Raw genomic sequence first — 72,089 nt, 5'->3', positions numbered from 1 at the left:
TGCCCAAGCAGGTGGCAAGTGGGAGCAGAAGACCGTGAGGATCCCACAGGCATCTCCTCTCCCGTCCCTCCACCTCCGGCACGCATCTATAGGTGCCTCTGCAATTTAGAGAGCTATATGTACTAGCTTGGGAAAATCCTAGAACCAGATTCTACCATCCAGGAGAAAGTGAGATTGAGAAAACCACTATGTTCAGAGATAGAAAAATAAAGTCCTATCTCTTATACACCTGTGTTTATAGACATTCTGCCCCAAGCTATTCCCCTAATCTTATTTTTTTCTTTATTTTGAAACAGGGTCTCACTGAGTTGCAAAGGACCTCACTAAGTAGCTGAGATTATCCGTGAACCGCCATCCTCCTGTCTCAACCTCCCAAATGTTGGGGTTACGAGTGTGCACCACCATGCCTGGCTATAGGCTAAGATTTAAATTGACTACATTTAAGAAAATAACATCAGTGTTTCTGTTGTTGTTGTTGTGTCTTGTTGCTGTGCTGGGGAGTGAACCCAGAGCCTCAGCACCCCAGGCAAATGTTCTACAATGAGACTCACCCCAGCCCCAAGCAAGCATTGTTTAAACTGTTTTATGTACATTAACTCATTTAAGAAAGATTTTCTTGTTTATGAGCTTTGATTTGACTTTTACAATGTCCTATAAAAATATTTAGGAATGCAATCATGCATTTCTAAAAACAATTTCTGCTTTATTACCTCTTTTTTTGTAATGAGAACAGAACACTTAAGACCTACTCTCAGCAAATTTTAAGTACACAATACAATGCTATTAACTATAGTCACTATGATGTAGATTACATTACCAGAACTTATTCTTCTTATAATAAATGTTCATGTCCACTGACCAACTTTTCCTCATTTCCCCAGCCCCTGGCAACCATCATTCTCCTCTCTGCTTTGATATCAGACTTTTTATATTCCACATATAAGGGAGATCATACAGCATTTGCTGATATATTTCATTTAGCTTAATGTCCTTCATGTCCATCCATGTTGTTGCAAATGAAAGATTTCCCTCTTTTTATGGCTGAATAATATTCTATCATATATGTATACCATATATCCATATCTTTGCTAAGACTTGTTTTGTCTTTTTGATAATAGCCATCCTACTAGATATGAGGTGATGCCGTATTATGGACATAGTTTCCATTTCTCTAATGATTAGTGATGTTGAACACCTTGACATATATCAGCTGGCCATTAGTATGTCTTCTTTAGAGAAATATTTATTCAGCCAAGCGTGGTGGTACACAACTAGAAACCCAGTACTTGGGAGGCTGAATCAGTGGAATTGCAAGTTTGAGGCTAGCCTCAGCAACTTAGTAAGACCCTGTTTCAGAATAAAATACTGTTGGGGGTGTAGCTCAGAGGTAGAATGTCTTTGGGTTTAATTCCCAGTACAAGAAGAAGAGGAGAAAAGAAAGAAAGAAAGAAAGAAAGAAAGAAAGAAAGAAAGAAAGAAAGAAAGAAAGAAAGAAAGGGAGAGGAGGAAGGGAGGGAGGGAGGAAGGAAGGAAGGAAGGAAGGAAGGAAGGAAGGAAGGAAGGAAGAAAGGAAGGAAGGAAGAAAGAAGAAAGGAGAAAGAAAGGGTCTAACATGCACTTTGCCCCACTTTTTATTTTCTGTGCTAGGACTTGAACGCAGGGGCTCTAACTTTTATACATCTCTATCTTTTATATTTTTTTATTTTGAGATAAGATCTCCCTAAATTGCTGAGGCTTGCCTCAAACTTGCAATCCTGTTTAGTATCTGATCCAGTAATCCCAAGTAACTGGGATTATGGGAATGCACCACCATACCCAGCTCTTTAGCCCTTTTCCCCTCCCGGGGGGCTGGAGATTGAACCCAGGGGCATTCTACCTCTAAGCGACACCCTAGCTTAAAAAATAATTTTTTTTCATTTGTTTTGAAGAAAGGTCTTGTTCAGTTGCTGAAAGCCTCACTACATTGCTGAGGCTAAACTCGAACCTGTGTTCCTCCTGCCTCAGCCTCCCCAATACTAGGATTATAGCCATATTACACGATGCCCAGCTTTCGCCCATTTTTCAATTTGGTCATTTGTGTTTTCACTATTGAGTTGTAGAAATATCTTAGGTATTTTAAATATTAACCCCTTATCAGTCAGATAATGTTTTACAAATATTTTCTCCCATTCTGTCAGTTGTTTTTTGTTGAATTTTTCTTTCTGTGTAGAAGTTTCTCAGTTGATGAAGTCCCACCTGTTTATTTTTATTTTTGTTGCCTGTGTTTTTGGTGTCATATCTCAAAAAAAAAAAAAAACACTGATAAAGACAATGTCAAGAAGCTTCCCTCCTGTTTTCTTTCTTTGATACTGGGGATGGAACCCAGGGTCATAGTACCTCTGAGCTACACCCCAACCCTAATTTATTTATTTATTTATTTATTTATTTATTTATTTATTATTTATTTATTTATTTATTTATTCCTTTCTTTCTTCCTTTCTTTCTTTTGTTCTTTCTTTCTCTCTCTTTCTTTATTGTGGTACTAGGGATGGAACTCAGGGGCATCCTACTTCCAAGCTACACTCCCAGCCCTAATTTTTAGTCTGTTTATTTATTTATTTATTTATTTATTTATTTATTTATTTATTTATTTATTGTGGTACTGGGGATGGAACTCGGGCATTCTACCTCTGAGCTACACCCCCACCCTATTTTTTTATTCTTTCTTTCTCTCTTTCTTCTTTCTTTCCTTCCTTCCTTCCTTCTTTATTTTGGTGGTACTGGGGTTCCTGGAAACCCTTCTACCTCCGGGCTACACTCCCAGACCTATTTCATATTTTTATTTGGAAACAGGGTCTCTTAAGCCAGCAAGGCCGGCTTTGAACCTGCGCGATCCTCCTGTCTCCATTTCCCAAGCGCGGGGATTACAAGTGTGCGGCACCACGCCCGGCTCCCCCATTTTCCTAATAGGAGTTTAATAGTTTCAGATCTTATATTTTCAAAGTCTTTAATCCATTTCAAGTTCTCTCATGCACTTTTAAACATTTATGTTATTATTTATATAAGTTATAATTATATGATATAATATATAACTGTATACTATTATATATACATTATATTAAATTATATATATATATATATTTTGTGTGTGTGTGTGTGGTACTGGGGTTCTTGGAAGCCCTTCTACCTCTGGGCTATGCTCTCAGACCTATTTTATACTTTATTTTTTTAAACAGGGTCTCTTAAGCCAGCACTGCTGGCTTCGAAACTACGATCCTCCTGTCTCCGCCTCCCAAGTGCAGGGATTACAAGCGTGTGCCACCACGCCCGGCTAAATTATATATTTTTATATCATTGATATAATTATTATGTCTCTTTGATTCCATAAGTTTCCATTTTGTATTAATTTTTCCCTTGTATTTGTTTATTGGAAGGTCCAGATCATCTGTCCTGTAGATTTTCTTATACTTTGGGTATTGTAGATACTTTATATACTTTACCATGTTCCCCTAGCTACTACTGATTCCATCAGTTATTGCTAACATTTACCCTCACTTAAAAAAATTTCCCCATCCTTTTAGCTACATATACACCTATTATATGATAGAGCTCACCTAAAAACAAAAGCAACATATAACCCAAGTTTGGTGGTAGGAGAAAATCATATTTATTTTCAATGACTGAAGTTTCACCTGTGAAGTCTAAACCTCACATGTTCAGTTGGATGAGAATCTCTCCCTTCCACCCCAGTCTGATCTAACCAGACACTTATTTACAGATGACTCATGACTTGTCTCAAAAATCTTTGTTTAAACAAAGAGCAGCATTAGCACACATAGAGCATTAATTTGTCTCGGCTTTTGTGTCCTGCTCCTCTGTTGCTAATTTCTTTTTGTTTACCAGACAATGTCTGGTGTCTTGGGATTTACAGATATGCTGATCTGTTTCCTATTCACTGTGGGATTGAGGTTATCCCTCTGAGAATAGACTTCATCTGATGAGACATATTGAATGGCTGATTTATTTCCATTCAGGCCTCTGTAAAGAAGACAAACCAGTGGACCCTTCCCCTGGGAGAAGGTGGGCCTCACAGTGGACAGCATTTGATATACTCACAGCTGAGAACTCTTGAAAACAAAGAGTGGGGGAGGGGTATCATGTATTCAAAGCAGGTAGCTGCAGCTTAATAATCAGATAAGCCATCACCAAGCTGGCATTATTTTAGCTTGTGTGTGTCAATGCTGAAGGGTATCATTATTATTTTAGATGTGGCCTCTAGGGTGATAACAGCATTGGCTTATATCTACTTTCTTGGCCTCAAAACTCTGTCATCTCTAATGTTATTTTAAAACCTCTCCAAATTGTATTATGCAAGGGATATATATGCTAGTTAGCTAAACACATCCTTCAACTGACTTTGCTATAAATATTTTCTAGTTGCATATAGCTTTAAATCCATTCTGTCTTTCTGAAGAGTACATTTATTTTTATTGCATCTGAGTTCCAGTTTTATAACAAATGAATTTACAAGCAGAAAAAAAAGCTTGGAAAAATGAAAACCTAGGACTTCAATACCGACGAAGGCACACTTTGCATTTGAATGTCAACTCTTGAAGGGAAATATTGATGTACTCAGAAATAGAAACTGATAAACATCACTGGATCTATTCTGTAGACATTGGAAGACTGTCATTTAGGCAAAAACCTCTGCCTAGGGATGAGTTGCTACACAACTGAAAACAAGCATGTCCTCATGCCTTAAAGACACAGAAGGACTAGAAAACAGGCTGCTTTGGATAAGGGGGCTAAAAAATAATTCCATAGCTTTGGCAATATACAAAATTCTCTTTCTTATATCTTCTCATTTTAACTTCATGACAACTTTGTGAAATTTGACATTATCACCATTTTAAGAGAAATAAATGAGAAAAAGAGATATTAAAAGACTCGCTCAAAATTGTATACCCCATAAGTACTGTAATAAGATTTGAAACTAGGTTTTTTTTTTTGTGATGGTACTGGGGTTCCTGGAAGCCCTTCTACCTCTGGGCTACACTCCCAGACCTAGTTTTACATTTTTATTTGGAAACAGGGTCTCCTAAGCCAGCACACGTGGCTGGCTTTGAACCTGCGTGATCCTCCTGTCTCTGCCTCCCAAGCGTGGGGATTACAATCCTGTGCCACCATGCCCGGCCGAAACTAGGTCTTTGGACGCCACCTGCACATCTTCTCCAACCTCCCTGCCTGCCTGACCACAAGTGTGCCTTTGTCTGCACACTTTACAGTTTCGGCCTCCTAGGTCCTTCCTATTGAGCTCTGAGCTGCCTTTTCTAGTAATTTAAGGACAGGGAGTGGCCCTTTCTCCTTACTTTTCTTAGATGCCTAATATCTATCTGATAACTGCAGGGTATCCATGGGCAACTTGCTTCTTCTCACTGGGCTTTGTTTTCTTCATCCTTGTAGTTTCTTCTGTTTCTCAAGTGCTTAGAAATTTTTATTAGAATGTAAACTTTAATTAAGCATAACAAAAATAATAACTACCATTCCTTGAGCACTATTTGAAATCAACTACTAATTTTATGGTAATGTGTGTGTGTGTGTGTGTGTGTGTGTGTGTGTGTGTTACTAAGGATTGAACCTAGAGTCTTTCTACCTCCAAGTTATATCCCCCAGCCCTTTCAATTTTTATTTGGAAACAGGGTCTTGCTAAGTTATGAGAGCCTCACTAAGTTGTTGAAGTTGGCCTTGAATCTGTGATCCTTCTGTCTTAGCTTCCCAAGTACCAGGATTATAGGCAGGCACCGCCATTCCTGGCTTTGTTTTATGGCAAGACTTCTGAGCCACAGAGAAGCTAAGCAGCTTCCTTAAAGTCTAGGCTTCCTGTCCTCTATCTTCCAAGCCAAAGCAATTGCCTTTCCTCATTGCTCTGGCTCCCACTTTGGCATCACTATGCTCTAATCTATGTGACATTTAGAGTAATCTTGTTAAAAATTGTGTCAGATTAGGCTCCTGTGCTGAAGACTTCCCATACCACTTAGTCGACTAAACCCAGACCCCACTACTTTTCACTTTAACACTGTGAGAGACTAATAGCCTGTCCCAAATGTCCATCTTCAAATCCTTAAAACCTTTGAAATTATCTTATGTGCCAAAAGAAACTGTTTGGGGATCTTATTAAGTTAAGGGATTTGAGATGAGAAAATTTATCCTGGATTATCTGGAGGATCCCTCCTAGTCACAGGGGCCCTTAAATGGAAAAGAAGAGACTCAAAGATACTATACTGCTAGCTTCAAAGATCAAACCTAAAGAATTCAAGTAGCTGCCTGAGGATAGAGGAGGCAGGGAAGCTGATTCTTCCTAAAGCTTCTGGAGGGATATGGCCTTGCTGACACCTTGAGTTCAGCCTAGTGAAACAGCCTAGTGAAACTCTGGTCCCAGGAAACATGAAGTAGTAACTGCACTATTTTAAGTCATTATGTTTCTGAAAATTTGTTATAGCAGCAATGGGAAAATAATACTGACCATTTTCCACACCTCAAACACACCAAGTTTGTTCTGACTTCAGGACCTTTGTTCTTACTGTTCCCTTTGCTTGGCGCACTCTGCCCTAGATTTTAACATGATCATTTTCACACACCTGATCTTATGTCCTTCATATATCACCATCTGAACTTGATTGTTTCACCCAATAGGAAGCATATGCTTATATATATACCCAATATATACACATCCAATAAGAAGGAATATATACATATATCCAATAAGAAGTATAAGCTTATATACATACCAGGCAGACAGTAGTGATTCTGGAGGAAGGCATGATCTTTAGGAACAAAACATAGATACAAACTCAGGTCAGACTACTTTTAAACATTTACAAGATGTGCCTCTTGCTAAGCCACCTCCCCTCACTTGTCAACAGCTTCTTCTGGAAACTTGCTAATTTGGCAATGAAGGGAAAGTGAAATACATTCAGAGAAATAATTTTATCATGCCTTTCTCCTTATGTAAGTTGATTGCCATGGGAGACTTCTAGCAGTGGAACAAAATGGATTCATTGCAAAGGTCTTTATTGACTATAACATGTTTTCACTTTTTAAAATATTCTTGGGGTCGGGCATGGTGGCGCAGGCTTGTAATCCCCACACTTGGGAGGCTGAGGCAGGAGGATCGCACAGGTTTGAAGCCAGCCTCAGATGGCTTAAGAGACCCTGTTTCCAAATTTTAAAAATATATAAAATAGGTTTGGGAGTGTAGCCTGGAAGTAGAAGGCCCCTGGCTTCCATCTCCAGTACCACCAAAATGAAAAAAATATTCTTGGTAGTGAGATTGAATTTAGGGGCATTCTACCTCTGAGCTACACCCCTATTTCTTTTCATTTTTTTTATTTTAAGACAAGGTCTCCATAAGTTGCTGAGGCTGGTTTCAAATCTGAGATCCTCCTGTCTTAGCCTCTCAAACACTGTGACTACTGGCGTGTGCCACCATACCCAGCTTGACTACAACATTCTTGATGCCTTTATAACCTGAAGGACTCTTACGGTATATACAGTGAATACAGGTTTTGTCATCTATTTTTTAAGTGGGAAGACTTGAATGTCCACTCAGCTCCTTTCCATGAAGCCTGATACAAATAAAAATTCAAGTGATTTCTTACAAATGAATAACTCTTTTCTCCCTCTTGTGTATTAGCACTAACATTAATGCCACCATTTACTTAAGGGAACATGGGTCTTCTAGAACATGTCTCCTGGGATTTGTCTAGAATCATGTGAGTTGGGCCTTAGAGATTGCAATGAATCATCCTAGAGTATTAAAATAGCTAGAGATATAGATGGGAATCAACTTTGTTTCTTCTGAGTGGCTAGGCAGGAGACTACAAAAGCATCCCCCAATTCCAGCACTGGGCGCTTGGTGTAGGTGAAGTGGCAGGGCGAGAGGAATGACTTCAAACACACCAGGCTTACATCCCTGTCACTGTTAGCTTTCCAGAGGAAGTATGCTGTGTCTTTCTCAGTTCTTTCATCCATAAGCCCACAATTGGATTCTTTGGGTTATATGTCTATTCATTAACCAACCGATGAGGCCAGGAGGATGCATTACCTGATTGGCCAAGACTGGGTCTCATGCCCACCCTCAGATTCAGGGCCAACTATATAGAAGTGCTTAATAGAGAGGTAATAGAGAGGTAGAGAGAGGTGCTTTCTTTTTTTTTTTTTTTTTTTTTGGTGGTACTGGGGTTCCTGGAAGCCCTTATACCAATGGGTTACACTCTCAGACCTATATTTTCTATATTTTTTGAAACAGGGTCTCTGAAGCCTGCATGGCTGGCTTCAAACCTACACGATCCTCCTGTCTCCGCCTCCCAAGCGCGGGGATTACAAGCGTGCACCACCATGCCCGGCCGAGAGATGCTTTCTTAAGGAAAGTCATCAGTATGCTGTTAAATGGTAGGAAGAATCGATGCCAATTAGACCAAAGTAACATATATTATTTGTCTTCCCCAGTTACTCAAGGTGGAGTTTTAGGCATAAAAACTTTCAAATGAGGAAGATATTTTTTAGCGTATTTTGTTTTTGCTTCTCCCACACCCTCCTTAGATAACACCACATTACCACCAGCCTACTTCACTCATTAAAGAGCCTTCTATCCAGGCATGGTGGTGCACGCTTGTAAACCCAGTACTTGGGAGGCTAGAGAGGAGTATCACAGGTTCGGGGCCAGCCTCAGCTACTTAGTGAGGCCCTCTGGAACTTAGTGAGACCCTGTTTCAAAATAAAGAATAAAAAATAGGGCTGGGGATGTAGCTTGGAGGTAGAATGCCCCTGGGTTCGATCCCCAGTTTCACCAAAAAAATAAAAAAATAAAAAAGAAGTAAATAAAGAGCCTTCTAGTTGAGTTGGACTCATCTATGCATGTTGTTTACAGTTCTTCAGTTCTCTTTACTTATAAAGTCAGGTAGCGGCATTTAAATATGCTGAATTGTAAAAATGTTCAGATTATAAATTGTTCATGCTATTTTGGAAATGCAAGCAGCAGTTCTGGAAACAAAGGCCTCCAATAGAGTTTATTCATTTTGCTTGTTTGCTCACTTGTTTCTTCTTATACTTAAAAAAAGGTATTTATTATCAACAATTAATCTTAAACTGAATAAACAATATAGAAAAAGTGACTGTACAGATAAAAAAAGTTCTATTTTTTCCTTAAGGTCATGTTTTTCAAAAATATTTTAATGTGTTATTGTGTTTGATTTACTATAGCAATTTGGGGAGAGTATGGAGATGAAGTTAAAGTTTTATTTCTGATGAAAATGATAAGAATATTAATTATATTTTTTCTAATATGGGTATGTATTTCATGTGTTGCCAGCTTAGAACATAAAGGTTAGACTCTTTTTATCTTTTCCAAAACTTAATTTTATGAGGCCTTTAATGAGAAGTTTATTTAGTCTATGAGTTTTATAGATTCTTGGATAAGGCATTGACAACATTTATTTTACCAACTCCACTTTGGTTATAGAATAAATTGTAATCTAAATGTCTTACAATCATGTCTTATAAGGTTTGTCTGCCACCTGCTTTTCCAGGTTTCTATTCCACTTCAGGAACTTTAGTGGGTGTATCTGTTGTTTTCCTTTATCCTGCTTTTTTTTTTTTTTGGTCACAGCACCAATCCTGCTAATGTTCCTCCTTTCCTGCATGTAGTTCGGTGGGACTGCCACTCATGATGACACTGCTTCTGGCAGTGGGCTTTAGTAGGCAATCTACGCTAGGCCTGGATGTCAACCACATTCCTCAGGACACAGTGATTGTTCAAGGAGTGGGCCCACCACCCATGCTGAGACAGAGTGTCTCCCTAAAATTTTCTGGAATAGATCCAATTCTCATCTCTTTTTGGTGACAAGTAGGTAGAAGTAACCCAGCAACTGCATCCACATGTAATCTGTATCTAATGTTTCCTACTTCCCTACCTCCTGGTGAAATCTTATCTGTAGTAGGACAGAATGAGGGGAACTATACGAAAGGAAGAGAGGTGAGGAAGACAGAAAGCGCAGGAAAATAATACCTGCAGGCCCATTTATAGGAACGATTTGGCTGAAGGATGTGCAAGAAAATTCTTGGTCCGTGAAAGGTTCAGAAGAGTAGGGCAAGGCATGGCGGCTCATGCCTGTGATCCCAGAGACTCAGGAGGCAGACACAGGAGGATCACAAGTTAAAGGCCAGCCTGGGAAATCAGTAAGACCTCATTTCAAAATAAAAAAATAATAATGAAAGAGCTGGGAATGTAGGTCAGTGGCAGAACTCAGTACATCCATGAATAAAATAAATAAATCAACAAATCAACAAACAAATAATTTTAAATAGTGGGTGGAGGTAAGATACCTCTGTATTTGTTTCTTGTTCACTTTGCACAGTCTTTGTAGTGTGTGCACCACCTCTTCTGTTCAGGTCCAGGATTCAGCTGTTTATCTTTATGGTCAAAGGCACTGTTCTTCAGTAATAGCATGTCTCCCATGATGAGAAAAATGTAGTAATGTTCTCATTACCCATACTCTCATGGCTCTTTAGAAACTCATTTGTATCAAAAGAATATAGATCTTCTGGCCCTGCAAGTTCCCCATCAGCACTTACCTAGTACAGGCTGCATCGTTTCTCATTAAGCTACTCGTTTGTGCTGGCAGTCAAGAACCCTGGCTTCTCATGGCCTCTCACAGGTGGTCACTGGGCTTCCTTTGTGAAGCCCACAAAAGCCAGTCTTATCCAGACATGCATGAGAAGATGAATGATAATTTGTTTTCTGCTCAGATTTAACTTCCCACTTGAAATTTCATAGCATAAGCATGTAAGAATACATTTTCTCTTTTTTGAAAAATGTTTATTAGTGCATTGTAGTCATACATATTAATGGAGTACAAGATGGTATAGGCATACATGTACACATCGCCCCCTATTCATCACTTCATTTATAGGATGTGACTTCTTTCTAAGGATCACATACCAGCTTTCTTCTACCTGTACCAACTGGAGGACAGGCAATGAATTAGGGGAGGAGAAGCTGATGTGATCTCATTTTCACAAAGAATGTAGCTTAAAACATAAGCTACATTTAAGAATATGGCTTAAAACATAAAATAACACATTACTATGTCACCTGAGGACCAGAGAGGATGTTGATCAGAAGAATCCAATGTCTCTACAGAGCAATGCTTTGAAAAGCCCTAAGAGGCATGGACATCCTTGGAGGAATGACTGACTTGGAGTGGAGTCTTCAGAGGGATTGGAGTGACTGCCATGGGTGCTTATGAGCAACCCTCGCTCCCTTCTTAAATAGAACCCCAAGTTTTTCAGATATTGGAAGCTCATGTGCTCCAGGGGCCCCTCTCAGCCACAAGGATGAGGATTAGGTGCTCAGTTAAGGAAACAAAAGTCACTACAGTTACATTAAGCAAGAAATAACTTAATCTAGGAAAGCAGGTCCTTCAGAATCATTGAAAGTTTTCGAGCTCCAAGCCATGACTCCAAGAATAACCCCAGAAGACTGCAGAACTGGTAAACAAGGACACCTACTTCTTATCACAATTCAGAAACTGGAAAATCAAAATCTTCCACTGCACCAATAAAAACATTAAATAAAAAAATTAAAAATTAAAAAAAATGTTTAACTGGAACTATTGAGTCACTACAGTTAAGTTCCAATGAGGGAAAGATTTGGCCTGTTTACCTACATTCTCAGCATCTAGAAAAGTATTCAGTACCTTAGTAAGGAAGGCCTCAGTAATAATTTTTGTGTGAATTTTAAAGCTGAAGTCCAAGGCAGGAAACCAGGATTAGGAGAGCAGATGTCAACTAGCTGGACAGTGCGATGTGTATTGTGGTGTCTGTGGCCACCATAACTTCCTCTGACTGTGAAAACCTTGGGCTTTGGAATGCTGAGGAGCAACAGACATACCTGCAACTACCTTGTAAGATACACAGACCAGAGACTCAACACTATGGCCTTCAAATCATGTTGACTTACAGAAAGAAGCACAAAAAATTACCCGTGTTCTATTTTTTTCTTTCAATGCTCACTCACAGTGGTATACCTAATAGATGGGTCTTGACTTTTGTCCAATATGTATTTGCAAGAGAGTTTGGGGCAATGTATTTTCCTTAACTCTCAATCTTTACAGGAAGACTTCCTACTAAAATAAGGTAGGGACAGAAGATAGGAGCCACTTGACAATATCAATCCAATAGAAGAGGGCCTGTAGATTAGCTCCTTAAACTATCTGTATCTACTTTCTATTGCTGCAATAATAAATTACTAAAAAGCTTAGAGACTTAAACCAAAACACATTAATATCTCATACTTTTCCTGGAACAGAAGTCTAGACTAGATTTAGCTAGGTCCCAGGCTGGAAGCTGGGGGTTGGTGGCCCTCATCTCTCTCTCTCTCTCTCTCTCTCTCTCTCTCTCTCTCTCTCTGTCTCTCTGTCTCGGGATGGGTAGTGAAGATTGAACACAGGGACATTCTACCTACAATCTACATTGCCTGACCTATTTTTGTATTTTTTATTTTGAAGTAGGTTCTCACTAAGTTGCCAAGGTTCTTCTTAAGGTGCTGAGGTTGTCCCAGAACCCGTAATCACCCTGTCTCAGCATCCCAAGTGCTGAGATTGCCTGGCTGAGAAAGATCTATTTCTAAGCTTTATTCGCTTGCTGATAGAATTTGTTTCTGTGGAACTGATGGTAGCTTACCTTAATGAGGAAAGAGAGTCTCTGACTTCAGGGAGGCGCCCGGGTCCTCTTCAAATGGCTTTCATCTAATTAAGTCAGGCCACGCAGAGGCTAATCTTCCTTTTAGTCTATTGAAAGTCAAACAATTTGGGGGGTTAACTATATCTGCAAAGTGCCTTTACCACTGCCACATTTTATAGGCTTAAAGCAAGACACAGGTTCCTCCTATACTCAAGATACATTATAGATAAAGTGTGATTCACTGGGGGTCACATTAAAGTGCATGTACCATATTCTCCAAAAATTAGAAGCCAAACTAAGAAACATGAACAAGGGAAACTGAAATGGACAGTGACAAAAGGGGAAAATAGGAACTTGCTGGAGTATGGAAATCCTGGAAAAAATGGTTTCAGCTGTGTCATGTGCTGTCTAGAGGCTGAGGAAGATGCAGAGAGGATGACCAGCAAACCACTGGATGTGGCCATGTAACCCTGACAAAGAGGCTTCCATGGTGGAATTTAAGCCTAATTAGTAAGGAAACAGAGAGACATTTAGCATAGAAATTATTTAAGGGTTTTTTTTCCATAAGGAGAAGCAGAAACATGAGGTGGTAGCTGGAGAAGATAATGGAATCATGGAGGACTTAAAAAATATATGTTTACTGATGAGAATGAGTCAATAGAGAAAAAAAAATTTTTTTTGCAGTATTGGGTATGGAACCCAGGGGCATTCTACCTCCAAGCTACACCCAAGACCTATTTTTTATTCTTTATTTTGAAACAAAGTCTCACTGAGTTGCAAAGGGTGGTATACTCACTAAGTAGCTGAGGCTGTCCACGAACTACAATCCTCCTGTCTCAGCTCCCAAACGCTGAGATTACAAGCATGCACCACCACACTGCCTAGCCAATAGATAAAAATTTAACATAAGAAAACAGTGAGTAACTAGGAGCAGGAAGTAAGGTGGAACCAGTGCATGTTGAAGGTGCTGGTTTTAGGCAGAGGGGTGGGCAGTCTGTCCATCACAACAGAATTTAAAAAAGCAGAGAGTTGGAGAAGTATAGAAAGGACATAAATTTGATGGAGAAAGTCTCTCTTCTCTTGCTTATATTTTTCTTTAAAAAAAAATGGCATCTTAGTCAATGGCATGGGGAGGGGGCTGATTGAGTTTCTGAAGATGGAGAGAGTCTGGGAGAATCAGAGAATAAATTTCCTAAGAAAATCCAGGATTGCCAGGGAGCACTGAGGGCCAGATTAGTGAGTCAGCATAGCCTCAGTTTTCTTGAGACACATGAGGAAAGCACTATTACTAGAGTCAGAACCTTTTTATTTTTTAGATAATATAATGAAAGCATTAGAAGCCCAAGGAAAGTACAAACATTTTTTTTTTTTTTTGGCAGTACTGGGGATGGAACCAGGTATATTCTACCTCAAAGCTACACCCCCAGCCCTATTTTTTATCCTTTATTTTGAAACAGGGTCTCACTAAGTTGCAAAGGGCCTAAGTAGCAGAGATTGAGCTTGAACCATGATCCTCCTGTCTCAGCCTCCAGAAAGCTGGAACTACAAATGTGCACCACCATGCCCAGCTAAATACAAACATATTTATTTATTATTATTTTTTGTTATTTTATTATTTATTTATTTATTTATTTATTTATTTATTTATGGTGGTACTGGGGATGGAACCCAGGGGCCTTCTACACCCAGGCTATACTTCCAGGCCTATTTTATATTTTATTTGGAAACAGGTTCTCTTATGCCAGCTGAGGCTGGCTTCGAACCTCCGCGATCCTCCTTTCTCAGCCTCCCAAGCGTGGGGATTACAAGCGTGCACCACCACGCCCGGCCTAAACACAAACATATTTAAAAGAGTAAATATAATAAAGGGCCATGGAATCTAAGCAGGTAAGGTGGGGATGGGGCCTGCGGGATGGATATAAATAGTGAAAATGTAGTAGTGTCAAATGAACACAGTCCTAGGGGAGTAGAAAAATTTTTAAACTGGGATATAAGAAAGTGTGAACAAAAAAATGTAGGTGTAAGATGCTTAAAACTAAGATAACTGAGGGGATACAGTAACTGCAGATGAGAAGGTCTGAGGATGACCACAGAGGACCGTCACTAGAATGCAATGGTGGAAGACCAGATCACTGGGAATAGGAGCTTGAGGAATGGAGGCACCTTGGGATTGGATGGACCGTCTGTCACCAGGAATAATGACAAGAAATGGAGGAGAGAAAGACAGTAAATCTGGTGTAGACATCTCCAAGAATGTGTGAATGACAAGAAGCAAAGGACAAGACAACAGCAATGAGGTCTGCAGGAAAGCTGCTATACTTTGGATCTTAAGTGTCCCCCAAAGGTAAAGGTTTGCTCCCCAGTGTGGTTCTATTGGGAGGCTGTGGGCCCTTTAAAAGGTGGAGCCTAATGGGAAGACTAAGTTATTGGTGGCATTCCCTTAAAGGGGACAGTAGGACCCCCAACCCCTCCTCGTTCTTATCTTTCACTTCCTGGCCATGAGGTTAGCAGGTTTGCTTCACTACTTGCTCCTGAGGTGATGTGCTGCTTCTCCACACACCCAAAAGCAATGAGCCCAACTGGTCATGGACTGAAACCTCCAAAACCACGAGCCAAAATAAGCCTCTTATCTTTGTAAGTTGCTTATCTATGGGATTTGTTATAGTATCAGAAAGCTAATACAGAAGTACAGTTTGATGGATTGAGCTTAAAAGCAACTGAGGGGAGAAAACCAGAAAGTGACAAGAGAAGCTTAGAAATGACCGTGAGGGGCATCTATATCACCTGCTGGCCCCGTGGAAAGTGATACAAGAGAGAAAAGCAGCCACCACTCCCGAGGGCTGCAGGAAGTCGGGTTTCCCTGGGGCTGGAAGGAGAAGGAACTGTTCAGAACAGAGTGTGGTTAGAGGAGATTTTTCTGATGACAGAGGGAGATAAGGATATGAGTGGTGAAATTTGACCTGGGAAGCTTGAGATATTTGAGATACATATTTAAGACAAGGCAGGTGGCCTGGTGGCCACTTAAAGGAAGGGGGTAATTAATTCTAATTATTCTTGGAACTTGAGTAAGGTAATTCTTAGGAGAGACGAGGGATTAAATTCATTGAAATTTAATTGATTCGATAATGCTGTCCACCCTTCTTCCTCAGTGACTCTATCTTGATTTAAGTCCTCATTAGTTCTTCCCCGGATTATTACAACCGCCTCCTCACTGGTATCTCTTGCTGATCTCAGCTCCCTCCAATCCATGCTCCACATTCTTCCAGGGTGTTCTTTGTGGATCATTAATCAGACACCTCCTCTGTTCTAAGTCCACTGAGGGCTTTTCCATTGCTTCAAGGTAAGATTTAGTGTACAATATGAGGGCAATGATTGTATTCAGTATTTTTTTTTTACTAGGTGAGTAGATCATAGTTGCTTTTGCTACAGAGAAGAAAAGATTAGTAACTGTTGAGATGATGGATATGCTCATATGTTTCCCTACAGTGATCAATTTACCATGTGTGTATGTGTGGCATATGTGTATACACACATACATATCATATTGTTATGATATATATATATATATATATATATAATCTCATAACATCATGCTGTTTTCCTGAAATATACACAATAAAATTTATCTTCAAATTTGACAACTTTTATATTAACATGGCTAGTCACACAAAAAGACTTTTCTTACACAATAAGTGAGACCATAAGCCAAGGTTAGGCAAAGATGAGATTCAAATCACAGGAAGAATTATCTATCCAAGTTCTCAAATGATAGCTGTTCCTCATCAAATTAACAAGGAAACAGCTCTTAGCATAGTGTATTTGAGAAAACTGACTAGAATAGCCTGTAGACAAATGTGTCTGGATGAAGATAAGTTTGGTTCCCATTTGTGGGGTTTGCGGAATGCCCAGGGCATTTTAAACAGTGACCAATGACATTTTTATTGTACACAGGAGCTGTGTTTCCCTACGTAAGTGTTTGTTAGTGATAACCTGGACTACTGGGGAAGACTATTAAGGACCTTGGGAAGATTATTCTATGGTCTTTAAATGGTTTTGCCCTTTTGTCCCCCTAAAAAAAGCCTTGAATGTCTTTGTATCCCTACCACATTTTTATGTTGCCACCTATAATTTTTTAGCACAAGTTTGGAAAGGGTGTGATAGCCAGCATATTTGCAAAAGCTGTTGGGCTTGCTCTTTTAAATTTATCCCAAAGAATCAAAATCCCACAATAATATATTCATTTTAAGTATAAATTAAGTAGCCTTTCTTTAACAGTCAGAAAACGTGCAGTTTACTTTTTCTCTTGTACTCGTATTTTCACTTCCTCCACAAGATATAATATTACATATTTTTATGCTTGAAATTTTTTATTACTACATCATTCTTCACAATAGATATTATAAATGCATATTTATGTAATATTACTTACCTGTGACTCTAAATTTTTAGAAAATGTCTCTGAGTGGAGTTATCACTATAACAATTATAGTACAAAATTAGTATAATGCGTAATTGTACTAAACTGTTGTGTACACAATAAGAAATACACAATTAAGTACTAGCTGTATTACACAGGGTACATATTTTAAACATGAAAGTAACATTTTATTGAATTGTTAATTTCATGGAAGGGCTTTTTCTTTACCAGTGCATTGGTGAATGGATATTTATATCTAGAAGAAGATAGAATTTGGCCTCAATTCTATTCATGTGTTTGACATTGGTTTTATAGACAGTTATAGACATTTATTCTTTATTTTGAAACAGGGACTCACTAGGTTGCAGAGGGCCTCACTAAGTAGCTGAGATTGGCTGCAAAACTGAGAACCTCCTGTCTCAGCCTCCCAAGCACTGGGATTGCAAGCTTGTGCCACCACACCGGTTTATGTTGAGGTTCTTTGTTCACAGAAATGAGTAAATGGGAATAAGAAATTTGTTGTTAGCAGAGTTACTCAACCCCTCAGACTTCTTTCAATTAGAAGCCAGATAAATGGTCCTTAATGCTCTCCCAGGTGACAGTTTTGTTCTGCAATCATGTCAGTCATTCCTTTATTCAGAGCCACCATATGATTTTCTGTATTTTGTGCACCTGCAACAAGGTCCAGTACTTAGAAGTGGATCTGTGAGAAGAGTGGCATTCTGTCAGGTGGGGAAATGGCAATCGTGTAAAAGCGGTGGAAGAAAAGACCACAGTACATTCTCAGGAAGATGAGTCTTACAAGAAAGTCAAGGCTCTGGAACTGATTCCCTTTTTAAAAGCAACTATCCATGCTTTGAGATGAGCACAATGGCACACACCTGCAATCATAGTTACTAGGAAGCAGAGGCAGGAGGATTGCAAGTTCAAGGCCAGCCTGGGTAACTTAGCCAGACCCGATCTCAAAAATAAATAAATTAATTAATTAATTAATTAATGGGCTGGAGATGTAGCTCAGTAGTAGAGGGCACCTGGGTTCAATACCCAGTACTATATGCATGTCAGGTCAGGCTTTGTACCAGCAGAGCACAGGACAACGAGATTCTTGAGGTTTTATTCCTGGTCTCAAAGAGGCAAGAAAAGGCAACAAAGCCTGAGTTAAACTCAGCTCTTCCTTTTATTACAGGTGGGTCATTAAACCATTGCCTGTCTCTGGCTAAGGAGTAGAACATTGTGTTAGAAATGCTTTAGAAGATAAGTTGCTATTTGGCAGTTTTGCAAGAGCAACAGAGGTTGGTGTCTTCAGCTCCCTCCGTGGGCAGTCTTCTATCCTTAAGCAAAGCAAAAGATGTAGTAAAACAGAAGGACATAGCTTAGATAGTGAAGGGACACACACACACACACACACACACACACACACACACCCCAAAACTATCCATGTTTGGTACCACTCCAAGAGTCTTTATGCGTCTTAGGTCTGAGGGCCCAGGAGATGGGGGACTTAATTCAGTTTTAAGATTTTCATTTATTAGTCAGCAGTCTTTTGAAGAAAAGCAGAGAGCAACAGATTAAGACAGTCTTAAAACCGATAAAGATCAGTGTTTGAGTGGATGGCTCTGAATCAGGTGCATACCTGTAATCTTGGTACTTGGAAGGTTGACAGGAGGATCACAAGTTTGTGGGCATTCTCAAAAATTCAGTGCCACTCTTAGCAACCTATCAAGATGGTTTCAAAACAAAAAAGAAGCCAGGCGTGGTGGCGCACGCTTGTAATCCCAGCATTTGGGAGGCTGAGACCAGAGGATCAAGGTTCAGCTACTTAGTGAGGCCCTCTGCAACTCAGTGAAACCCGGTTTCAAAATAAAGAATAAAAATAGGGCAAATAGGGCAGGCGGTGTAGGTTGGAGGTCGAATGCCCCTGGGTTCCATCCCCAGACCTGCAAAAAAAAAAAAAAAAGGAAAAAAGAACTAAGGGTGTAGCGTAGAGGTAGAATGCTTCTGGGTTTAATCCCCAGTACCACAAAACCAACCAACCAACCAAACAAACAAACAAACAAAAGCACTGAAAGTAAAGGATGACTCTGTGAGCTATAGCTGTGCAATTCATGAACTGAGAAAAGTATTTAACATCTCCCTATTTAATTCCTCATTCGGAAATAAAGGTAATAATGATATCTACTTCATAGGATTATTGTGAGAATTAAATGAGTCAATATGTAAAGTATTTAAAACAGCGCTTTAAGGCCGGGCATGGTGGCACACGCTTGTAATCCCCGCACTTGGGAGGCGGAGACAGGAGGATCGCGCAGGTTCGAAGCCAGCCTTGCTGGCTTAAGAGACCCTGTTTCCAAATAAAAATATAAAAAATAGGTCTGGGAGTGTAGCCCAGAGGTAGAAGGGCTTACAGGAACCCCAGTACCACAAAAAAAAAAAACAGTGCTTTATGAGTAGCAATGAATTAATATATTATTAACATTAATACTAGGCAATTATTATATGTGACATAAAAACTTGGACAATAGCTGGACGCAGTGGCACATGCCTGTAATCCCAATACTTGTGAGGCTAAGACAGGAGGAGGATCGCAGGTACAAGACCAGTCTCAGAAACTTAGCAAAACCCCATTTCAAAATAGAAGTAAAATAGGGCTGGGGGTACAGTTCAGAGGTAGAATGCCCCAGGTTCAGTCCTCAGTTCCAAAAACAATAAATAAATAAATAAATAGGACAATAGCCCAAAAATAAGTTGAAGATTATATATATGTATACACACACACACATACACACACACGTGTGTGTATGTGTGTGTGTGTGTGTGTGTGTGTGTGTGTGTGTGTATACACACATATAAGCTAACTGGTTTAATTAGTAAGCTAAACAAAAAAATATGAATTTCTATAGCCAAGATTCTTGCCCAGAATTTATATTGCCTCTTAAAAAACAAATGAAATGAAAATAAATGAAATAGTATAAGAGTCGTAAGATTACTCTTTCTAGATGAAAGGAGAGCATGTTTGGCAAAAGATAGAATATGCTTTTTCCATCCAGAGTGGCAGCGAGTGCTCATGAGCTCTCTCTTCATCTTTTATAGCCACAGAAGTTTCCATTATTCCCATTTAAGATACTTCCTCCCGGCCCCACCCCCACACACGTATTACTAAATATATCATCCAACTTTTAGCACTTAGAGGTTCAGAGGTTTGTCCTTGCTACTGGTGCTGGGGCTCAGGCAGATCATGTTCAACAGCTTTATCTTCGTTTAATGAAAATTAAAGGGTTTGCCCCAATATTTTTTACGTCTCCAGCATTTCTAATCATACCCACTCTCCACACCTCATTCTAAATTTGGATTTACATTTGATAGCATATACAAGTCGAAAAACACAACAAAGAGCTTGAAAACCCTCATCTAAATAACATCGACTTCAGAACAGCTGCTAAGATAAAATAAATCCAAGAGAGCCCAGCAACCAGAAGGCAATTGCTTTTCTCCTTAAAGGGACAGGCAGACTCAAATATACTCTTGGGTCTAGAACTGTTATTTTAAATCAATACTGCATTTTAATTGATATCAAAGTTTTTCAAATCTGAAACTGTATATGGCTGTTTTACTCGGTATGTACAAGGCTCTATTCCACCCTACTTCAATTTGAGCAATTATTTGAGGACATCATTGATAGAGATTATTTATTACATGGGGAATAAATCCATCAGAGAGCATCCCAATTTCTTCTCCACTGAGAATGTAAGAAAAGGAACTTTTCCAAGTGAAATATAAGTGATAAAATAAAATGGAGATTTATAAATCAGATCAAATTGAGTTGCCAATTGCAGAATAAAAAGATCCAAGCTGGTTGGCAGATTGCAACATGCTAGCCTTCTGTAGTATGTATGATTCATACTACAGAAAACTCATTAAAGTCACCTCATAAAAATCTGGGTTTTTTTTTTTTAAGGTACTGGGGATAGAACCCAGGGGCCTTGTACCTCCAAGCTACACCCCTAGTCCTATTTTTTAGTCCTTTTATTTTTTTGAATATTTAAAGAAGTTTATTAGAAAGATAGAAATACAGAAAATAGAAATACAGCCCCATGCCAAAATGGCATGAGGGGGTGACTCGAAATGAATACACCTAGTCCTTTTATTTTTTTTGAAACAGGGTCTCACTGAATTGCAAAGTGTCTCGCTAAAATGAAAGGGTTTACTCCAGTATGTTTTATGTCTCCAGCATTTCTAATCATCCCCACCCTCCACACCTCATTCTAAATTTGGATTTTACATTTGTTAGCTAAGTAGCTGAGGCTGTCCACGAACCACGATACTCTGGTTTCCATCTCCAAATGCTGTGATTACAAACATGCACCATCACACCTGGCAAAAATCTGGGTTGTAAATAATGATAGATAAGACTTTTAAGGAAATCCAGCCTACTAAAATAGGATCCTAGCTGGGCGTGGTGGCGCACGCTTGTAATCCCCGTACTTGGGAGGCTGAGACAGGAGGATTGTGCAGGTTCAAAGCCAGCTTCAGCTACTTAGTGAGACCCTGTTTCCAAATAAAATATAAAATGGGTCTGGGAGTATAGCCCGGAGGTAGAAAGCCTCTGGGTTCCACCCCCAGTACCACCAAAAATAAAGTAAAATAAAATAAAATAAAATAGGATCCTATAGAATGGAAAAATTATAGGTTGTTCTATAAAGACATCACTCATATACAAAAAGATTTATAGTTTTTTTCTAACACATATAACTTTACTAGTTCATTAGAATATACTTTGATTCATAAAGATATCATTTACATATCATTTTATTGTAAAACACAATATATATGTGAGTACTAAGAAGAAAACCTATTCCTGATGCCTGAAATTTCAGAACAGCAATAAATCATTTTGTGAAAAGTTGTATTTATCAATATGCTTTAATTTTTTGGCCTAAAATAATAAAACTATGATTCTGAAAAATTAGATATATATTTCTTTTTTTATTTTTATTTTTGGTGGTACTGGGGTTCCTGGAAGCCCTACCACTGGGCTACACTCCCAGACCTATTTTTTATACTTTTTTTATTTGGAAACAGGGTCTCTTAAGCCAGTGTGCCTGGCTTCAAACCTGCACGATCCTCCTGTCTCCACCTCCTAAGCAAGGGGATTACAAGCGTGCGTCATCACGCCCGGCTAGATATATATTTCTAATACAAAGCATAAACTGTTCCGTTCTGGTTTGGATCTTAAATGCCCTTCAAGGGGTCATGTACTGAAGGCTTAGAGTCCTCAGATGATGGTGCTACTGGGAAAGGGTGGGGCTTTTTAGAGGTAGGGCCTAGTGGGAGGAAGATGGGTTATTGGGAATGTCCTTGTGAGGATATTGGGACCTGGGCCCCTCTCTCTCCCTCTGTTTGTTTTCTGTCAACCATGAAGATGAGTAGCTTTGTTGCATGACATGGTCTCCACCACCATGCTGTGTCTTTCCGCAGGATCAAAAGTAAGAGAACCAACCAATCATGTGGTGAAACCATGGGACAAAATAAATATTTTCTCCTTTTTAGTTTATGATCTCAGGTGTTTTGTCACAGTGACAGAAAGCTGACTAACACAAGTCCCATATTTTTTCCTGTGCCTTAAACTTAATTATCCCATTAACTAGTGCTTTATAACTAAGTCCTATACCGTATTTCTCATTGGCTATTTTGCTTATTTCACAGTTTCCACTGTGACACTTGATGATATTTATACAAGTAAAATGAAATATCACGGGTCACTTTCTGAAAGTCTTTTCTTTAAACCATCAGATAGGGTCCTTTGGGATACAAGTAATAGCAACTTTATAGTGGCTCTGAATGTAAAGCATTCATTGTTTACTAAATAAAATTCTCCAAGGAAGGTGGTTCCAGGTTTCGTTGAGAGCTAAGTGAGGTCAACTTGGGCTCAGGTTCCTGAGCCAAGATTTCAGCCCAGGTAGTCTGACTCAAATGCAGATGTAATGGTTTATTTCCCTATAATACTTACATTTTCTGTCTATAATACTTACATTATTCTGTCTTTCTAGGAGACTTGAGTTCCTGTTTTGAACAGACCTTATCTTATATTCCTTCATGCTTGAAGCATTGTAAACATTCAACAAACATCCATTAAACCATTGAGATCAAATTTCAAACAGGAGAAGGAATACTAGGACAATGTGAAATAAAAGGGTGCTTAGACACAAGATTAAATCAATTTTAATTATTCAAGTTAATGCTTTATCTTTGTTCTCTGTAATTTTTAAACAGATTTCAGTATAACCAAAAAAATTAGAAGTTATTTATAGTTACCTGCTTCTTTTGAAGGTTCTTTGTTGGCTGAGCAAAGATCTAAGTTTAAGCTTGTAAGTTTTGAGGAGGTAGAAAGGAAATAGGCAGATAGGGAAAAGGCCTCAGTAGAAAAAGCTAATTTCCTGAGTTTCCTGAGGGGCAACAAATACCTGAAATTCCAAAGGCTCAGAGATAAGAAGGCCAGAGCTTCACAAAGCCATCTGTTTACTAATCAACTGAAAGGAGATTCTTCAAAGGACTTGCAAATACCCTATGCAAATCCTGAGAGCTGCTTCCCAGAATTCCCAAAGTCACCCTAACCAAAAGAGGACGTGCAAGTGGTGGGCAATGGCCCTTGGGGATCGGCAATTGGGGCATTCCCTCTCGGGTCCCCCTCCCCTTTTGGGGAGCTGTTATCTCTCTCGTAGGTTGTGTTGGCCCTGAGAGAAGGCAGAGTGCATCTGAGGGCACGTGGTTTGGGTGACTCTTGAGTAGTGACCTGAAGGCCTCTGCTGGACATCAAAGCTGACCAGGATCCCTAGGGGTGACCTGCACCTCTTTTCTGGCAGATTGTGGGGACTCTGGGAGAAAGTAGTTTATAATTGACGGCACTTGGCTCGAGCGACACTCGGGTAGTGACCTGAAAACAGTTACTGGACAACAGAGACCCAACAGCCCTTTGGGGGTGTTCGGACACTTTTCCCTATTTCCTTCTGGCAGATCGCGTGGACTCTGGAAGAAAGCAGCCTGCACCTGAAGGCAATTTGGCTTGCGCTACTCTCAAGTATTGTCCTGAAAGCAGCTGCTGGACCAAGAGTTCCAGCCCCTTTGGATGTTCAGCCACCCTTCCCCATTCCCTGCTGCTTCCAATAAACCTTTTACTTCCCTTCCTAAGGTCTGCAGGTGTCATTCTTCACTAACCTTCTTAGGGAACTCCATTTTATCTCGAGGAAACGCCGGGTTTCCTCTCAAGAAACCCCCGTTTCAGTTTAAAAGAACAGAATGTGCTAAAATGCTCTGTATAAGAAATGTTTAGAGGTCACTGGAGTTGGCAAGGTTAGTTTTGTGTGCATGTCCGTGTGTGTGTGTGTGTGTGTGTGTGTGTGTGTGTGTGTGTGTACTAGAAGGGAAGAGGGACTGGGTAAAAACAAGGTGGCTAGAGGAGGAATCTGAGAAGAGGTATATTTGATGGTAATTTGGGGGGCCTGGGGTTGAATCCAGGGGCATTCTTGATGGTAATTTTTTAAGTGAACTATCATATAGGATATGCAGGAAGATCACTTGAGACTGGGAGGTTGAGACTATCCCAAACAACATAGGAAAACCCCATCTCAAAACAAGCAAACAAATGAAGAAAGTCATATTATACTTGGCATGATTGAATACTAAAGATGAGTTTCAGCCCGGCCTCCTCAGAGCCAGCACCGCCGCCATGTCTTCCGGGCCCAGCGTGAGCGCCCTGCAGCGCCTGGTGGAGCAGCTCAAGCTAGAGGCCGGCGTGGAGCGGATCAAGGTCTCTCAGGCGGCCGCAGAGCTGCAGCAGTACTACATGCAGAACGCCTGCAAGGACGCCCTGCTGGTCTGCGTCCCGGCGGGAAGCAACCCCTTCCGAGAGCCCCGGTCCTGCGCTTTACTCTGAAGAGCGTAGGGAAGAAGTCCGCTGAAGACTGCCTTCAAGTACAAAGTGATGATTGACCGTCTCCAAGTCTCAAGAAAACACTCTCCTCTCGCCAAATGACTTAGATATTTCAGACCTTTCCTGTGGCCTGGTTCTATAGCCAAAAATCTACAGAAATTCATGATTTTCTACTCAAGTAAGAAAGCAGTGAAGGAGTAGAGTTTTAAATCCTATTGGCCTGGTTCTTCTGGTGAAGTGCTTTATATTAAAATAAAACCTTCCCACCAAATATACCAAAATACACCTCTTTAATAAATGAGTTGCCGGTGTTGCTAGACCTAGACTATCATGTATGTTTTGTTTACTGGATGTTTACATTTTAGGAAGGAAAACATTTTTGTTGTTAAAAATGGAATATTTGTAATTTGTTCCTAAGATTTTTATACTATAATAAAATTTGTTCTTTTATCATGAATTTACCATTACTAAATGAAGACAAGAAAGCATAAAATTAGGGAGAAGAATAGGCTTTCCTAATCAAATGACGTCTTGACTTTTCTAAGTGAGTAGATTAATTTTTAACACTAAACGTGGGATACATTTCTTAGCAAACTTGTTTGGAAAGACTAATACTGTGTTGTATAGTAGGCTGCCCCATTTTGTGTATGAAGTAGATTTAATCTTTGCCCTCTTAAGTCCCTTTACTTTATAGTTGTGGTTGTACTTTTAAAAAGATACTACATTATTTCATGTCCTTAAAAATGTTTAAAGTATGATCTACATACCAAACATTTCAAATGGTTAAAAACAAACTAATGTGGAAATATTATAACCTAAAAGTCTTCATGTCACAAGTGGTTTGCTTTTATGGTGTGCCTTTGATTTAATTTGGGACAGATTTGGAGGGATACTTGACTTGTGTTTGTGATAACCTTTGAAGAGCTTGGAAATAAATTCTGCTTAATTCATCATTTTTTATGACAGCAAAAAAAAAAAAATAAATAAAAAAAAATAAAGATGAGTTTCTGTTAAGAACTTGTGTTAACATTATTGAAGTGTGATAGCAGAATTTAGGACAGTCCTCTTAAGTGTTCAAAATGATTGCCCACCATACATGTTTGTATGTGTGTATGGTTTTGTGTGTGTACACTGAGTTTAGTTAGTGGCATGCTCTCTTCGAAATACAGTTTGAGAACTCCTCTGGTTGGTACCTTACCACCTTTCTAAGATAAGAGTTTATCAACTGATTAAGTTAATTATAATGAAGTTTTACATATTTTAAAATTAATAAATCAATTCTGGGACAAATGCATATTGGAAATCAAAATGTTAGTCTAGAAAAAAATTCTGTGTTTTTACTAAAAAAAAAAAAAAAGAGTCAAAAGAAATCATAGGGTAAAACACTCAGTAGACCAGATAAAAATCAAAAGCGCTAAGAATGGAACAATCAGAAGAGTAGAGCACCCAGGCCTTTGTCTGCTGTGCGGGTGCTTGAGTGCTACGGGGTGGTGCAATGGGGGAGGAGGAAGAGGAACAGTTTGCTTTCCTAGGTTTTTACCTAAGTAGAAGTGGAAACACCACTGAACAGCAGTTGGTTTTTCTTGCAAATTCACTTCGTAAGCAGCATGCACTATCATCTTTCCTTCCTTCCTTCCTTCCTTCCTTCCTTTCTTTCTTTCTTTCTTTCTTTCTTTCTTTCTTCTTTCTTCTTTCTTTCCTTGTGGTACTGGAAATTGAACCTGACAACATTCTACATCTGAGCTACACTCTCAGCCTGTTTTTATTTTTTATTTTGAAGCAAGGTCTCACAAGATTGCTGAGAGTCTAACTACATTGCTGAGGCTGTCTTTGAACCTGCAATTTTCCTGTCTTAGCCTTCCAAGAACTAGAAATACAGGCATGCACCACCATGACTGAGTATGCACTGTCATTTTAACTATTAAAACTACTGGCCCAGATCCAAAAGGACTGGCCAAAATTGAATACTTTTTGGAAGTGTAGCATGATACAGAGATTCACTCAGGTAGCCAGGGGGGGCTGATCCTCATTAAGTTTAAGAAGTCAAGTAGCTGGTTGTCTGGTATAGAGGTGGGTGGGATCTGCTGAGGAAATCTGGCTTTCTTAATCCACAGAACAATTGCCTAGTTTGCAGAGTCAAGATTGTATCAAGATCCTTACCCCATTTTTTTCTGCTCTATAGGGTACTACCTGATCATTCTAACACTTGGAAGCCTCCTGGCCCTTGAACTCTGTCCCGTGCTGTTTTGCAGTGAATTGCAAATAGATCCTTACCCCATTTTTTTCTGCTCTATAGGGTACTACCTGATCATTCTAACACTTGGAAGCCTCCTGGCCCTTGAACTCTGTCCCGTGCTGTTTTGCAGTGAATTGCAAATAGATTTAAATTGACTGTGCAAATAAAATAAGGTCATGGATATGAAAGTCCCTAGCTCAGAATCCACCAAGATTTAGTTTATTCACCCTGTATATCCCTGAAAAGGTACTCCCTGCCAAAACACAAAAGGAATAGAAGCCGGACCATTAAGCATAGGTGACTCAGCCCACATTCTCATCTGTTATAGCATACAGGCCCTAACAAGAAATGTATCAGTAGATCCAAAATTGTTGTTGCTATTGAAATAAACCAGATAGTATGTATTCCAGCAGAAAGCCTTAATGAATTGGCCCATTATTATCCAGATCTGAATATGCATGCTGGAAGAAGCTGTAGTGTGAATGCTTGCTGAGGGATTTCAAGCACATATTTTTGAGAAATACACATGAATAGGATAGGTAGTAGGTCGGAAGCTACTTATCTGAGAATTGAAAAATATTAAAATCATGATAATACATACTTACAAAAATTCATATATGGTAGAAGCTGGTAAGATATAAAGCAATTGCTCCTTCCCTCCATTCTCCCTGTCTCCCAACTTGGCTGTGAACAGTTTTGTTAGCAGTCTTCCAGTGCAAGCCTGAGGATCTGGGGCAATAGAAGTGAACATGAGCCTGAACATGAGCCGGGTGTAGTGGCACATGCTTGTAATCTCAGCATTCGGGAGGCAGAGACTGGAGGATCATGGTTCACAAACAGCCTCAGTTACTTAGCAAGGTCCTTTACAACTCAGTGAGACCCTGTCTCAAAAACTAAAAATACTAAAAAAATAGACCTGCGGGTGTAACTCGGAGGTACAGTGCCCCTGGGTTCTATCCCCAGTACTACAAATAAAAAAAAAAAAAAAAAAAAAGGAAGTGAACAGGACCAACACAGTCCTGGCTTTCATGAGTCTTATATTTTAGTGTGAGAAAACAGACAAGCAAAGAAACAAATAAAACCAGCCTGAGAAGATTGCTTTATAAATGGAGGTGGAATCTGAATGATGCAAAGGAATCAGTCTTGAACCTTTGCGGGAGAAGGGTTCCAAGGAGACTGCTACAGTTTGATCTGAAATGTCGCCCAAAGGCCAGTGAGTTAAAGGCTTGGTCCATACAGCTGATGGCACTATTAGGAGGGGGTAGGACTTTTAGGAGGTGGGGCATAGAGAAAGGACATTAGGTCACTGGGGGCATGCCCTTAAAGGGATATTAGAGCATGAGTCCCTTCCTTGTCTGTCTGTCTCTGTCTTTTTTTGCTTCCCAGCTTATAGCAATGATGAAGAATTGCCACAGATCCCAAAGCAACAAGCCAAACAACCATGAACTGAAACTTCTAAAACCGTGAGCCAAAATAAACCTTTCTTTTCTTTTTTGAAAGTTATTATCTCAGGTATTTTCTCACAGTGACAGAACGCTAAGACAAAAACTGAATGGCAAGTGCAAAGGGTCAGGGGACCTGAAAGGTAAGTCTCTGGCTAACACTTCCTGTGCTGACAGTTCCCAGAGAGGGATAAGGGTCAGATCATGCTGGGTAGGACTGAGCTGAAAGCTCAATTTCCCACTAAATATGAGAGGTCAATGAAAGTTCTTAATTGGAGATGAGGGGAAAACTGATTTTCATTGATATAGTCGATGAAATGGAAGTCTGCATATACATTGGAAGAGATTCATTCATACACACACCCAAAACATATATATATATGTTTTGGGTTTGTGTATATATATATATATATTATATGTAATATTTATTACATATATAAACATATATATTTATGTAATATATATGTATATTTATGTAAAATACATATATATGTAATAAGTATTTCATATAATTTGTGTGTGTGTGTGTGTGTGTGTGTGTGTGTGTGTGTGTGTGTATGTGTGTGTGGTACTGGGGATGGAACCCAGGAGCATTCTACCTCTGAGCTACACCCCCAGCCCTATTTTTTAATTCTGTATTTCGAAACAGCGTCTCACTGAGTTGCAAAGGGCCCCACTAAGTAGCTGAGGCTGTCTACGAATTGTGATTCTCCTGCCTCAGTCTCCCAAATGCTGGGATTACAAGCATGCGCCACAATGCCTAGTTCACATATAATTTTTAAAAAACAAAAACAACAATATACAACTGGTTACTGGTATACATTTTCAGAATTCCTCTTTGACATTATGTTCAGAGTCAGTTTACTGCCTCTCAGACAATATCTCAGGTTTTTGGCCTTCCCCTACCCACCCAAATGCAGTGTGTTAGAAGAAAAACACAGATGTGGCATTTTAACATTTGGTTCCAGAATATAATCATTAGCTATGGTTCTGAATGACTTTGGGGTTAGTCCTAAAATCAGATTTATTTTCAAAGAAATAATTCAACAAATGCAGTGTCTACGGATGTAAACTGTTTTGAGCAGCATCACTGGACTATGTATATAACTTACTAAGATACTTTGATTTTTTTTTAAAAACTCTTTCTTTTGGTCCTGAGTTAAAATTGTCCCTAGTCTTACTTTCAGTCTTACTTTCATACCCAATGTATTTATCATATCCTGTATATTAGTCAGGATCTTCTTAGTTGCAAGTAATTGAATATCTGACCCCAAAATGCTTAGCAACAGGCCACTTACTATTTCATACAGATGAACAGTCTGGAGCTATAGGGAGATAGGGGGGTTCACTTAGCCACCCAGTGGCATCTGGGTTCTGGGGTGCCCTTTTTTGTCTTTTGCTTGCTTTTCTTTCATGGTCACAGTATATATGCCTCCACCACGCCAAGCTTGTCTTGGTCACTGGAGGATTTCCAAGACAAGAAGAAAGGAAAAGACTGCTTGTTATGACTCACAAGATAAAATCCTTGCCCTGAAGTTCCCCATCTTCCACCTACCCTTATGTACTTACCAGAATTAGGTTGCATGCTCTACTCCTGATAAAGCAGGACAGAGGACCGAAACCGGTTTAAATCATGGGTTCTCAAAGGCAGATCTGTGGAACCCTGGGGGGGGGGGGGAGGCACAGCCCTTTCAGGGATTAAGAAAGATCGTGTTATTTGCCTTTCTCATTCTCATTCTTTTATGACTACATAAAAAAGTTTTCCAGAGGCTACCAGAAATAGCTCAATCACTGAATGTAGAAATATGTATGAGAATCTGAATGCCTTCTATTAAGCCAGACACTAAAGATATATGCAAATTTTTAAAGTAATACTTTGTTTTTCCATTTTTGGAAATTAGTTTTCATTAAAATGTGTTATTTGGCCAGGCATAGTGGCACACACTTGTAATCCCAGCATTCAGGAGGCGGAGACCAGAGGATGGCATTTCGTGGACAGCCTCGGCTACTGAGTGAGGACCCTTGCAACTCAGTGAGACCCTGTTTCCAAAATGAAGAATAAAATATTAGGGCTGGGGGTGTCGCTCAGAGGTAGAATGCCCCTGGGTTCCAACCCCAGTACCGCAAAAAAAAGTGTTTTTTAAATCTTTTTTTAATTAGTGCATTGTCATCATACATCCTGATGAAGTTCAGGGTGATAGAGGTATACATGCACACAAGCACACAGTACTTTCTGAGCCCTCCCCACAGTTCCCACCTTACTCTTTTTCTCCACTTTCCTGTGTTCAACACATTGATTAGTAAAAGAGTTAAAATTTTTGTTTAATATTCTTGGTTGTTTTTTTTTTTTTTTTTTTTGGTGGTACTGGAATTTCTGGAAACCCTTCTACCTCTGGGCCACACTCCCAGACACCTATTTTTTTTAATATTTTTTTTATTTGTAAAAAGGGTCTCTTAAGCCAGAAAGTCTGGCTTTGAACCTGTACGATCCTCCTGTCTCCACTTCTCAAGCTCAGAGATTACAAGAGTGCGCCACTACGCCTGGCCCTCTGTTTTAATATTCTAATATGGAAAAGTATGATATAGCCCACATAAAGAAAATCTTTTGAAGGCCCTCAGTAATTTTAGGTGTGAAAAAAGGGTCCTGAGACCAAAATATTGAAAACTTCTGGCTTATTCTCACAGTTTGATTCATCCCTGGAATATTGGGGCAAGGTCAAACTTGAGCTCACCTCAGTCTAATCCAGGACTTCTTCAAATGTGATGGTCAGTGGTAAAGCCACTGTGGGGTGTGCTGGACCTTGCTAATTGAACGAATTCACCTTCTAGCTAATCAGGGGTTAACCTCTCCCTTTCTGGCTGTGAGGGGGTGAAATGGTCAAAATAAAGACTTAAATGCATTTGAGAGATGTCTTAATAAGTTACCTTTTAGAGTTGGGAAGAGGTGTGGGATTTTGGAGAATGGACAACTGAAATCTCAAAATCCTTTTTGGTAGCAGGGGGTACCCCTAATACCATCTACTACTACTGTCTGAGATAGGGAGCAAGGTAATCTCCCTAGCCCCAGCCCTGTGATAAAAGCATCCACACAAGGAGGGGCCCTCACGGGGCATTGGGCTCGAGATTGTCGACATGGACCACTAATTTTTTCACCTTGACCATCTATCTAGGACTAGGGAAGTGTGCTTGTAAACTAGGAAGGGGAGGAGACTCCTTCCTCTCTTGTTTTTCAATGTTATTTCTTGTTCTTCTCTTATACTATTTTGGTTTCAAAATGCCCTTAGGGAGCCAAACCTGTTTTCCGTCTCTTGAGTCAATCTCTTGGCTACACGCACCACAAAATACATCTTTGTGCTTATAACCCAACTCACATGCCTGTGATTCCTCCATCTTATTTGCTTCCCTGGATATTTTAGGTTGATAGGGGACCAGCCTGACACTGGCCACATGCAGCAGCCATACATACATCTTTGCTCATACTTTGCTGAGTAGGTGTGGGGCATTTTGGATAAACTTCCAGTTCGTGAGCACCATTGTTTACAGTCTTCTTTTGCCTGCTGTCTTCTCTGTAAGGTCTGTCTCTTTGCCCTTATTTTACGTATAACTTTCTACCAGTTGGGTTATTTGCATCCACGATCCCCGAGGCTTGAACCTCCCATCCCTGATCTCACCCTGGGTGTCTTAATTATTCCTCCACTTTGGCAAGTGCTCATGGGGCTTCTTTTGCTCCTAGAATGGGTTCTGGGGTTCAGTGGGGGACTTAGAAAAATGTGCTATAAAACTGCAGGACCCCTGTCCCGAAGGGAGCCGGTGGAGGGAGCTGGGAGGCAGGCGGGGCCGGGTGAACCACAGGGCGTAACAGGTGCTGCGGCCGCAGCTGCGCCTCGGGCTCCAGGGATGAGGTTTTTTTGGAGGTGAGGGGGCGGCTCGGGGCCCCGCTGGACCAATGCTGGCCGCGGTTGTTCGTCGCCTAGCAACGGGCGGAGCCAATGGGCGGCGGCCGGGGCTGCGGCGCCGGCGCGCGGGGCGGGGTGGGAACCTCGCGGACTCGGCGCGGCCCGCGGCGGCTGCGGGGGGCGGAGCGCGGCGCGGGGAGGCGGGAGCCCGCGGCGGAGGAGGGGCGGCCGGCGGCGGAGCCTGTGCGGCCCGCGCGAGCGGTGCCTCCCGCCGCCCCGGGACCGTGACGGTGAGCGCCCGGCCGCGGCGGGATTGTGACGCGCGCGGGCAGCGGGCGCCGGGCGGGCGGGCTGGCGCGGAGGTGGCGGCGGCACCTTGCGGGGCGCCCGGCTGCTCCGCCCGGACCTCGGCGCGGCCGTTGGTGCCGTTGGGAGGAGCGGGCGAGCGTTGGCCCCGCCGCGCCGCAGCGCAGCTGGGAGGCAGGTAGGGAGGACCCGGCTGCGCGGCGCCCCGGCGGGGCTCGGGCCTGGGAGCCCCACGCCCGCTGCGGGATGCGGCGCGGTGGCGCCCGGCAGGGATGGCGAGCCACGCGGGGACGCGGCTCCGGACCGTGCGGGCTGCCGTGGAGGCGGCGGGGCTCGCGGGCTGAGGCGGTTCGTCAGTGCCGGCCGCGAGAGGCGGTGGTGAAAAGGGAGTTATTGGGTGGCTCCCTCCGGGATGCAGCATCCCGACGGTGGTCTGCTTAAAAGTCTAGGGGAAGAACTTAGTTCATCTAAGAGCCAGGCATGTTGGAGAAATGCCTTGGCTTAGAATTTTCCAGTAGAGTGCAGTAAGGCGAATTGTGAGCTCCCTGCGTGCACCCGTCTGAGCCTGTTAATCACCCAGTTATGCAAGTCACTTGGGCCTGGGAAATACATCTGCTAAATAATATGCTCTTGGTGCACAGGTAGAAAGCCTTATACTAGTGCCCCAGTTGAGGGTCCGTAGTTGCAAGACTCATTACTAGGCACACTGATACACTGCTTGTTGAATGAGAGAACTGAGATTTCCCTTTTCTGGGTGGAAGGTTGGAAAAGGCATTTTGGAGAGGGTGGGTCAGAAACCTAAGGGTGAGGGCTTCTTGGACTGTGACATGATCCCCAGCAATTCATATTATGAGTCGAGGTCTGGAGTTGACTCATGAGGAGGGTACCATGGAACTCATTGGGGTTCAGAAGGAACTGTAGGTGGAAGAAAATCCTGGCAGCCTTGATCCTAAACTGATCTATGTAACTTGACACATTTAGTAGATTGAACAATATGTGAAAAGAAGAGATCTGGAGACAGAGAAATGCCTTTGAAGTTTAAAGCAAGCTATCTTGAAACCTAAAAAGTAGATTTATGAACTTGGGTCAAGGCCACAAAACTTAATCCATTAAATCTTCAATTCTTATCTAGAACTATCAGCCTAGGGGCCTAGGAGGAAGTTTATTCATTCAAACTAAGCTAGTAAGCGTTTAAAAAAATCTAATTTGATACTGTTTTGCCTGCTATCAATAGAAGTTCTCAAAATGGTTGAAAGGGGATTAGAAACTGATCTAATTAAAAATAAGGTGCTCTTTTTGATTAGCTGAACCTTTTCAGCTAAGTCATTTTATACCCTTCCTTCCCTTCTCTTTCTCCATCTGTACAGTGAAGATAATAAAGTCCTAGGTTTCAGGAATGTGGGTGAAGCAGTGTGCAGATAACTGCAAAGACTCAGTTATTCTAGGATGAGATGTGAAGATTTCCTCCACACATTGAGCCTTGTGACAAGACTTGTTAAGTACATTATGTTTTAAACATGCTGAGGCAGATATATAAGAAAACTAAAATGTTAACTGTTTAGATTGTTTCCCAAAGGTCTCAAATCCAGCACAAAGTAAGATTATAAGGGCTCTCCTAAAACCTGATGTAGTCTGCTCTTTGACCAAAGCTGGTGATATAACAGGTTTTATAAAAGTAGACATTTGGATACCTTCCGTGTCATGTTCACGTAGAGATAAAAAGCTGAAATGACATTATCCCAAAATTGGGTGATTTTTAATTCATTTTATGTGCTTCAAATTGGAGCAGCAAGCTGCTGTGGTGGTGCATGCCTGTAATCCCAGCTACTAGGAATGCTGAGGCGGAAGGCTCCCTTGTGCTCAGGAGTTTGAGACCAGTCTGGGCAACATATGGAGGGAGACCCATCTAAAAAAAGGGGTGGGGACAATTACAAACCTTTTTTACTGATGTTTTTCTGTAACAATTACCATGGCTGAACATGCCTTATTTGGTTTAGCCATTTGCTCATAGTACAAAAGAGGTTTTTTTGTGTCTCTGGTAACGATGGTATGATTAGCTGCTAATGAAGGCCCATGTTATCTTTATGAGCTTCTGGGATAAAATAGAAAAGAGAAGTACACCAATATTTGTAATGGAAAACAACCTGGAGTTGTACCTTTTGTTAACCGATGATTTATACAGGAACAGCAGATTTACTGAATTATTTTAATAAATTTACTGAATGATTTTAATAATTCCTTCAAACATTTAACACTAAGCTACTACTTGCCAGATCTGAGGATAAAAAGATGAGTAATAATGGAGAAGGGAAAATGCAAATAAGGGATGGCTTTCAAGGATTTCATCTGGGCCTTCAGAGGAGGTGTTTACCTAGAAGCTGACATTTTCAAGATATGGTTGAGGAACTATTGGAGGGTGGGTAGAGTTGGCCCTGAGTGGGGTGTTGTTAGTGATAAGGTTCAAGAACTTTGACCTGCCAGTGATAGGAAACCTGTAAAAGGCTTTATTTAGGGGAATTACATTTGCTTTTTACTTTAAAGGAGTATTTCCACTAAAATCAGCAATTTGATCCAAAAGTGTTCCAAACCAATCCAGAGATCTAAAAGCAATTATCTTACACAGATATTAGACTTGATACTTTATTGAAGGCTGCAGAAACTTTAGAAAAGCAGAACTAATCTTATAACAAACCTTTGCTGAGCATCTTTTACTGCGAAGACTGAGAGAGTAAGAGTTCAAAGATAACTACTAGCTATGTAACTTCCTTGCTTGTCTTATTTGTAAAAAAAAAAAATGGTAGTAATACACCTACTTCATGGGTTGTGATGATTTGACAAATAAGTATCCGAAAAATACTTAGAAAAATAAATATCACTTAATGAATACTGGGTATTTATATTTGGTATAAAAGTGCTGTAATTTGATGAGAACTGGTGTAAGGGCAAGGTGATGATTGGTGACTCCTAAATCTGCTCTGAAATTTCTTGATCTCCAGGCCTCACAGTTTGTCCCCATTTGAACGTCTTGTGAGGGTGTCTGTAACTGAACCCAGTAAGTTCTGCACTGAATCCATTTCTACACATTTACCCAAGTCCAGTTTTATTAACCTTATCCTTTTGTTCACTTTTTCCAAATGGCAGTATTATCTGTCTAGTACAAAAGATAGGTTTTTACAGGAGAGTATAAGTGCCTCCCGTTTGTATATTAGTCATTGTGTTCTGTCAGTCCAACTTTTGTGTGTGTGGCTGGGGATTGAATCCAAGACATTCTACTTCCAAGCTATACCACCAGTCCTATATAGATCCTCCTATCTCAGCCTCCCAAGTACTGGGATTCCTATGAAGTAGTTTTTATCTGTCCTTCATTGTCTTCTTTGTCACAGATTAAGACAGGTAGTCAGCCTGTCACTTTTTTTATTTTTTGGTGATAATACTGGGGATTGAACCCAGGTGTGTTCTACCTTCCAGATATACTGTTAGCCCCTCTTTAAATTTTGAAACAGGGTCCACTTGTTTGCTGAGAGTCTCAATATGTTGCTGAGGCTTATCTTGAGCCTGCAGTCTCCTATCTCAAACCTCCCAAGCACTGTGATTACAGACCTGTGCCACCACACACAATTTTTTTTTTTTTTTTTTTTTTTTTTTGTACTGGGGATAGAACCCAGGGGCATTACACTCCGAGCCCTATATTTTAGCCTTTTTATTTTTGAAACAGGGTCTCACTGAGCTGCAAAGGGCCTCACTAAGTAGCTAAGGCTGTCTGTGAACTGCGATCCTCCTGTTTCTGCCTCCCGAATGCTGGGATTACAAGCGTGCACCACCACACTGGCCACTCAAATTTTTTTTTTTTTTTTTTTTTTTGTGGTACTGGGGTTCCTTGGAAGCCCTTCTACCTCCGGTCTACACTCCCAGACCTATTTTTTAACTTTTTTATTTGGAAACAGGGTCTCCTAAGCCAGCGCGCACGGCTGGCTTCGAACCTGCGTGATCCTCCTGTCTCTGCCTCCCAAGCGCGGGGATTACAAGCGTGTGCCACCACGCCCGGCTCCCAATATTTTTTTAATATAAAGATTTTCTTATTTTTTTTATTTCTTCTTCTTCTTCTTCTTCTTCTTCTTCTTCTTCTTCTTCTTCTTCTTCTTCTTCTAGGTCTGGAGTTGGAACTCAGAGGCATTCGACCTCTGAGCTACATCCCCTGCCCTATTTTTTATAATTTATTTTGAAATTGGGTGTTATTAAGTTGCAGAAGTCCTCACTAAGTAGCTGAGGCTGTCTGCGAACTGTGATCCTCTGGTCTCAGCCTCCATGCCTGGCTTGAAGATTTTTTTTTTAGTATTATAAAAGCAATGCATGCTTTTTGTAAAGGGGGATACAGAGCAAAAAGGTATTAAAATTTACATGTATAGTTCCTGGCATGCATTGAACACTAAAAATATTTTTGTGCCATGGCTACTAAAATGAAACTTATTTTGAAAACACTCTTCAGAGGATATTGCCAGAATATTGTTCTAAAAGAATTTTATGACTGTAAGATAATTTTGAAATTATCTTAGTGAATGGCCAGTAGATACTTAGCAATTCATAATGGGTACTAGCTGCTTCATATACTATCTGAGTTGATTGTCTCTTGTTAGTTAATTGTAATCTGGTTGTGCAGCCCTGTCTGAAAGTGCCTTCAGAATTTTTCTATTCTATATCTAAAGTTTTGGAATATCTCTCCACATGGCATCTAGAATATAAAAGCAAGATAGCATCTTAGAAAATCATTAGTAAGTATAACCTGTACAAAGAGTATTATTAAAGTCCTGCTATCCAGAAACTCAGTTTAGGTAGTGAAAGTGAAATTTCAGTAAACGTATATCAGTATTGTAATGGAGTCAGCGCAGAGTATTCTGAAAGCCCAAAGAGAAGGGGATGGCAGATCTGCAAAAGTCTGGCCATTTGGACTGCGTAGCTACTAGATTTGATTTTTTAGTTACTAGATTTGATTTTTTAGTTGCTCCATTCATACTTTCCTGCTTTTTTAAGTTCACATTCTTATTATTCAGTTGGAATAATTTCTGTCTGATTATAATTCAACATCAAAATGAGGTGCTGGTGTACCTGTCTGTTTAAACAGCAGCTGGTATATTGTATTTGCCAGGGTTTCAGTTTCTTCATTTGTAAGAAAAGAAGGTATTTACTAGGATTATTATTATAAGATTGAATAAGTAAATACATGTAAAATGCTTAAAATTGTCCTAAGCAAGTAGAATATGCTTAGTATTTTGATTAATAGAATTTTGTTTATTAAACAGTGCATTGTAAAGACAATATGTGCATATTGTGTTGTGAAAATGTGGAGAGGGCATTTTAATATAAATAGCTGTTGCTCAATTCCATATTGGTTTATAAGAAATATAAAAATAATAGTAGAACAGAAAATTTTTTAAAGATCATCTAGTTTGACCTCATTTTACAGATGTGAAAACAAACACAAATAAATTTCAACCCTTTCAAGGTTGCTGAGACCATGGCCTTGAACTGGGTCTGGTGCTTTTCTAATACCCTGGGCAACTTCCCTGACATGATAGTGTCCTGAAAAAACTGTTAGAAACAAGACCAAAACGGGTAAACACATTAGCAATAAAAGTCAGTGTTTAATGAAATATCAGATGGTGTGCATAGACTCTTAAGTGGGTACCTTATATCATTTAACAAATGCTCTCCTGAAGCAGAAATATGCCTTAGTTACTTGATTCATAGAAGGTTTTATATTTTGAAGGGAATTGTAATGGTCATAAATAAAAGTCAGTCTTCCTCCTTCTTTCCTCTTGCCACGTTGGATTATTCATTGAGGGGCAGAGTCTACCATCACTAGGACTACCAGTACTCTGTGACTTTATTCTTCACAACATAAACTTGGAGAAAGTCTGGCTTCTGTGTTTCTGTTCCCTGTCCTTTATGGGCTGGGTTCCTACAGATATTCTTGTAGACATGTTTTGATGGCAAGCATCCATGTGAACTGCATTATCCTTGCTCACCAGTATGCACAAATATATGGAATAAATGCAAGAAGTATACTTGGTTGGTGGGAACTTTTCTATTTGCCTTAGTTGAGATTTTCACTGAAGAGTCAGGAATGCAAATAAGAGTACTTTCACATAAGTCATCTCATTTAACTCTGTTCACACCCCCTGCCTTTAAATTTTTACAACATAGAGTTGGGTGTGGTGGCACATGCTTATAATCCCAATACTTGGCAGGCTGAGACAGGAGGATTGCGGATTTGAGGACATCCTCAACAACTCATAACTAGTGAGACTTTTATCAGCCTAGTGAGACCTTGTTTCAAAATAAACATAATAGAATAGGGCTGGGGGTGTAGCTCAGAGGTAGGATATCCCCAGGTTCAATCCATAGTACCACAAAAAAATGTACAAATAATGCAGATTCCCTAAACATGGAAACTGTATAAAGGTATATAAAGTGAGGGTCCTGGTCTTCCCTTACCCTAACCCTACACCCATCCTAAGAAAGGATGTTTGTAACAGTTATTAACTTTTAAAGATTTTCTCCTAAATGCTCGTAAAGTGTGATTTAATAAAAATGGTGATCATACTATTCACATTAATCCATAACTTCTTTAGTTCTGTATGTACAGATATGCTTTATTCTTTTGTAATCCCAGAGCAGTGCTTCTGGTTGTACCATATGTATTGGGTTTTTACAGTTTCATTATGGTGCATATTAACATTTTGTCCAGTTTCTTTCCATTACGAATTATGCTGCAGTCTATAATGCTCTTGTCTGTTATGCTTGATCGCTTATGTGACTGAATATGTGGTAATCAGGTTGATTAGGAAAGATTCGCACATTTTAATTTTTTAGACTGCTAGCATTCCCTCTAAAACTATAAGTACTGACCTTTGGCAAAGTTGTTTTCCCTACATAATTGATTATCTGTGTAACTTTATGACATCTGTATAATTTCTAATCAGTTGTGCCCAACAGAACTGTATGCTTTGTGTATTTTGTTACTCATAGCATTCTCCCCTTAGTTTTGGTGTTTGAAAGTGGTGCTATTCATCCATTGCCTCTGCTTAGTGTTGTCACCAAAATTGCCCTCGTTACTGCCACCATAATTTTTTTCTCACTATATGCAAACATTCATTTACAGAAAATTTGGAAGGAACAGAAAGTCAGACTTTTGTGCGTAATGTCTTTTCTGTGTATTTGCACAAGTGAACAAAGGAGTGAAAGCCCTTTGTGTAGGAAAATAATTTAGGAAATAGAAAAAGCCCTGCCTTGCCTCTCCCCTTTCTGCGCCTAGGTTGCTCTTCCTTCCAAGCCTTCTGTTCTTATACAAGTGCCTATCTTTGTAGAGCAGAATTTTGGGATATATGTTTTATACACAGTTATTTTAATGATATTTTAAGATGTCAAATATTCTGCAACTATTTTTTGTGTGTGGTGGTGCTGGGGGTGGAACCCAGAGGCTTTTCTACCTCATGGCTGTACCCCCAGACTTATTTTATATTTATTTGAAAACGGTCTCACTCAGTAGCTGAGGCTGGCTTTGAACCTGTGCAATCATCCTGTCTCAGCCTCCCAAGCGCTGGGATTACAAGCATGCGCCACCACACCCAGCCAACTATTTTTTTTTTTTTATTACTAAGGAAAAATATTTTACTAACCTTTGGAAATCTGCCCATGGTTAGGAAAATGGCTAGTAATAGCTAACATTAGTGAACACTTGCCATTGACCAAATACTTTGTTTTTTAGCCCTTTATATTTATAAGCTTATTTTTAAAGTTGTTAGGTAAACTTACTATATAACCACAATAATCATCCTTTGAGGTAAAGTCTGTTCTTCCTCCCCTTTTGCAGGTGAGGAAGATGAAGCCCAGAGGAGATTTCTGTTCAGGATCACTTAGTTTGTAAGTGGTGGAGTTTGGGTTGTAGCTAGGCAGTCTGATTCTGTGCTTTTAACCATTAACACTATAGTGTTTCTCATACTGCAACAATAAGTGGTTCAAGGGTGAAAGTATTGCATACAGCTCCCTGCTTCCTACTCTTAAGAAAAAGTGGCTTTCTAATGGCAAGTTTGGCTAGGATCTTCACTGAGATTTTATCCCTCAATCCAAAGGGATACATGTGATCTATTTTACTATGACAGGTCTTGATTAGTTCTATGCAGTTTTTGCCCATTTGGGAGATAGGATGAAAGTCCTCTCTTTAAAGGGGTAGTAGTAGTAGAAAGACTGCTTCTTGACCCCCACCTGCATCAGGACTGGATGGTTAAAAGGATGGTGCTGCATTGCAGGGTAGGGCTACCATTCTAACTTTTCTCTTTGTTAGCTCTGTAGTCTTGGGCAAATTGCCTAACCTCTGCTTCAATTTCCTTTTCTGTGAGAGGGAAATGATAATATAACACAGGGTTGTGGGGATTGACTTCATAACATATGTATTTAGAACAGTATCTGTCACATGTTTACTAAATCAGTACCCTATGCCCTAGATATACTGTGCTTAGTAGTTTTCCATCTGTTATCTTTCATACCACAACCTAAAGAAATGGTTTTATCACTCTATTCTTTTAGTGAGGAAACCAGCTCCGAGAGGTGGTCTTGTCGTAAGTGACCTAGTCAGAATGTAATCCAGCCTACGAGCAGGCGTGCAGTGTTTGCCCTGTGTTTCCCAACTGTATAACCATCTAATACTGTAAACTCAACAAGAAGGCAGATTATTAGGGTAATATCAATTTTTTTTAGGTTTGGCCACTCTAATATATTTAAAACTTTATTTATGAATAACATTTATTTGGGAAATATGTATAGCATCAAGTTATACCATGCAGGTGTAATAATTTAAGTTTTAAATATGTAAAAAGTAGATTATCTAAGAGGTTGCATTTAGCGATTTTTTTTTACTAATATGCACATCAATAGTTTTATGTTAGGCAAATGTATCTGTATTGGAATTAAGAGGTAGTCTCCTTTGGAACAAAATTATAATAGAAAGTGATATTGATGCTTTAAATAACCATAATCTGTTTAGTTTTTTAGAATAATGACATATATTTGAAGTATACATATGTGAATTAAGTTTTATGATTGAATTTTTAAGATAGTACTAATGTTTAAAGACTTAGTTTTAGCAATTTTCTTAACCTAATAATTTGGTAAGTATAACTTTGTAATAGTCTAACAAAACCTTGATTTAGCTATTTGTGAAAACCGCTGTGCAAAATTTAGAAGCCCAGATGGTATAATGTTACTATGATCCTGTACAGTGGAAAGCTATTATTTTCTGACACTTGATTGAAGTCATTTAGGGAGGGAGGCAGTGCACCTTAAGTTTGAATTTCAAATGAACTTGAAAAGAACACTTAGTGTACTGTGTGAAGGGAATCTTGTAGTCAAGCCAGTTGTGGGAGGCTGAGACAGGAGGGTTGCAGGTTCAAGGTCAGCCTCAGCAGCTTAGCAAGGCCTGTAACTTAATGAGATCCTATTTTGAAATTTAAAAAATAGGGCTCTCTGCAATTTAGTGAGACCCTGTTTCATTAAAGAATAAACAATAGGGCAGGGGGTGTAGCTCGGAGGTCAAATGCCCCTGGGATCAATTCCCAAATCCGCAAAAAAAAAAAAAAAAAAAAAAAAATAGGGCTGAGAGTATACATTCAGAGGTAGAATGCCCCAGGGTTTAACCCCTAGTACCACTTACAAAACATACTGTGTTTCTGCTGGGGGTGACAAGGACAGGAGAAATGGAACTCAAGAGTGATACATAGTTCTCAAAGGATGGGCTCATCTTCTGCATCTTCCCCATTCCCCCCGCTTTTCTTTATCCATGTTTGCTTGCCAGAATGAACATATTTGTGACGAGTTATTTATGTGGCTATTCATTGATTATAAAGTTTGGTAGAAGAGAATGCAGAAATATAACATGAGTGGTACTTAGAAGTGAAGCTGGGAAAGAGAAACAGTAGATGGAGGGCTGAAGAAGAATTTTGTGAAAAACAATCCTGAATGGAACGAGAGAGATGGGCACGCGCGCGCACACACACTCAGTCAGTCTTATAGGTGATTGAACCCACTGGCATTCTGCCTCTGAGTTAGACCCCTGCTTTTTTTTTTTTTTTCTTTCTTATTTTGAAAACAGTCTCCTAAGTTCCTGGGGCTGGCCATAAATCTGCAATCGTTTCTCCTGTCTCAATCTCCCAAGTACTGGGATTACAGGTGTGCCCCACCATGCCCAGGTCAGAACCATTTTATAACCTACTTTTTGAAGTGAAACCCCTTCTGTTGTATTCTGTGTGTTAGTGTTAATGACTAAATCTAGCCCATACTGAAGTAGCAGAATAGGCCAAAATTGTATACACCAGGAGGAGGAGTAACTGGGAGCCACCTTAGAGGCCTCTACCCCAAGGCCCTACAGGCTGTGAATGTGTATGAAGAACTCAGGTCTTAACATGAGCTAGCTAAGGACTTTTTCTTATGGGAAAAAAAAGTGGATGTAATTAGCCTGGACCTTAAATTTTTTTTTGCTGAAAGTCTACAATTTTAATTTTAATGTTCTATTAATATTTAGGGTCAAAAAGTATTTATAAACAAGCCGGGCATGGTGGCACACTCTTATAATCCTAGCATTCAGGAGGCTGAGACTAGAGGATTGCGGTTCGCAGACAGCCTCAGCTACTTAGTGAGGCCCTCCACAACTTAGACCCTGTTTTAAAATAAAGAATAAGCCAGTCGTGGGGGCGCACGCTTGTAATCCCTGTGCTTGGGAGGCTGAGACAGGAGGATTGCACAGGTTCGAAGCCAGCCTCAGCTGGCTTAAGAGACCCTGTTTCCAAATAAAAAATATAAAATAGGTCTGGGAGTGTATCCCAGAGGTAGAGGGCCCCTGGGTTCCATCCCCAGTACCACCAAAAAATTAAAAATAAAAAAGAATAAAAAATAGGACAGGGGATGTAGCTCAGAGATTGAACGCTCCTGGGTTCCATCTCCAGACCTGCAAAAAAATAAAACAAGAAAGCTGGCCAGGCGGTGGCACACGCTTATAATCCCTGCACTTGGGAGGTGGAGACAGGAGGATCTTGGAGGTTCAAAGCCACCCATGCTGGCTTAAGAGACCCTGTTTCCAAATAAAAAGTATAAAACAGAAAAAGTATAAAACAGGTCTGGGAGTGTAGCCCTGAGGTAGAAGGGTTTTCAGGAACCCCGTACCACACAAAAAGAGAGAAAGCTGTAATTTGTAGCAAAGTAGAGATGGGTTTTATAAGTGTGCCTTGATTTAGTTGATAACTAAGTTCACCTAAGAATTGTATGGTCTGAATAAAATCATTTAAAACAGATTATGATAACTCCGTTTTTAAAAGAAACTTGATCTGGGAGACAGACAGGAGGATTTCAAGTTTGAGGCCAGCCTGAACCACTTAGTGAGACCCTGTCTTAAAAATAGAGTGGAGGAGGTGTAGCTAGGTGGTAGAATGTCCCTGGATTCATTCTTAAGAACCACAAAAAAGGAAAGAAGAAGAAACTTTGTGGAAATCTTTTTTATTATGTTCTTAGTAGCTATAAATAGATTGACTTATAAAATCTTATATATTTACAAAATATAGGGAAGACAAAGTAGTTCAAAGTAATTTGAGAATGTTTTTACTGACAGGCTCACCATCATGCTGTCATTAGATTTTCTGTCATAAAGATTACTGATTGAAACCTATGTTAAGAAGTACTTCAACTGAGGAAGCTTATTAGATGGCTGTATGCATGCTTCCTTCAGAGGTGAACAAAACAAGAGAAAGAATTCTTATTTATGTATTACTTCAAATACTTCTTCCTTTCAACATCGTTCCCCCAAATCTTAGATGAATGAAATAGTTATTACAGTGTAATTTAATTCTCTTTTTTTTCTAGTTTTGATCATGAAATTCACTGGTGGGTTTGACCTGTCTGGAAATCTGGGCAGCTATCCAAACATGGCACATGTAAAGAATTGTAGATTCCAGATACTTGAGTCAGAGAATTATTCACTGTTAACTATTTTCCTCTAATGAAACTGCAGTAACAAAGCTGGTATAACCAAGTTTGGTCCTGTATGATTTGTCATAAAATAGTCCTGTCCTTATATAATTAATGGTTTGGTCTCACTTGATCAACCTACAATATGAACCTATGTTCCAGTGCCAGGTTTATAATGGAGTCCTTGGTTGGTTGCTTTTGAAGTTTTCAGGTGCCAGGACTTTTGACAGTATTAGGATTTTGCAAAGCAGAGCTGCTATTATCTTTTTTTCTATTGCCTTTGAAATTTGACTTACTTTAACATCTTCATAAAAATAGTTTGCAACTACTAAATGAAATTTTAGCTATAACTGAGCTACAGTAAAATACCTTGCTTGAATTAGCCTTTTGGTTTTCAGATGCATTTGATTAGGAGTCCAAAGCTGGTGTCTTGCAAAAAACCGGTTGGATAACTTCATTTATCAGAAGCCTCATAGCATATAATTTGGTGCATCATTGAACAAGTGTAGAATCATAGAACCTTGGGATGTGTGTAATGATATACTGAAATTCTATACTGTTCTTTGTTTCTTAAAACTTCAAAATGGAGTTTTGTTTTCTATTGTGAAATTTTAACTGGACCTGACTATTTTACCTGGTTTTGTTGTTTTAGTTAACAAGACAGGAAACGATTCACTACAGCCGTAGATACTGAAGAACTAAATTCATAGAGAAAAAGTAATGGACTTACAATTTTGAAGAATGAATATGTTATAGACACATTTTGGCTTTAGTCTTTATGAGGAAAAAAGATATTTAGGGGACATTATTGTCTTATCTACAAATATTTTAACAAACAAGACATCTTGGAAAGATACCTGTGTGTTTTGTTTTGATCTTGTTCCTTCTCCAAACCTATTGATTACAAAGAATTATCCCACTTTCTAATGCCTATAAGAATATCTATTTTCTAGATTCTCTAAGGATCTATGTCCAACGTTTATTAAGAGCAACTGTGCATTTTGTTACAGGTTTTAGAATCCTGTCATTTATATCAAACAGCCCACTATCTAGACGATGATGATTAATTATGTGTGTCCCATATGCCAAGCAGTGTGCTAAATATTTAATGCATTATCTCACTTAATCCTCAGGGAAAATCTGTGAAGTAAGTACCATTATTGTAATTTACTAACGAGGAAAGGGCTTAGATAGGTTAAGTAATTTACCCAAAGCAGGGCTACATGGAATAAATGGTTCATTGCCCTTTGCATCCTTTTTAACTTATAGCTAATACTATTTCTGAAAGTCAAAGTAGGACTAATGTTTTCTTACTTGGTGCAGACTTAGAACTTTTATGCTGTTCATCTTGTTGCTGAAGACATCCATTTAAGGACAGTGCAAAGTGCAGAGTTGTTCAGGGTGCCCTTCCTTACCAAAGCACACGAGTAGAAAGCTGGCATAAGATCAGAGTAATGCAGACTGTATAACCTCCCGTGTGTATATATTGACATGACATGTAAAATCACACACAACATCATTAGTATGCAGATGACCTGGAAATCATCCTTGATTCCTCTTTTGCCTGCATCTCAATCCATCTGCAAGTCCTAAAGTTTTTTCCTTAGAACATATTCCTAATTCATCCACCTGTTTCAGCTTCTGCTGTTTGAACGATAGTGAAACACTAGTTTTCTTAGTGGAACTTAGTGGAACACTGGACTATTGCATTAGCTCCTTATTGCTACTAACGCTCACCATTGCCTATCTGCAATTTGCACAGCATGGTCAGAGTGGTCTTCTTACTGTGTAAGGGAGATCGTGTTGTTTTGCCTCCTAAAACCCTTCAACATTTCATTGCAGTTCAGAGAAATTCACCTGTCTACCCTCTAGCCTTGCTTACTGTGCTTCACCCACGGTGGCCTTGGTGGCCTTGTTTGTGTTTTCCGTATTTAGCACACTCATTTCCCTCTCAGGTCTTTGTACCTGCTGTGTCCTCTACCTGGGCTGCTCTGGCCCTTGATTGCATTTAGGTGTCATTTCATATGTCACCATCTCAGTTTAACCATCCTTGACTTAGCCTCAGGTTAGACCCCCCCCCCCACTTGTGTTATTTTCTTTTTCTTTTTTTCATATTATTTTGCCGCTTTTTTTAAAAGTTCTTACCACTGTTGTGCTAATATCTTAGTTGCTTTTTTTCTGTGTCTCTTCTTAACCTCACCAGAATGTGAGCTTTTTAAGAGCAAGGCCTCACTTGTGCCTGGAAAACTGTCTGCTACATAGTAGGAATTTGATTGCTATCTATCAAATTAGAAAAAAATTCATCTAATTTTAACATCACATTGTGAATATTTTCCCATAGTCTCAAATTGTGAACCCTGGATCATTGGTCAGAGCTAGACTAAAAACACATTTTATTTGACTTGTTACATAGTGTTATTTGAGTTGTAACTTATAGTCAGGCCATAGATCTTAAATGTACAACTTGGTGAATTATATTTACATGTGTACTCAGATGCCTACCTCTACATGAAGTTGTAGAACATTTCTGGCACCCCAGAAGGTTCTCATATACCCCTGTAGCCACTCTCTTTCCCACAGGATAACTTGCATAGAGGTAAGAACTTTTTCAACTAGCTTCTAACATTCAAAAATAGCAAGACAGCACATAAAATTCAGAATTCCATCATCATGTCTAAAAATTCAAAGACCTGTCAGCATAGGGTCTGCTTTCTTGTTTGACTAAGTTACTGTAGCCAAGAAACAGGCCTAGAGTATTGGCACAGGTTCACCAGCTTGCCTGCAGCCCTCATCACACCTCCTGTCCTTGACCTTGACATCAGTTACCAGTTGTCATTTACAATTTTATTTCATTGTTTTTCTTAGATGGAAAAATATTTATCTCTTCTATCTCTATAAAGAAGTGGAGACATCAGAGATAGAAAAGGTTACATTTCTTATACATAGTCCACTTTGTAAATTTATTTTTATGGTCTTTTAGGTTTTTCTTGGCCACCCTAATTCTACAGATTTTGTTTCAAAGCTATACAGTGTTCTATTGTATACATGTATTATTTATTTGCCTAATCTTCATCTGTGGAACACATTTCTGTTTTTGCCCCTGTTGTAAAGAACAACCTGTAGAGGAATAGTTTACATATTATTAGGATACAATTTTAGAAGTGAAATGTCTATATCAAGATGTCTTCCCTTTTATTAAAATTAGGTGCTTTATTCTGTGCTTTGCCTTCTAAGGAGATGCCTACATAGAAAAGTGGCAGCAGCTGGTTCTACATGTGTCAGTGCTGATCTAGTTCCTCAGGTATCCTGGCTCTGGAAATTGCTATGGGAGATTGGATGACAGTTACAGATCCAGGTCTGTCCTCAGGTAACTGAGTCTAAATAAATGAAAGCAGCTTAACAAAAACCAAAGCAGTCATTGTAAAGGTGATTCTTTTAATAAAAATACAAAATAGTTACCACAAATAATGACAATATGAATAGAAGGAGAAAAATGGTTATAAAATACCTAATTTTCATCTTCAGTAAAGTTATCAGAGAGAATGAAAAATTATGTATGATTAGTGGGGTTTAGTGCTTTGAATGGATAATTGATTACTGAATTGGTATTTTTGAAGGAAATTTTCATGTTTTTGAACCATAGCAATTTCAATATGTACCTCTGATTTGTTCCTTTAGTTATATATACGTTGAGTGGAATAGACAAGTATGTTTTGTCTACTACTTTTTTAAACCTTAAAGTAGTAGAAATTAAAGTATATTGTCACTTAACGTGTCTACTGAGAATACCACTTTAATTGTATCTTTTTAAATATATATGCTTAATATATATGTTAAATATAGTAAATACACACACACAGATATATATATATATATATATATATATATATATATATATTTCCTATAAAATGGCTTTATCCTAATTTGAAAATTCATGTGTATGTATGTAAAATTCAAAGTCTTTGGTAATGGAGATTGTTAACTTTACATGCATTTTAATAAATTGTTTCTGTTTTTATTGATCCTTTTAGAAAGCAGAAATCTCTCTCAATATACCTCAGAAACAAGGATGTCTCCATCAAGTTTATACTCACAGAAAGTGCTGTGTTCTTCAATACCTTTATCAAGAAATGTGCACAGCTTTTTCAGTGCCTTCTGCACAGAAGAGAATATTGAACAAAGTATTTCGTATCTTAATCAGGTAACATGTTTTTGTAAGAAGCAATAGCATAAGTCAGGTTACATATATCATATATCAAGATTATAAGAAACACATTTGTCAAGCACAAGTACATTGTTATGTGGTGACCTGAGAGTTAGATTTCCACATAACTTTGGTGATCATCTAGTTTAATACAGGGTTTACTAATGTATTTGGAGCAGCTTGCCTCCCATCATCTCAGGCTCCTTCACTGAATTTAACCCTTATTTTATTGGTGCACAAACCTAAATGTCACAGGTAACTGTGCAAAGTCTAGAAAAAGCGCCATTTTTTTCATTCTTTGCTCTTTATAATAGTTATTATTTTATTAATGATCATAAGATAGTATTACTTTGCTTCTTTAGTAATTTGTCTGGAACCAATTTTTTAAGAACTTATTTAAATTTTATAAGTGACAAGTAAAAATTGTACACATTATGTACAACATGATGATTTGAAATGTGTATACATTGTGGAATGGCTCAGATGACCTAATTAATAATGCGTACCTCATACTTTTTGTGGTAAGAACACTTGAAAATCTACTCTCAGCAATTTTCAAGAATACAATGCATTGTTATTATTAATGACAAGTCATCATGTTGTACAAATAGATCTTATGAACATAGCTCTTCCTATTTAACTGACATTTTGTATCCTTTGGCTGACATCTTTCCAAGGATAACCAACTTTTAAGACAACATTTTCTCCTACCAGGAATTGACTACTTTTGGTTTTCCTTCATTATATGAAGAATCCAAAAGTAAAGAGACAAAGAGAGAATTAAATATAGTTGCTGTTTTAAATTGTATGAATGAGCTACTTGTACTTCAGCGGAAGAACCTTCTAGCTCAGGAAAATGTGGAAACACAGAATCTGAAACTGGGAAGCGATATGGACCATCTGCAGAACTGCTATGCAAAACTTAAGGTAGACATATCAATCTGTTTCAGTGCCGTTATTATATAATAGTACTATGTTTATTTACTTTATTAAACAAATTTTAGGGTTATTTTCAAAAGCTTTAGTTTTATTTGAAACTTAAAAGTAAACGAAAATTTATGAAAAATAATTATGCTGCTTCCTAGCATCTTTATTGAAGACATTGATTTTTATGACCTCTTTAGTGACTGCTGAACCTGCAGAAAGTTAGATTAGGAAGTATTTATATGGATTCCTGTTCCTCATCTAATCTTACCTAATATAGTAGATGTTTAACTTGTAAGTTTTATTTTAAGAGGCTGCATCCGCTCATTCCAAGAAAAATAATGAGGCATGTATAATAAAATGTGATACATTAATTTTCATAAATTATTACAATTTTATAGTATTTGAGCTTTATAGTAATTGCTTTAAATAAATATCTGTATCATTGAACTTTTAATTTTAGCTACCTAGTATATATAACTTCCTTTACTGATCGTCTAAGAATTCAGTTGTTCTGAAACCTATATTAATTGTAATTAAAATGGCATACAAATGTTTTAGGAACAACTGGAAACCTCCAGAAGGGAAATGATTGGGCTTCAGGAGAGAGACAGACAGTTACAGTGCAAAAATAGGAATTTGCATCAGCTCCTAAAAAATGAGAAAGATGAGGTGAGTTGTCAAGTTATTGCATGTGAAGTTTAAGTGAATTTTAAATTTCTTATAATTCAAGATATAACAATAATAGCTACTTTAAACAAGAAAGAACCTTTTATTCATCCTGTGCCAAGGTGGTATGGTGATCTTATTTCTGTGAATAATATTGTATCATATTTAACTGAGAGGTCAGAACCCTCCCTACCATACCCCCCCAGCCCTTAGCCCCTGGGCATCCATTTGGTTTAATAATATATTAGTTCATAGATGGTAATAACCAGTGTCTTATACTATCCTTTCTACATAACAAGCTTACTCACTTTTTGGAGGGGTACAAGGGTGCTTTAAATGGAAATCTTTTCCGCTATACTTGCAGTGCAGCTCAGAGGTAGAATGTTACTGTGTTTAATCCCCTGTACTAAAAACAAAAAAACTCACAAACTGCCTCAGGAGGAGCTGGAGTAGATATAAGTTTTTTGTTTTTGTTTTTGTTTTGTTGTTGTTGTTGTTTTAGAACTGGGGATTGAACCCAGGGCTATCTTACCTCTGAGCTACACCCTCAGCCCTATTTTTTATTCTTTATTTTGTAATAGGGTCTCATTAAGTTGCAGAGGGCCTAAGTAGCTGAGGCTGGCTGTGACCTGCGATCCTCCCGTCTCAACCTCCCAAGTACTGGGATTACAAACCTGTGCCACCATGCCCTGATTAGATAAGTTTTGAATAGCAATGCCTGACACGTAATAGGAACTTAGCAAATGTTGATCAGAAGAAGTGAACCAGGTCCTGGTCACCTGCTGCCATGTGCCACTGGCTAATCTTGCAATTTAATTTACTTAGTTTTTTTGCATATTAGAATATAATATACTAAGCAAAAAGGATGGAACCCAGGGGCATTCTACCTCCGAGCTACACTTCCAGCCTTTTTTTTTTTTTTTTTTTTTTTTTTGCTTTTGTCTTTTTATGTTTGAAACGGGGTCTCATTGAGTTGCAGAGGGCCTCACTAAATAGCTGAGGCTGTCAGCGAAACGTGATCCTCCTGTCTCAGCCTCCCAAATGCTGGGATTACAAGCATGTGACACCATGCCCAGCTATGAATTTGTAAATTTTAACTGATTTATCAGTCTTCATTTGATGAAAAATACTTTTTTTCAGGTACAAAAATTACAAAATATCATTGCTAGTCGAGCTACTCAGTATAATCATGATATGAAGAGAAAAGAACGTGAATATAATAAACTAAAGGAACGTCTCCATCAACTTGTTATGAGCAAGAAGGATAAAAAGATAGGTAAGCAGCTAGCTAATACATAGCTAAGGGAGTAAATAAGCCAATATTATGCTCAGAAATAAGTGTAAGAGGATTGAGCTCAAAGCAGAAGAAGTATTATTTTCATGCTTTATATAGTTGATTTTAGATAGGGTATGTTCGTATAAACTGGAAATTTAAACAACTGGTTAGTTGAAAAATCATTTTGGTTTGCTTCCATTAGTTGCATATGCCCATAGAAAACTGAGCCAGAAGACACTTTTAACTTTTCCTCAGCAAAGAACTGAAAATAGGAATCAGGATGTGTTTCTGAATATCAAAAGAAGTATGATTTGGGACTTAACTTTATGAATTTGTTCATCGTATAAAATCTTTCCTGTCAGTTTGAGTTTCTTTAAATAAGTTTATGCATTTTTAAGCAGTTATTTGAAAGATGCACTATGGAAGTTATGTTAGTGTCTAAAAAGTGTACTTTTTTGTAGTGTTTTTTTGAAAATTACAATTCTTCATGTCTAATTTCAGGTAAATAGAATAAAAAGTCAAGCTGCATACATACAGAAGTAGAGCTATACAATATAGTTTTACTGGCTTGTCATGTTTCAGGGAATAAGAAGTCTGTGCATTTATTTCCTTATTGAGGAGGTTCTTTCCAGTGATGATAGGCAGCCCTCTAACCTACATTTTGAAGTGATGTGCCTGACATCTTTTCTCAACTGAAGTGGGAATTCACTAGCAGCCAATGAGCCTAAGTGTCCGGCTGTGTCAGGATGGGTTCCACCTGCTCTCAGCAAGCAGTTCATTGTTGACTCCATCGCTGGCTTTGTGTGCAGTTGAGCTATTGTGATTAACTGAATATGTTACTTAAAAAATTATTGAAAAATAAAGGTATGATAATTAAGACAAGGTTGGAAACCTTTAGGTATTCAGAGTTAATAAATCTTATTCATGTAAACAGTCATTAGTGTTTTAATGAACCTTCTATTCATTCATGAAGGAAAACAAAATTAAGAAGCAGGAAGAAATGCTAAAGTATAAAATGTACCATCTAATAAGAGAAGTTTATTAAAGGTTTACCTTTGGAACAGAGCTGTTTACTTTTCTAAACCCAGAAGAAAGTAACATTTCATCTGGGTTTAGAAAGGTAATCATATGATTTAATTAACTCAAAAATTGTAGTGACTTACTCTCATTTTCCTTCTTACACCAAATATGTCCTTTCCTGGGAAGAAGAGACATTATTGTTGTCAGGGGCCCTGACTCCTCTGAAGATGACAGTGTGATGTTGTCAATAGGGCATGGCAAACTTGTACTGTAAAGGTTCAGATCATAAATATTTCTGGCTTTGTGAGGTCTATATTTTTTTGTAAGTACTACCTCTGTAATTATAGGGAAAAAGTATCTATGGAGAGCATGTAAACAAATAGATATAGCTCTGTTCCAGTAAAGCCTCATTTATAAAATTAGGCAGCTAGCCTGCCAGCCGTTGCCAACCCTTGATAATAAAATTAAATTTTTTTTTTTTTTTTGGTGGTACTAGGGTTCCTGGAAGCCCTTCTACCTCCGGGCTACACTCCCAGACCTATTTTACATTTTTATTTGGAAACAGGGTCTCCTAAGCCAGCACACTGCTGACTTCGAGCCTGTGCAATCCTCCTGTCTCTGCCTCCCAGGCGCGGGGATTACAAGTGTGTGCCACCACACCCGGCAATAAAATTAATTAATAAGGATAAAGTAACACTTATGAAGTGATTTCTGTGTGCCAGATCCTGCGTTCACCTCTAATGCGGTAAACGTATTAACAAACATTATTTCTTTCAATCCTGATAACCCTTTGATAGATACTTTTTTTTTTGTTTTTCCCACTGTATCAATGACGAAACAGGGCATAAAAGTTAAGTAGCTTGCCAAGATCTCAGTGCTTACCAGCACAGCACCTAGAAATTAAGCTATTTGGACCCAAATCCCAACCCATCTACCAGATTCACTTACATTCTTAATGTGTATAGAGTGCATTTGAGTTTTAAATACATATGATAGTCAGTTTTGTTTTGTGTGTTCATGTTTGTAGCCATGGACGTTTTAAATTATGTGGGGAGAGCTGATGGAAAAAGAGGCTCCTGGAGGACTGGTAAAACAGAAGCCAGGTAAAAGCCAGTTTAAATTGATCAACTTAGGTAGACTTGCTCCCTCCATTGCATTTTTACACCAACAGTTTCTTCCTCAGGAATGAAGATGAAATGTATAAAATTCTCTTGAATGATTATGAATATCGTCAGAAACAAATACTCATGGAAAATGCTGAACTTAAGAAGGTTCTTCAGCAAATGAAAAAGGAAATGATTTCTCTTCTTTCTCCGCAAAAGAAGAAACCTAGAGAAAGAACAGATGATAGTACAGGAACTGTAAGTGGCCTTTATCTCTAATATGGGCTTCAGGTTGCCAATTAGAGCGATTCCAACACTGGATGAGTGTGCTTAGTTGGGGCTATTGGTATTTTGAAGAATATAGTCAATGCTTTGCTACTTCCAGTCACAGTGACAAAAAATACCGTTGGTGTTTCTGGGGGCTTAATTTCTGCCAGGCATTGTGATGAACGCTTTATAAGCATTGTCTCATTTTATAATGTTTCTCATAATCTATGAGATGTTATTTCAAGTATTATAAAATATAGAAGTAGAAACTGAGGCACATAGTTAACTGTCCTAGCATGTCTCATAACAGAAGAATCCAGATCTACCTCTAGAGCCCATGCTTGTAAACCTTTGTGCCAAATATCATTTCAGTTGTTTCAAGTGTTGTATACTTTTCTGGGAGTGAAACTTTAGGTAACTTTGGGAACCAATTAATTATTTGGTTCCACATATTTATTAATTCCTCACTATGTTCTAGTTTGTAGAAAGAGAAAGAAAAAGCTTAAGCTGGGCGTGGTGGGCTTTTAATTCCAGCATTCCAGAGGCTGAGACCCTCCACAGCTCAGTGTGACCCTGTTTCAAAATAAAGAATAAAAAATAGGGCAGGGCATTTAGCTCAGAGGTTGAATGTCCCTGGGTTCCGTTCCCACTCAGACCTACCAAAAAAAAAAAAAAAAGAAAAAGAAAAAGAAAAAGAAAAGAAAGAAAGAAAAAGCTTAAGAAGATTTTTTTGAGAGACAAGTATGAAAAGTGATCATTTTCATGTGTTAGGTAATTTGATTTGATAGGGTGGTACAAATTCACACTAGTGATTAAAATCTAAAAATAACAGTGTTGATGGAAAATGCTGATCACCAAGAAGACACTAGAACTTGTTTTTTAAACCTGTATTTGTATTTGAGGATTATTTATTTTGTGGGGTCGTAAATCAGTCTGATTAATAAGCTCATTCCACCTCCTATCTTTTATTTTTTAATAATTTTTTAAAAATATTACTTGAACACAGTAGTTCATTCCCCTCCACCTGAAACCACAGATACATTGTGTTTACTGTCTTTTTCTATTCAGTCTTCTCACATTTTTTCCTGTACCTAAGTACCTGTAAGGAAGTTGAATTTATACACTAGGTACAGTAAGAGATTAATCATAATAACTAATAATAAAATAGAAGTTATAATAGTATACTATAAGTTATATGCAGTCTTGCTGCCCCTGAAAATATCTTCTTGTTCTACTCTGTATTCTGAGATCTTGTTTGACCAAGTTAACTGAAGGTAACTAAAGCTGACAATACTACTGTTTTTGACACATTCAAGAGGCCTGCTTGAGCTTATACTTAGTTAACCTTTTTTCTCAAAGTCTATAGTTAGTTTGTAGTCAGTTAATGCCTCTTCAAGGTTAGTAGGGTTGATATTACTTGTGAGGCTGCTTTTTTTTTCTTTCCTATTCTTTTCTAACCTTTTATTGTCAGCCTTCAGTCAGAAGGTAATAAAGAGATCTTTCTCAGATGAACCCTCCTACCCCTTTTCATTACTCACCAATACATAGTGTCCTGTATAATTCTTTATAATTCAAATGTTTAAGTTTGGAGAAATAATCTCAAGTATATTTGCTGTTGGGTTTGTGTGTGTGTGTGTGTGTGTGTGTGTGTGTGTGTGTGTGTGTCTGTCTGTGTGTGGTACTGGGGTTCCTAGAAACCCTTCTACCTCTGGGCTAAACTCCCAGACCTGTTTTTATATTTTTATTTGGAAACAGGGTCTCTTAAGCCAGAGAGGCTGGCTTTGAAGCTGCACGATCCTCCTGTCACCGCCTCTCCAGACTCTTCACCATGCCTGGCTATTTGCTGTTTTTAAAAGAACCACTTTACTAGCTCTAGTTTCTCTTAAATATAAGTGATTCAACCATTTTGTTCTTGGTAAGATTTTGGAGCATGATAGCAAGAGGAGTAAGATATAAACTTGACCAGGAATAGTGGAGCACACCTCTAATCCCAGTACTTGGGAGGATTGCAGGTTCAGAGCTAGCTTCAGCAACTTAACAAGGCCCTCAGCAACCTAGCATGACCCTATTTCAAAACAAAAAATTAAAAAGAGCAGAGATGTGGCTTAGAAATAGGCTGTCCCTGGGTTCAATCCCCAACTCTACAAAAAAAAAAAAAAAAAAGATACAACCTTGGAATGACTAAGTAGTAGCCGTGTTTTATATATTTGGCTTGTTTGCTTGTAGCCAAAGTAGATAACTAAAATTTAATTTTGGTAAATTCCTTATTTTCATCTTATGATTTATAGATTTTCAGTCTGGAAAAGGAACAGTAATTATTATTAATTTTTTGTTTATTTTTGTTCTTAATAGCACATTTGTAGTACAGGTTGAGCATCCTTAGTCCGAAATCTGAAACTTTGAGCTCTAACATGATACTTTAAGGAGAACATCTCACAACTTAAAATCATGTGACAGGTCACAGTTACAACAAAGACTCACTAAAAATATCACTTAAAATTGCCTTCAGCCTATGAGTATAAGGTATATATGAAACATAACTGAATTTGGGATTTGGATTAGGCATGTGTCCAATCTTTGAGATATGATGTAGGTAGGTAGGTGGGTGGGTGGGTGGGTGGGTGGGTGGAAGGAAGGAAGGAAAGAACGGACCTCTGAAACTTTTCTTGTCCCAAGCATTTCAGATAAGGAATACTCTACCTGTATTCTGATATACTTTGAAGTACATGGAAAGAAGATGTGTCTTCTTGGAGAAGTCACTAGCGGATAGTTCCTAAAAATTGATTGACAAGAACCAGAGTCCCAAGGAGCCACATCCTGGGTCTTTCCCTCTCCTGCCCTGCCTTGGAGATCTTGCCTTCTCTTAGCCCCGTGCTGACCTTAGGCCATTGATATAGTTCTTCGGACTTAGCTACTCCCTCATTCCTGCTGTATCTCCACGTGGGAGCAGTCTAATCAGCCTTCTTTCTTTTCATTGTTTTATTTCTCCTGATATTGGTATTAAATTAGTAAAGCTTATTGACTTTTTTATGGGTATGTTTTATGAAGGTGGAAGTCATTCTGACATAGGCCTTTTGCTATTATTTCCCCATGTTTTTTATCTTATTTTGATTTTGTATAATAATTTATTAGTAAAATTTACTATATCTTTACTATATCTTTACTATATTTACTATGTCTTGGTACAGTAGAAAAATATTTTCAGTTAAAAAATTATTTGAGGAGCTGGGCGTGGTGGTGCATGCTTGTAATCCCTGCGCTTGGGAGGCAGAGACAGGAGGATCGTGCAGGTTCGAAGCCAGCCTCCCTGGCTTAAGAGAGCCTGTTTCCAAATAAAAAAAATATAAAAATAGGTCTGGGAGTATAGCCCGGAGCTAGAAGGGCTTCCAGGAACCCCCGTACCACCACACACACACACACACACACACACACACACAAAAAAAAAAAAATTATTTGAGGTAAGTAGTATTAATAGTTGCTTTTGCTTTAGATATTATTTCAAAGGTTTACTTGTTGAAGCAGCCTAGGACTAGCAACGAGTTGATCTTACTTCAAATCTCAGTTTTATGTCTTGGCTGTGTGACAATCTACTAATTCTCTACATCTGAGTTTTCCCATATTGTAACATAATTTGAGGGTTAACGAACATGTGAAATCATCCAACTGAGCATTAGACAGGTAGTACCTCTTCCTCAAACAGCTCCATGACTTTTGTCACTAAATACTTGGATTCAAATTCAGATTTAAAGAGATCTGAAATGGGGGGGTATTGTTTTTTTGTTGGGTTTTGTTTGTTTGTTTGCGGGTCTGGGAGTGGAACCCAGGGGCATTCGACCTCTGAGCTATACCCCCTGCCCTATTTTTAGTTCTTTATTTTGAAACTGGGTCTCACTGAGTTGCAGAGGGCCTCACTAAGTAGCTGAGGATATCCGCGAACTGCGATCCTCGGGTCTCAGCCTCCCAAATGCTGGGGCGGCGGGGGTGGGGGTAGGGGGGCGTATTGTTAATTGCTTTTTCTCAAGATATGTGAAGTAGTGGGTTGTGTGTGTAAGATACAGCACAGAAATGATTTTGGCAAGCCTCTCTGGTAATCTGTTTGATGATAACTACCTGGGTATAAAGCCATTTTAAGATACTGGTCTTTTCTTTTTTCTCTCATCACTTGTAGGTTATCTCTGATGTTGAAGATGATACAGGGGAACTGAGCAGAGAGAGTATGTGGGACCTTTCCTGTGAAACTGTGAGAGAGCAACTTACAAATAGCATCAGAAAACAGTGGAGAATTTTGAAGAGTCATGTAGAAAAACTAGATAACCAAGGTAGCTATTGCTTCACCTCATGTGAAATGATTTGTGACAGTAAGCAGTGGATTCCTAGCTTCTTGGGAAGCTGCAGGGTGGGCTCAGACCTGAAGCTTGTAACTCATCTTGGTGCTTTGAAGGCAAGGTTTTGTCTAATTTTTTTTTATTTTGAAATAGAACCTTGCTAAGTTGCTGAGACTTAGCAACTTTATTGCTAATTTTTATAATTTTTCTATTATATCAAGACATGAGAAATAGGAGAATGTTGCAGATTTTATTAATAAATTACTATACAAAATCAAAATAAGATAAAGAACATGGAGAAATTTGCAATTCTTCTGTCCCAAGTACTGGGATTACAGGCTTGTGCCACCACACCTGGTTTTTGCCTACTTATCACCATGAGATTTCAGCTTTAATGAGAAAAATATACTTTGCTCAGAGTTGTCTTTTAAAAGAGAATGGTGTGTATCCATCTTCAGAGAATGTACTTACAGTTTTAAAAACTGAGATTCTTACTAAAGTTTTTAAATCAAGATAGTCATAATATAGTATAAAGACAAACCTTTTGATTTCCAGATTCTTTTTTTTTTTTTTAAGGTACTGAGAATGGAATACAGGGGCATTATATTTCCAAGCTCTACCCCCAGCCTCAATTTTTTATTCTTTATTTTAAAACAGGGTCTCACTAAGTTGCAAAGGGCCTCAATAAGTAGCTAAGGCTGGCCACGAACCCGGATCCTCCTGTCTCAGGGATTACAAGCATGTGCCACCACACCCACCTGAGATTCTTATATATTACTAGGTTTCAAATCATTTAAAAATTTTAAAAGTAAGAAATGTTCAGTGCAAATTATTAAGAGGTATGTACAGTAGACTATCTGGCTGTATATTCCATATATGTAACACTTAATAGTTTGCTGTATGTTTTTAGACTTTTCCATATTGATTTATAAAATATTTGCTTAAGATATGAAAAAATTTGAAATTACATTTGTTTTTATTCAATGTGCTTTTTTTTTTCTTTTTTTTTTTTTCTTTTGTGGGTCTGGGGATGGAACCCAGGGACATTCTACTTCCGAGCTATATCCCCTGCCCTATTTCTTATTATTTATTTATTTATTTATTTATTTATTTATTTATTTATTTATTTATTTATGGGTCTGGGGATGGTAGCCCAGGGGCATTCGACCTCTGAGCTACACTCCCTGCCCTATTTTTTATTTTTTATTTTGAAACCGGGTCTCACTGAGTTGCAGAGGGCCTCACTAAGTAGCTGAAGCTGTTCGTGAACTGTGATCCTCCAGTCTTCAGCCTCCCGAATGCTGGGATTACAAGCGTGCACCTTCACGCCCAGCTTCAATGTGCTTTTTTTTTTTTAACTTAATATTATTTTAGACATTATTCCCTGGCCTTATATTTAGATCTCTGTTGGTGAATAATACATGCCAAGTATTTTGTATTTGTTAAATAAAATTTGTATACAAGGAAACTGAAATTTCTATTTTTTGTGTGTGGTATTGTGGTACTAGGTATTGAACCCAGAGGCACTTTACCACTGAATCCTATGCATTCAGCCTTTTCTATTTTATTTTGAGACTAGGTCTCACTAAGTTGCTGAGGCTGGCCTTTAACATATGATCATCCTGCCTAAGCCTCTAAGAATTTTCAACCATGCCTAACTAAATCAGGGAAACTAAGATTTGTATCCAGTAATGAAGAATATTTAAAGAAAATTTATTTGAATTCTAAAAATAATGAACTCATTGTCTTTGTATTAAGTAGTAAAGAACAGTGAAGTTATAATTATAGTCCCAGTGTTAATTTACATGAGATTTCACTCATTTTAGTTATCATTATTATTAGTAAATAGCAAATTTATCTGGACTTCATATATGTATATATATATATATATATATATTTTTTTTTTTTTTTTTTTTAGGCTCTGGGGATGGAACCCAGGAGCATTCGACCTCTGAGCTACAACCTTGCCCTATTTTTTTATTCTTTTGTTTGAAACTGGGTCTCACAAAGTTGCAGAGGGCCTCTCTAAGTAGCTGAGGCTGTCTGTGAACTGCGATCCTCCAGTTTCAGCCTCCCGAGTGCTGGGATTATAAGTGTGTGCCACCATGCCTGGCTGGACTTCATATTTCTTGATTGTAATTTACAGAGAGCAAGATTTGTAGCATTGCATTGATCTCTGAAGCAGTATAACAAGACATAGCTTATGAATTTATTATTTAACATTCTTCTGTGAATGTAACCAAGTATATTGTTAATCAGAACATAGTCTTAAGTATATGAGTTACAAATTAAATATTGTCAATAATTATTGTTAATAATCTCTTTAAGGATATCATTTATTCCTAAACATGACTTTATAGTTTTCATGCAATTATAATTATTTTGACTTTAAATTTTTTTTCATAGTGTTAAAAGAAATTTAATTTTGCTATAGCTTTTGAAAAGGAAATTACTACCTTTTAGAAAATGACTTTTAAATATTTGTTTAAAAACTAATGGTGGCTAGTAAGACCTTGTTAATTTACTGGGTTTGTGTTAGTTTCAAAGGTACACTTAGAAGGTTTTAATGATGAAGATGTAATATCACGACAAGATCATGAACAAGAAACTGAGAAACTGGAGTTAGAAATTCAGCAATGTAAAGAAATGATTAAAACACAGCAGCAACTTTTGCAGGTAAATGTGAATCACTGTTTAAAGCTTTTTTTGTCCTGTGAAAGGCTAAAGCTTTTTTTGCCCTGTGAAAGGCTAGAATTTTGCTAGAATTTTACTCTTACTAGATTTTTATTCCGTTATTTCATATGACCTATGTATTTGACATTTTTCTAAATATAACCTAAACTCTCTGCCAACAGATATATTGCATACCATTCCTTAAGTGGTCCGTGTTAGCATCTGGGGTAGTCATATGTGGGGAATGAGAATCTTCATTTAGCTTCCTGACTCTTCATAATTTCTGTCCTTGACCTAAAGTGTGATCTCCCTTCCCTTACTTTCGTCATTTCAACTTGTTGGAGTGTTCCTGGGATGGATCCCCTGGGACTTACTATGTCTTAAAATTAATAGCAGCAACTCGCCACTGCCTGTGATGATGACACCACTTCACTGTTGAGAGACTGTTACTTGTTGGAAGAAAAGGAACGCCTCAAAGAAGAATGGTCCCTTTTTAAAGAGCAAAAAAAGAATTTTGAGAGAGAAAGACGAAGCTTTACTGAAGCTGCTATTCGCCTAGGATTGGAGGTACTTCAAACAGTTGTACTTTTAAAAATTCTGAGGATGGGAGGCAGGCCTCAGTAGAATGCTCCTAGTTCTGCTTTTAATTGTTTCTTTGTAGTCCAGTTTTTCTCAGAAATATTTCACTGGATACCTCAGAAGTAACTTGAAGGGAGGCTGAGCATATCAACAACTATAGAATGGCATCTTTTACTCCTTACCAGATTTGGGAATTGCAGTTTTTAAGAAATAAACTATAGCCGGGCGTGGTGGCACACACTTGTAATCCCAGCCTTTGGGAGGCTGAGACTGGAGGATCGTCGTTTGTGGACAGCCTCAGCTACTTAGTGAGGCCGTCTGCAACTTAGTGAGACCCTGTTTCAAAATAAAAGAATAAAAAATAGGGCAGGGGGTGTAGCTCGGAGGTCGAATGCCCCTGAGTTCCATCCCCAGACTCATAAACAAACAAACTATAAGCATTGTTTATCCTTCTCAGGCTGGCTTTCTTCTGTTAAGTGTCTAGTTTCAGGCAAGAGATCTTTTAGGCATCTGGCCTTTGTCCAGTCAGTAGGTATGATGCCAGAAAACAGGACAACCATGAGCACATTGTTGTTCAAAAAGATAAACAGGAGCCGAGCGTGGTGGCACACGCTTGTAATCCCCACACTTGGGATGTGGAGACAGGAGGATCGCGCAGGTTCGAAGCCAGTAGCGCTGGCTTAAGATACCCTGTTTCCAAATATAAAAAAAGTATAAAATAGGTCTGGAAGTGTAGCCCGGAGGTAGAAGGGCTTCCAGGAACCCCAGTACCACACATACACACACAAAAAGATAAACAGGAGAGGGCTGGGGTGTAGCTGTTGCCTAATACAAGATCCCCAGTATGAAAAAAGAAAAGACAAAAAAATAATAAAAGCATAGTTAAAAAAAAGTTTTTCAATTTCCAATCCCTCATTCATTGACATATGCATTAATAATTTCCAGTTTAGATTGTTATTATATAAGACGTATGTAACTGATTTTATTGTGGCACTGGGGATTAACCCAGGGGCATTCTACCTCTGAGCTGTACCCCTAGCCCTACTTGGAAATGGGGTCTCACTAGGTTGGTAAGAGTCTCACTACTTGCCTAAACTGTCCTCAGACCTACAATTCTGTCTCTCCCAAGTACTGGGATTACAAGCATGCACCACCATGTCTGGCTATAACTTGCTTTTTAAAGCAATATATTGCTTACATTTTTCCATTTCAAAATTATAGAATTAATATCTGAACATAGTTTTAAAAGCAATCTCAACCCGTACAAATAGCTACAAAGTAGGAAAATATCCTCCATTACCCTTGTTTTGTTCCTTAGAGGTAACCACTGTTAAGTATTTCTCTTCATAACTCTTCTGGGAAGCCCTCAATTTTATATGTATTTTAACTTTTTTTCTTGACATTGGTCTATTGATTCTTTACTTTGGAAGATAAGCGATGTAGTGCCTCCTACCTACTATTGTCTTCATCTACATCTGATTTCTTTATAAAATTAACTTTTTTTTTCCTGATAGCCTTTTTTTTTTAACTTTAATTTTTTTTTTTTTTTTTTTTTTGGTCCTGGGTATTGAACCCAAGAGGCATTCTACCTCTGGAGCTATAACTTCAGGCCTTCCTTTATTCTTTATTTTGAAATAGGGTCTCGCTAAGTTGAGGAGGGCCTCACTGAGTTGCTGAGGCTGGCCACAAACCTGTGATTCTCCTAAGTACTGTAGGATTACAAACATGCGCCACATGCCTTTTTTTTTTTACTTTAGATAATTTTTAATATTTTTATTTTATGTTTGTTCAGAACTTCAGACAGTATCACTTTATTCCTACAGTGAAAATGAGGAACTTGTAGTTATCTTTATTATACCTCTTTCCCCTTTTGTTTGCCATTTTTATGGTATTGTTTCTCATTGTCAAATGTTAACACATTTATTTTCTGCCATGTAATATAATCCAGTTGTAACTACTTGTCTAAAGTTGAGATTTAATAAGTGAAAATCAGGAGATCACATGATAGTGTCATAATTATATATATATTATTCATTATAAACAAATACTGTATTTAGATATAGATACTGTATTTAGACACAGAAAACATCCTTTAAGATTTTTTTCACCCAGAAGAGACATGATCTAGTGAATTCTTTGACTTTCTATGTAGTTTCCTTTGTGAGTTCCTGAATCAGATTAAACTGCTATGTTTTTTATATCTCATGTTGTCCTTTTGGGGTTGTTTTTTTTTTATTTCCTATATTAGGTAATTTTTTTCATAGTATGTAGGTGATAAATAGGTATTTATTTTATAAACATTCTGGATGCTTATTACCAGAGTACTCTGTGGAGATTCCTCTCCGGGACTTGGGAGGGAGAGACCTGAAATGAAGAACCTGGACAATTGCCTCTTGTGCAACTGACAATTTTATTCTCTGAAACTAGGTTTTTATACCCTTTTCCAGTTAGGTTAAGTATCACATTCTCGTGGGGAAAAACAGACATTGCAATACCATGAGGAATGTTAGGAATGGGGAAGGTGCCATAAATCACTAAGGTACAGTCATCAAAGAAAACTAACAAACTAAACAAATGCAGGGAAGGGCAGAGCGACTCAGTAAATGGTTAAGATAAGTTCCCTCTTTCACTGGGGGCCTTGGGGTGTAAATTCCGGAGGGGACTGGAGTTTGGCCTGGAGTCTTGGGGGAGTCTGACCTTTCACCAGCCCCTCTTTTAACTCCTTCTGAATCTTTCATTCCTCGGGCTTCGCCCATGTCAGTACCCCAGGATATATTTACACTTGATTGATTTGTCTAGGTAGACTTTAGGTTTCAACTTTTTCCCTCAAAACTTTGAAAGAATTTTTCCATTTCTTCTGTTGTTTGGTTTTGCTAAGGAGAGACCAGATTGTGATATAACCTACATTACTTTGTAGCTAACCTTGTTTTTGTCCCTGAATCTAGAAACTTTTGGAATTCTACTACTGTTTTTCTGAAATTTTACCAGGATGTCTAAATAGTTTTTATTTGTAATTTTTTGTTACAGTGATGTCTTCTTTTTTTCTTCTCAGCCTTCTGAATAGTTTAAGTTGACTGTGTTATAAAGTTTAGATGCTCTCTATCTTGTGGATCATTAAATTGGTCCTAAGGATCAGTTTTATTTTTCACTTGAGCCACTGAGTTTTTCTTTCAGAACTTATCTTTTAAATGTTCTGAGCTTGGCCGGGCGTGGTGGCACACGCTTGTAATCCCCGCGCTTGGGAGGCAGAGACAGGAGGATCGCGCAGGTTCGAAGCCAGCCACGCGCGCTGGCTTAGGAGACCCTGTTTCCAAATATAAAATGTAAAAAGAGGTCTGGGAGTGTAGCCCGGAGGTAGAAGGGCTTCCAGGAACCCCAGTACCACCAAAAAAATAAATAAATAAAAAAAATAAATGTTCTGAGCTTAAGATTTTTATTTTTATTTGTACATTATACTACTTTAAAGGCTGTCATTAGTCTGATATGTTACAGTTTTTAAGAGTGTTTTTTTCTCTCGAATTGTCTGTTACCTGTGGTCAATTTATTTTTCTTGACCTTTTTTCTCTTGTACTATTAGTTGTCATCAGATGTCTGAGATTTATGTTTCTGTGCGATATTTATGAATAAAGAACTCTGTTTTGGTTGTTTGTGGATTTCCTCCATAGCTATGAAAGTCTGTTTCACCAATAACTATCTTCCTCAGGGAACAAAAGCAGTTTATGCCAGCATGTTCTCTCTGGCTGGATCACCTGTTTCTGAGCCCCTATCCCCAACAATGCCCCAAAAGATGCTTTTGGTACACTGCGTGTACCTCCTTGGTTGCCTGGTGCATTTCCTTGCATGAGAATCTTATCTGCCAGCTGTCACTAGAGACAGTGGGGGATGAAGTGGAGGGAAGGACCAGAGACTTGAGGGGTGAGGGAGAATTATTATAGGATTCATCCTCTCTTCAAAGGAACAGGTGTGACAATGCCTCTGTCTCCTTGTGGTTCAGTGATGGTGGTCACTAGTATTGGTAGATGGCTAGAGAATGAGAGAAATGTTTGATGAAGCCAGAAGTCTCTTTTATTGCTTAATTTACAGTGTACAGTACTTTTTATAATTTTATGTTTACATTGTGTTCTGTATAATAAGTTATTTTTACATCATTCATTTGAGTTCAAAATTAACACAAAAATAGTAGTTGTTTATTAAGTGAAATAGTTGAACTTTTTAAAATTTTATTTTAAACATAATTTTTAAATAAAAATTTTCTTAGTTTTCTAGGTTCATTTATCTGACATAAGAAATATGTATACACAGCCAGAGTGTAAACACAGATTGCTAAAGAAGTCATGTGAAATGTCAGTTGTGTGAATATTGAAATATTGATAATTTTTTTTTGGTTTGTTTATTATGGTAGAGAAAGGCATTTGAAGAAGAAAGAGCCAGTTGGTTAAAGCAACAGTTTTTAAATATGACTACCTTTGACCACCACAACTCAGAAAATGTGAAACTTTTCAGTGCCTTCTCAGGAAGTGAGTACTTTATAGACTAATCTGAAAATGCATCTAAATAAATATACAGATTATTAATATAAAACTTTATAACAAGAAAAAATTATCAAGAAAAGTTCTTTAATTGCCTAGGAAGAGTTCTCTACAAATTAACTTTAATATTTATTTACTGGAGACAAAATGTGGATGACCATGTGCAAATGACAATAAGACCATGCATATTTAAAATAACTTTTGTTGCAAGTATGATGTCAGGTTTTTGAAAATTCAAAATCTAGAGTTATTTTTAAAACTGCTTTCCTAGCCAGTGTGGTGGTGCACACTTGTAATCCCAGCGCTTGGGAGGCTGAGACAGGAGGATCGTGGAAATCAAAGCCTACCTCAGTAGTTGGTGAGACTCTCAGGAACTTAGTGAGACCCTGTTTCCAAATAAAGTATAAAATAGGTCTGGAGGTATAGCCCAGAGGTAGAAAAGCCCCTGGGTTCCACCCCAGTACCACAAAAAACAAACAAACAAAAAACTACTTCCTTCAAAGTGTTCTCAGAATATACAACAGAGATGGAAAGTTAATTTGTTCTGTCTCACAGTTCAGAATGCAAATGAATCGTGCTAGGTAGTTATCTTCACTGTTTTTAATACCTCGCTGCCTTTTTTCCTTTTTTGAAACAGGTTCTGATCAGGACAATCATACAGCGCACTCAAGGCCACGGCAAAAGAAGCCTCACAGTGTGTCTAATGGCTCTCCTGTTTGCACATCTAAACTGACTAAATCCCTTCCTGCTTCACCTTCTACTTCAGACTTTTGCCAGACACGTTCCTGTGTATCCGAACATAGGTATTTATTTACAGGTCATCTTTTCACCTGTTTCTGAAAATGCTAATGTGGCTAAGGAGAAGTTGTCCTCTTTGGTAGTATTAGTAATAATAGAGGCTTTGGACAGGAACTTAGGCACTTACCGAGCATTTAATACGTGGGTGTTGTGCCAGGTGATGGAAGTATAGCAGTAGGAACAAGGTAGATTTGGTCCTTGCTCTTGGAACTAAATCATATACTGTATGTTATTTCATATCTAAAACAATAATCTTTCTTTCTCTCTGTCTCTCTCTCCTCCCTCCTCCCTCCCTCCCTCCTTCTCCCTCTCTCTCTTTCCTTTTCTCTCCCTCTCTCTCTTTGGTGGTGCTGGGACTAGAACCCGGGGCATTCTACATCCAAGCTACATCTTATTTTCTGTATGGAAACTGGGTCTCCTAAGTTGCTGAAGCTGTCCTCAAACCTGCAATCCTCCTTTCTCAGCCTTATAAATACTAGGATTACAGGTGTGTAATCCCATACCCAGATTTAAAATATAGTTTTATTTGCAGGAGTTACTTAATATTTTAAGCACTTTAATTGCCTTAAATATAAAGATATTGTTTTCTCCCCTTTTTTTTTTTTTTTGTTTGTTTTTGTTGTTTTGAGACAGAATCTCACTAGGTTGCTGAGAGTCTTACTAAATTGGCTTCAAACCTTCAGTCCTCCTGTCTCAGCCTCCCAAGTTACTGGGATTACAGGCATGCATCACCATGCCTGGCATCAAGGACATATTTTAAGGTTTTTTTCTAGTATGCAAATTTCCTTGGACTTTAAGGACAAAGAACTGACAAAAACCTATTTATCTTAATGTTAGGGCTGGGGGTGTAGCTCAGTAGTATAGTGCCTGTCTGGCATGTGTGAGACTAGGGGTTCACTCCTCAGTGCTGCAACAAAAGAAGAGTGATAAGTAAGATCCATGCCCAGGGATGATAGTGTAAAAAAAAGTGGCTTCCCGTCCCCAGAAAATACATATATTGCTATGAATTGCTACATTTTGATATTTTTATATCTCAAGTTATTAAATCACTTTCCAAGATATAATACCAACACTGTTACCTCAGATCCTTTTCTAACATTAATTTTGAACTAAGCAGAAAAATTAGAGCATTAATGATGAGATAGAAATGGAAAAAAAATCAGAGGGTCCAGTTGGGCATTGTGATGGTAATCTTTTGTTAGTTAGGTTGGACACAGTGGCCCAAGGGCCTGGCAGTTTTGTGGATGCCTTAAGAAGGCAAGAGTCAGAGGTGTAACACTTTGGGCCTGTGATAAGGGTGGGTGTGAACTAAGTATTAAAGAAACCAGCTGGCCCTTGGGCCAAAAATGGTTAAGTGAAGCTGAATTTTTTAAAACAAAAATATAGAGCTGGGCGTGGTGGCACATACTTGTAATCCCAGCATTTGGGAGGCTGAGACTTGAGGATTGCTGTTTGCAGACATTCTCAGCTGTGAGGCCCTCTGTAACTTAGTGAAACCCCATTTCAAAATAAAGAATAAAAAATAGGGCAGGGGTGTAGCTTGGAGATAGAATGCCCTTGGGTTCAATTCCCAGTACCGCAAATAACAAAAACAAAACAACAAAAAACGAATATGAAGCTTTTGAAAGGAGAATAACAAGACATTATCATTTAGAGTTGACTTTGAAAAGGTTAGGGGGATTGGGACAAAGAGCTAGGTGAGAACATGGGGGAAAGTGGGTCCCTGAGGTGGCATGCATTTGCAATGGTGAGTACAGTTATGAGCCAGGTCTGGAGGTGTGAGAAGAGATGGAGACATGTAAAAGTTCCTGTGTGTACACACTTAGAATGAGGTCATGAGCCCCATGCCTGTCAACAATACGATCTGTATTGTTCATATGTAACCCTGTTCTCCTTGTACCCCATGCACATGCACATTTGGGGTTTCATTTTATAAAATGGAATATTTCAGTCTGTATTTGTAGGCCAAGTACTGTTCTAATGGCAATGGATAAGCATTATTAGAGAATTTTAAATAAGAGAGGAAAGAAAAATTAAGATCCAAACAGTGTGCTCTGTTTTATTATGTGGGAAACAGATTATCCGAGTCAGTAAATAAGCCAGGACATATATTAGGAGGCATTATTGGAGATGAGAGATAATAGTCAATTTGGACTCAGGTCATAATGTAAAGAAAGAAATGCTTAAATTTGAGATATATTCTAAAGTTTCAGACAATAAATTGGCTGATGGGATAAATAGGGGAAGGGAAAGTTTACTTAATCTAGAATCTAAGAATCATGTAAACTTAGAATATTTTCTTTCATGGAAGGTTACTGAAACTCCCAGATTTGACAGATCGGAATTATCTCTATAGACATCAAATTCCCCACACTTAGAAATATTACATTTCATATCTAAGGGATAATATAACATAAGTTGTATCATTTTATGTATTTTAAAATATTACTTTTATATTTTTTAGTTATGAAATATTTGACATACGTATTCCTTGAAGGCATTGTTTTTAATAAAAAGCATAGATAGGGCCTACACACAAGGATATTGTGAGTTAAATAGTAGTATATGCAAAGTACTCAAAACAGTTTTTGGCTTGTTGGAAACATTCAGTGATAGTAAAAAAATATATGTGAACACCAATGTAGTATTAATTTTTTTTTCCATTTCTTGTATTTTGAGGACTATCCTAAGCATCAGTGGCATTAAAAACAACTTTAGAGCTTAAAGGAACTCTAAGCCATTTTAGCAAGTGAAACAAACAGAAAAGTGTTATGCTAAAGCTGTGTGGCTTGACATGGTTCTTGAATTTAAAATTATTTTATTAATTTGGATCTCTTGCTCATGAAGAACCTTGAATCTTGTTTTATAATAAGATTATAGCAAAATAATTAGGGGAATTCATAGCTAATTTCTACAGTAGCATCCCAATTGCTTAAGTCTTTACTACAGAGTGGAATGTTACATGAAGACTTTGCCTTTGAACCTTGGATTCCATGCAAGGTGATGCCTCTGTATTAAGTTACTTAGGGAACTAAAATGATCATTGATCTCATATGAAACAGCTCTGAGGTACAGAGATTCTGAAGACTGAATTAATAAGCAATTGTTTTTATGTTCTCTTAAGTTTTGGTAACTAAGTATAAGTAAATTTTCTAGATTATTGGTTTTGATTTGTAGAATTAAAAGTAACCTAATGCTTTTTAGGATTGCCACATTATGAGGTCAGATTAGTAAACAAAAGTTCCAAAAAGTATACATTTAGAAAAGTTTTTGTGAAAAGAAAATGGCTACCAAAGATATTCAAATGATAAAAAATATGTTATTCATTGGCTCAACACCATAAACTTAAAGCAGTCATTTGCCAGGCATGGTGATGTTCTTCTAATCTCAGTATTCTGGAGGCTGAGATAAGGGGACCCTTGGTTCAAAGCCAGCCTCAACAACGTAGCAAAGTCCTCAGCAACTTAGTGAGACCCTGTTTCAAAATAAAAAATAAAATAAGGCTGGAGCTGTGGCTCAGAGGTAGAATGTACCTGTACCAAAAAAAAAATCATTAAACTAGATTTTTTTGTTTTGAGGCTGGTTGAAAAATCATCTGGCTTCAGAGTCTGCCCTGTTGACCACTTTTGTAGACTTTCATTAAATATCTGAATGGATGGACAGATAGATGGAAACATGCATGAACAAATGGGCAAAGTGAAAAAGGAAACCATAGGAGATCAGAAAATAGTGATAAAAACCTGGAACTTGCAGTTTTCACAAGCCACACATTCTTCGTCTACCCAAAGCTTCACTTGGACAGTAGGCTCCAGAGTAGATGGGAGGGATAAATCAATAGATGAATAGGTGGATAAGTAAAAGTGATAAATTAAATCATTTGAAACACTTTAATCTTGGTTAATTTATCCTTAAATTCTACTTAGCACAAGACATGGTCTCCCATGTCTTGTAGACATTTAGGCATATGTAAAGTATAAAAGAAGCTGGGCATGGTGGTACACGCTTATGATCCTAGTACATGGGAGACTGAGACAGGAGGATCACAGTTTCAGAGTCAGCTTCAGCAACTTATTGAGACCTCCAACAACTTAGTGAGACCTTGTTTCAAATTTTTAAAAAATAGGGCTAAGGGTATAGCTCAGAGGCAGAGTGTTCCTGGGTTCAAGCTTCTCTCTCTCTCTCTCTCTCTCTCTCTCTCTCTCTCTCTCTCTCTCTCTCTCTCACTTACTTACACACACACACACACACAGTAAAAGAAGGGGATAATTATCAAGGTCTACTTTTCTTTTTTCAACAGTTCAATCAATGTGCTGAATATAACTCCTGAAGAAACAAAACCAAATCAGGTGGGAAGACAATGTCCAAATCAGAAGTGGAGTGTAGCGTCAAGACCTGGATCACAGGAAGGCTGCCACAGTGGATGCTCCTTGACCTACACAAATTCTCATGTAGAAAAAGATGACTTACCTTAGACCTGCAGATGGGAATTTTTTTCATTAACATATTCATCAAATTTCGCATCTGAGTTGAAACAGGGTGTGTCATAAAGCCAGTCCTCTCTAATAATTTAAGATGGTCTCGTTTGTTTGGACTTCCCTGTCTTCCCCCAAAGAGCTGAAATACTAAATTTATTTAAAAGGATATAAAAGCTTTGGAGATATGTATTTTTAGTAACAGAAACATTTGGTTCTGTGAATAAAAGAATGTATAGATGTTTGGATGGAAACAAAAGCACTAAAATGAGTTTCCTGTTTATAGGTATTAAAAAT

General features: G+C 38.4%; 2 protein-coding genes across 2 annotated transcripts; both read left to right on the top strand.

The window, feature by feature from the left end:
* Nucleotides 1-24,860: 24,860 nt before the first annotated feature.
* On the top strand, nucleotides 24,861-25,067 carry LOC308261326 (guanine nucleotide-binding protein G(I)/G(S)/G(O) subunit gamma-10-like; the record flags this gene model as incomplete). Its single annotated transcript, XM_080693154.1, has 1 exon — nucleotides 24,861-25,067. One exon carries the CDS (start codon nucleotides 24,861-24,863, stop codon nucleotides 25,065-25,067), a length of 207 nt encoding a protein of 68 aa, XP_080549280.1.
* Nucleotides 25,068-48,265: 23,198 nt separating this feature from the next.
* Nucleotides 48,266-71,792, top strand: SSX2IP (SSX family member 2 interacting protein; the record flags this gene model as incomplete). Its single annotated transcript, XM_080690641.1, has 13 exons — nucleotides 48,266-48,320; nucleotides 48,985-49,154; nucleotides 49,872-50,084; nucleotides 50,643-50,753; nucleotides 51,891-52,026; nucleotides 54,074-54,149; nucleotides 54,230-54,407; nucleotides 58,585-58,735; nucleotides 61,281-61,417; nucleotides 61,808-61,981; nucleotides 66,396-66,510; nucleotides 67,160-67,325; nucleotides 71,618-71,792. Exons 1-13 carry the CDS (start codon nucleotides 48,278-48,280, stop codon nucleotides 71,790-71,792), a joined length of 1,845 nt encoding a protein of 614 aa, XP_080546767.1. The 5' UTR covers nucleotides 48,266-48,277.
* Between the last annotated feature and the right edge of the window lie 297 nt (nucleotides 71,793-72,089).

The sequence above is a fragment of the Muscardinus avellanarius genome, assembly GCF_963383645.1.
Source record: "Muscardinus avellanarius genome assembly, chromosome: 3".
Taxonomy (NCBI): domain Eukaryota; kingdom Metazoa; phylum Chordata; class Mammalia; order Rodentia; family Gliridae; genus Muscardinus; species Muscardinus avellanarius.
This window is presented reverse-complemented; position numbering and strand designations above follow the sequence as displayed.